The following is a 72089-nucleotide window of genomic DNA, read 5'->3' as shown; positions in this document are numbered from 1 at the left end:
CCTGCTCTGCCACCGGGCTCTCGCCTTTCGAGTGTTCCCTAGGTTATCAGCCCCCACTCTTCCCGGAGCATAAGGAAGAGGACGGCATACCCAAGGCCCAGATGTTTGTCCGCCGCTGTCTCGCCGTAACTGGAAGAGAGCCCAGTTGGCTCTTCTCAAGACTACCTCCAGGTATCGGCGAGAAGTGGACCGCCACCGGACCCCGGCTATTGCAAATCAATTTATAATATTTTTGACATGCATTTTTTTGTTGTTATTCTGTCTCTCACTGTTCAAATAAACCTACCATTAAAATTATAGACTGATCATTTCTTTGTCAGTGGGCAAACGTACAAAATCAGCAGGGGATCAAGTACTTTTTTCCCTCACGGTATACCTGTGTTCTCTGTTTGTCTGTTGCCAGTTTGGTTTGTTTCGTCAAGCCTGCCAGCGTTTTTCCTGTGCTCCTGTCTTTCTGTAGTTCCTGTTTTCCCGGTTTTGACCATTCTGCCTGCCTGCCATTCTGTACCTTTCGGACTCTGCTCTGGATTACTGACCTCTGCCTGCCCTTGACCTGTCATTTGCCTGGCCCCCTGTCTTTCTAATAAACTTTTGTTACTTCGAAACTGTCTGCATCTGGGTCTTCTCCTGAGTCTTGACAGTGGGAACTCCTTCAAGACTGTTGGAAAAGCATTCCAGGTGAAGCTGGTTATGAGAATGCCAAGACTGTGCAAAGCTTTCATCAAGGCAAAGGGTAGCTAAAATCCAAAATATATTTTGATTTGTTTAACACTTTTTTTTGGTTACTACATAATTCCATATGTGTTACTTCATAGTTTTGATGTCTTCACTATTATTCTACAATGTAGAAAATGGTACAAATTAAAGAAACCCTTGAATGCATAGGTGTGTTCAAACTTTGGACTGGTACAGTACATGTAAACAGAGCTGCAAAGTGGCTGGTAGCAGGAATATACACTTATATCAAACATTAGGAACAAACACACAATCCATGTTTCAATTATCTCAAGGCTTAAAAATCATTCTTTAACCTGTCTCTTTCCCTTCATCTACACTGATTGAAGTGGATTTAACAAATCAAATTGTATGCACCGAATACAAAAGGTGTAGACCTTACTGCGAAATGCTTACTTACAAGCCCTTAACCAACAATGCATTTAAGAAAAATAAAAGTAATTTTTTTTTTAACTAAAAATATAAAATAAACAATGAAAAAGTTACACAATAACGAGGCTATAAAGAGGGGGTACAAGACTCAATGTGCGAGGGTACAGGTTGAGGTAATATGTACATGTACTGTATACCCAGAACCTCTCCACATAAAAACAATCCATCTAGATCTTGACGGTAATGTCAAGGTGTAGGCGAAAACAGAAACAGCATGGCTGAGATAGACAAGGGAAGCCAAACAACAGCTGTGGATGTTTCCTCTGTGCCTCAGATAATTGAGATGATTCATAAAACCACATCTGAGAGAGGGGGAGACAGGGCCTGGTTCCTGCCTTATATCCAATCATTCTCTCTACTATTATTCTGACATTTCACATTCTTAAAATAAAGTGATGATCCTAACTGACCTAAGACAGGGAATTTCTACTGGGATTAAATGTCAGGAATTGTGAAAAACTGAGTTTAAATGTATTTGGCTAAGGTGTATGTAAACTTCCGACTTCAACTGTATGTATGGGTAAAGTGACTATGCATAGATAAACAGCACATAGCAGCAGCATACAAATAAATAAAAGTGACATCAATGAGGGATCATAGCTTTCACCTGGATTTACCTGGTCAGTCTATGTCAGCGAAAGAGCAGGTGTTCTTAATGTTTTGTATACTCGGTATATAATGGTAATTTATTTATTTAACTAGGCAAGTCAGTTAAAAACATTCTTATTTTTGATGACGGCCTAGGAACAGTGAGTTAACTGTCTTGTTCAGGGGCAGAATGGCAGATTTTTATCTTGTCAGCTCAGGGATTCAAACTTGCAACCTTTCGGTTACGCTCTAACCACTAGGCTACCTAGTGGTTAGAGCAGGTAAAGAGAATATAGCAAAGAGAAATAATAGTGACCAACAGCAGGATCAATAGATAAATGCTAATGGTAAACGCAATCAATAGTCAATAGACAGCAGTGTAATGGAGAAATAAATCTAATAATTGGAGTAATGATTTTAGCAGCAGCGTAGGTTGTGTCTGACTGGGTAGAGACCTGTGGATAGGCATAGAGTCAGTGTGGATAGTCTGTGGGAGAGAGAGAGCAGTAGTTGTTAGCCATTTAACAGTCTTATGGCCAGAGGATAGAAGCGGTTTAGTTTGTCTGAGCCTTGATGCATGGCAATAATAAAGTAGCAAATATGCGTCGGAGCTCTTAAGACGGCAGCCATGCAGTACAGCGCCATCTTGTATCTTGAATGTAGCGTGTCAAAGTGATCCTGACTGAACTGTCTCTGAGCCAGTCATCTCATCTCCAAGTTCTTTATTTTGTGAACTGGGCGGCTGCTCTCTCCTCGCCTGCAAGCTGCTTGGCGAACACAAGTGTGCAGACTGTGCTTAGTTCCAAAGTGAATAGCATCTTTTTTCTCTCTTACCTCAACAAAGCTCCCTCATCCTTTCAAATCCCACATTGAAATTCCGTGCTCTGAAATGTGGATGAGACATATTCTAATGAGGCATTTCTTATTCAACTGATCCACATGGGGATGCAAGAGGAACTATTTCACTCCATAGTGTCTTTCTCCTTGAATCTGTATTTCCTAGGTAATGCGATCTCCATACCTGGCCTAGAGTGTGTTCTTGCCTGGAGCTGTGAAGCTGGTCATGTGACCAGCAACTTCCATACCTGGTCTAGATGGTGTTCTTGCCTGGAGCTGTGAAACTGGTCATGACCACTAAACTAAACCATTTTGAGAGTTTAAAAACACATCCTACGGTTTATGATCCTATAATACTAGCCCACTATATCCTACTATAATACTCTAGCCTACTATACTAGCCCACTATATCCTACTATAATAATCTAGCCTACTATACTGGCCCACTATATCCTACTATAATACTCTAGTCTACAATACTAGCGCACTATATCCTACTATAATACTCTAGCCTACTATACTAGCCCACTATATCCTACTATAATACTCTAGCCTACTATACTAGCCCACTATATCCTACTATAATAATCTAGCCTACTATACTGGCCCACTATATCCTACTATAATACTCTAGCCTACAATACTAGCGCACTATATCCTACTATAATACTCTAGCCTACAATACTAGCGCACTATATCCTATTATAATACTCTAGCCTACTATACTAGCCCACTATATCCTACTATAATACTCTGGCCTACAATACTAGCACACTATATCCTACTATACTAGCCCACTATATCCTACTATAATAACTCCACACTTACAACCCCCAAAATAACTCACTTTCACTAACACATAACCTTTGACAACCCTATTACTACCATTACTACTACTACTACCGTTACTACTGCTGTCACTACCACTAACACTACTATTTAACAACCTTACAGTGGTGGAAAAAGTACCTGATTTTCATACTTGAGTAAAAGTAAAGATACCTTAAAAGAAAATGACTCAAGTAAAACCGAAAAGTAAAAGTCTAAAAGTATTTGTTTTTAAATGTACTTAAGTATCAAAAGTAAAAAGTATAAATCATTAAAAATGTCTTATTTTAAGCAAACCAGACAACACGATTTTATTTTTTATTTTTTTATTTATGGATAGCGAGGGGCACGGTTCAACACTCAGACAAAATTCACAACCTAAGGATTTGTGTTTATTGAGTCTGCCAGATCAGAGGCAGTAGGGATGACTAGGTATTTTCTCTGGATAACTGCGTGAATTCGACAATTTTCTTGTCCTGCTAGGCATTCAAAATGTAACGAGTACTTTTGGGTGTCAGGGAAAATGTATTCAGTAAAAAGTACATTTATTTATTTTAGGAATGTAGTTGAGTAAAAGGAAAAGTGCAGATACCCCCAAAAACTACTTAAGTAGTACTTTAAAGTATTTTTTACATACAGTTTAAGTTGGAAGTTTACACCTTAGCCAAATATTTAAACTCAGTTTTGCACAATTCCTGACCTTTGACCTAAGACAGGACAATTTTTCTAGGATTAGTTAGAATCACCACTTTATTTTAAGAATGTGAAATGTCAGAATAATAGTAGAGAGAATTATTTATTTCAGCTTGTATTTCTTTCATCACTGTCACAGTATCTAACGAAGGTGGCGCCCCTCCTCGGTCGGGCGGCGCTCGCCGGTCGTCGTCGCCGGCCTATTAGCTGCCACCGATCGTTGTTTCTGTGTCTTTTGGTTTTGTCTGTCTATCCCGCACCTGTTTTATGTTTGTCATTAGTGGGGGGTTATTTAGTGTGTATTTTCAGTTGGGGTTCTCGTGCGGGATTGTTCATTTGTTCACTAAGGACAGTTGTAATTGTATCCGATTAAGTAGACATTATATTGCCGGGCTGCGCCCCGCGCGCTGTTTGTTTTCCAGTGCGCTTATTTGTTTTGAGAAAAGTGTTCTCTCCTGGCGGACTTCGCCACGCGCCCTGTGCCCAACGGCTATTGCGTCTTGTATTTATTATTAAAACTCAGTTGCTCCGGCCCTCTGTCTCCTGCTCCTGATTTCACATATCTACTGGTCCTAGACAATCGTGACAGAATCCCGCACCGAAAATGGAGTCAGCAGGAGCAGAAGCGCCGTCCATGGCTGAGCAGGTCTCTCAACACGCCAGCCTCCTCCACCGCCTAGGCTTGGCCATGGACCAGGTGTTGGCCCGGTTGGAGAACTGGGAGAGAGGTGCTTCCCCAGCTGGACCAGCTCCGGTCCCTCACCCTGCGCCCCTACACACACCCCCTGAAGCGGGCGCCGGTGGTATCCGGATTACTCCTCCCCGGGAGTTCGATGGGACGGCCGCTGGGTGCAAGGGGTTCTTACTCCAATTGGAACTATACCTGGCGACCGTCCGCCCCCCCCCCCTCCGACGAAGAGAGGGTGAGCGTCCTCGTCTCCTGTCTCACGGGTCGAGCCCTAGAATGGGCCAATGCGGTCTGGGATGGCCCAGACTCGGCTCGGGGCGACTACCCTGAGTTCACCCGCCGCTTCCGGGCGGTTTTTGATCATCCCCCGGAGGGCAGGGCGGCGGGTGAGCGGTTATTCCATTTCAGACAGGAGACGAGGAGCGCTCAGGATTTCGCCCTGGAATTCCGGACTCTCGCCGCTGGATCGGGGTGGAACGAGCGGGCCTTGATTGACCACTATAGGTGTAGCCTTCGCGAGGACGTCCGCCGGGAGCTGGCCTGTAGGGACAACGCCTCCACCCTCGACCAACTGGTGGACTTGTCCATTAGACTGGACAACCTGCTGGCTTCCCGGGGACGTTCCAGTCGGGGCCTGTTGGTTCCGCCTCCCAGTCCCCCCGCTCCACAGCCCATGGAGATAGGAGGGGCTGCGTCGAGGAGGACCGGAGGGGGGGTCTCTCCTGCACCCGATGTGGACGCAGAGGACACACTGTGGACCGGTGCTGGAGTGGTCCCCCCGGGAGTTCGGAGGGCAGGCAGAGCACTACTTCGAACCCCCAGGTGAGTCCGCACCAGCCACACCCAGAGCCCCCTGTCGACCACATGTACACCTCGGTTTGTTTTCCAGATTTTTCCCCTCACTTCCAGTATAAGGCACTAGTCGATTCAGGTGCAGCTGGGAGTTTTATGGACCTTGGGTTAGCGAAGAGGTTAGGGATTCCCCTGGTTCAGCTGGACCACCCCTTCCCCGTGCACGCCCTAGATAGTCGACCGCTAGGGTCAGGCCAAGTAGGGGAGGTCACAGTGCCACTGGTGATGCAGACGTGGGGGGGTCATGAGGAGCGTATCAGCCTGTTCCTCATTGACTCCCCAGCGTTTCCGGTGGTACTGGGAATCCCCTGGCTAGCCACGCACAACCCTCAGATTTCGTGGAGACAGAGGGCTCTTACGGGGTGGTCGAGGGAGTGCTCAGGTAGGTGCATAGGAGTTTCCATCGGTGCGACTACGATGGAGAGTCCAGACCAAGTCTCCACCGTGCACATTCCCTCAGAGTATGCCGATTTGGCTATCGCCTTCAGTAAGACGAAGGCGACTCTATTACCACCCCATCGACGAGGGGATTGTGCGATAAACCTCCAGGCCGACGCGGTCCTTCCTAGGAGTCACGTGTATCCTCTGTCTCAGGAGGAGACAGTGGCTATGGATACATACGTCACTGAATCGTTGAGACAGGGATACATTCGGCCATCTAAGTCCCCCGTCTCCTTGAGTTTTTTTTTGTGAAGAAGGAGGGAGGTCTGCGCCCGTGCATTGACTATAGAGGTCTAAATGCTATCACAGTGGGTTTCAGTTACCCGCTACCTCTCATTGCTACGGCAGTGAAGTCATTTCACGGGGCGCGCTTCTTCACGAAATTAGATCTCAGGAGCGCATATAACCTGGTGCGTATCCGAGATGGAGACGAGTGGAAAACCGCATTTAGTACCACATCGGGCCATTATGAGTACCTCGTCATGCCATATGGGTTAAAGAACGCTCCCGCTGTCTTCCAATCCTTTGTGGACGAGGTCCTTCGGGACATGCTCGGGCAGGGTGTGGTGGTGTACATCGATGACATCCTGATTTGCTCCGCCACACGCGCCGAGCATGTGTCCCTGGTGCGTAAGGTGCTTGGGCGGCTGCTGGAGCATAACCTATACGTCAAGGCGGAGAAATGTGAGTTCTCCAAACGAGCCGTCTCATTTCTAGGATATCGCATTTCCACCTCGGGGGTGGAGGTGGAGTGTGACCGCGTTGACGGCTGTGCGTAATTGGCCAACCCCAACCACTGTGAAGGAGGTGCAGCGGTTCTTGGGGTTCGCTAATTATTATCGGAGGTTTATCCGGGGTTTTGGTCAGGTGGCGGCTCCCATTACCTCACTGTTGAAGGGGGGGCCGGTGCGGCTACGATGGTCAGCAGAGGCGAACAGAGCCTTCCTTCGTCTGAAGGTTCTGTTTACCAACGCACCTGTCCTGGCGCATCCGGACCCCTCTTTGCCATTCATAGTGGAGGTGGACGCGTCCGAGGCTGGGGTAGGAGCTGTGCTATCGCAGCGCTCGGGCGTTCCTCCGAAGCTCCGCCCATGTGCCTTCTTTTCTAAGAAGCTGAGCCCGGCGGAGCGCAACTATGATGTGGGGGACCGGGAGCTGTTAGCTGTGGTCAGGGCTTTGACGGTGTGGAGACATTGGCTTGAGGGGGCACGTCACCCTTTCCTCATCTGGACCGACCACCGTAACCTGGAGTATATCCGGGCAGCGAGGAGGCTTAATCCCCGTCAGGCAAGGTGGGCCATGTTTTTTACGAGGTTTAACTTCACTCTCTCGTACATTCCAGGTTCCCGGAACCGGAAGGCTGACGCACTGTCGCGTCTCTACGACACCGAGGAGCGGACCATCGATCCTACTCCCATACTTCCCGCCTCCTGTCTGGTGGCGCCGGTGGTATGGGAGGTGGATGCGGACATCGAGCGGGCGGGTCGGTCAGAACCCACTCCACCGCAGTGTCCCGTGGGCCTGAAATACGTTCCGCTTGGTGTTCGCGATCGACTGATCCGATGGTCCCACACTCTACCCTCCTCGGGTCATCCTGGGGTGGAACGGACAGTGCGGGGCCTGAAGGGAAGGTACTGGTGGCCCACCTTGGCTGAGGATGTTCGGCGTTATGTCTCTTCCTGTTCGGTATGCGCTCAGTGCAAGGCTCCTAGGCACCTGCCTCGAGGGAAATTACAGCCCCTCCCTGTTCCGCAACGGCCTTGGTCTCACCTCTCGGTGGATTTCCTCACGGATCTCCCGCCGTCCCAGGGGAATACGGCGATCCTGGTCGTTGTGGACAGGTTCTCTAAGTCCTGCCGTCTGCTCCCTTTGCCCGGTCTTCCTACGGCCCTGCAGACCGCGGAGGCCCTGTTCACCCATGTCTTCCGGCACTATGGGGTGCCCGAGGACATCGTATCTGATCGGGGTCCCCAGTTCACGTCCAGGGTGTGGAGATCGTTTATGGAGAGGCTGGGGTCTCGGTCAGCCTGACCTCGGGTTTCCACCCCGAGAGTAATGGGCAGGTAGAACGCATCAACCAGGATGTTGGCAGGTTTCTGCGGTCATATTGCCAGGACCGGCCAGGGGAGTGGGTGCAGTTCGTGCCATGGGCCGAGATGGCCCAGAACTCTCAGCGCCACTCCTCTACCAACCTGTCACCCTTCCAGGTGGTCTTGGGGTATCAGCCGGTCCTGGTGCCATGGCAACAGAGCCAGACGGAGGCTCCTGCGGTGGAGGCATGGGTGGAGCGCTCTCAGGAGACCTGGAATGGTGTCCAGGAGTGCCTAAGGAGGGCTGGTGAACGACACAAGGAGAGCGCTGACCGCCACCGCAGTGACGCCCCCGTGTATAATCCGGGGGACACAGTCTGGCTCTCGACGCGGAACCTGCCTCTCCGCCTGCCCTGCCGGAAGCTGGGTCCGCGGTTTGCTGGGCCGTTCAAAGTCCTGAGGAGGATAAACGAGGTGTGTTACAGGTTACAACTCCCTACATATTACCGCATTAACCCCTCGTTTCATGTGTCTCTCCTCAGGCCGGTGGTAGCTGGTCCACTGCAGGACGATGAGGTGCTGGAGGTCCCCCCGCCCCCCCTGGACATCGGGGGGGCCCCGGCGTACACAGTCCGAACCATCCTGGACTCCCGACGTCGGGTAGGGGGCCTGCAGTACCTCGTGGACTGGGAGGGGTACGGTCCGGAGGAGAGGTGCTGGGTTCCGGCGGCGGACATTCTAGATCCACCTATGCTACAAGAATTCCACCGTCGCCGTCCGGATCGGCCGGCGCCTCGCCCTCCGGGCCGTCCCCGAGGCCGGCGTCGGGGGAGGGGTACTGTCACAGTATCTAACGAAGGTGGCGCCCCTCCTCGGTCGGGCGGCGCTCGCCGGTCGTCGTCGCCGGCCTATTAGCTGCTACCGATCGTTGTTTCTGTGTCTTTTGGTTTTGTCTGTCTATCCCGCACCTGTTTTATGTTTGTCATTAGTGGGGGGTTATTTAGTGTGTATTTTCAGTTGGGGTTCTCGTGCGGGATTGTTCATTTGTTCACTCAGGACAGTTGTAATTATATCCGATTAAGTAGACATTATATTGCCGGGCTGCGCCCCGCGCGCTGTTTGTTTTCCAGTGCGCTTATTCGTTTTGAGAAAAGTGTTCTCTCCTGGCGGACTTCGCCACGCACCCTGTGCCCAACGGCTATTGCGTCTTGTATTTATTATTAAAACTCAGTTGCTCCGGCCCTCTGTCTCCTGCTCCTGATTTCACATATCTACTGGTCCTAGACAATCGTGACAATCACATTCCCAGTGGGTCAGAAGTTTGCATACAATCAATTAGTATTTGGTAGCATTGCCTTTAAATTGTTTAACTTGGGTCAAACGTTTCGGGTAGCTTTCCACAAGCTTCCCACAATAAGTTGGGTGAATTTTGGCTCATTCCTCCTGACAGAGTTGGTGTAACTGAGTCAGGTTTGTAGGCCTCCTTGCTCACACACGCTTTTTCAGTTCTGCCCACACATTTTCTATAGGATTGAGGTCAGGGCTTTGTGATGGCCACTCCAATACCTTGACTTTGTTGTCCTTTAACCATTTTGCCACAACTTTGGAAGTATGCTTGGGGTCTTGTCCATTTGGAAGACCCATTTGCGACCAAGCTTTAACATTCCTGACTGATGTCTTGAGATGTTGCTTCAATATATCCACATAATTTCCCTCCCTCATGATGCCATCTATTTTGTGAAGTGCACCAGTCCCTCCTGCAGCAAAGCACCCCCACAACATGATACTGCCACCCCTGTGCCTCACGGTTGGAATGGTGTTCTTTGGCTTGCAAGACTCCCCCTTTTCCCTCCAAACATAACGATGGTCATTATGGCCAAACAGTTCTATTTTTGTTTCATCAGACCAGAGGACATTTCTCCAAAAAGTACGATCTTTGTCCCAATGTGCAGTTGCAAACCGTAGTCTGGCTGTTTTATGGCAGTTTTGGAGCAGTGGCTTCCTCCTTGCTGAGCCGATGTCGATATAGGACTCCTTTTACTGTGGATATAGATACTTTTGTACCTGTTTCTTCCAGCATCTTCACAACGGCCTTTGATGTTGTTCTGGGATTGATTTGCACTTTTCGCACCAAAGTACGTTCATCTCTAAGAGACAGAACGCTTCTCCTTCCTGAGTGGTATGACGGCTGCGTGGACCCATGGTGTTTATACTTGCGTACAATTGTTTGTACAGATGAACGTGGTACCTTCAGGCATTTGGAAATTGCTCGAAAGGATGAACCAGACTTGTGGAGGTCTACAATTTTTTTTTTGAGGTCTTGGATGATTTCTTTTGATTTCCACTGATGTCAAGCAAAGAGGCACTGAGTTTGAAGGTAGGCCTTGAAATACATCCACAGGTACACCTCCAATTGACTCAAATTATGTCAATTAGCCTATCAGAAGCTTCTGAAGCCATGACATAATTTTCTGGAATTTTCCAAGTTGTTTAAAGGCACAGTCAACTTAGTGTATGTAAACGTCTGACCCGCTGGAATTGTGATACAGTGAAATAATCTGTCTGTAACCAATTGTTGGAAAATTACTTATGTCATGCACATAGTAGATGTCCTAACCGACTTGCAAAACTATAGTTTGTTCTAACAAGACATTTGTGGAGTGGTTGAAAAACGAGTTTTAATGACTCCAACCTAAGTGTATGTAAACTTCCGACTTCAACTGTAAGTACTTTACATCACTGCAACCATAAATACTTCAAGACTTGCAAGCGCACATATTTTCTTTAGGAAATGTCTTGTTTTAGTTTTGTAAATATTATTCGAAGAACGTAAGTGCATATTTATTCCCCACTTTATAAAAAAAAAAATGAAATCACCTTGGCAATATCCTTAGCTGCCTGCTGCAACACCCACCATAATGGCCTACCTCACGGCGATGCTGTGGCCGTTCTGTTTATTTGAGCCTACGGATGAGTTAGATGGCTGCTATGTGATGCCTAGGCTAGAAAATTGTAATTCAACCAAGACATTCATATCACACTGATACCAATATCTGAAGCCTTTCATTTATATAATTGTTGCACAACAGAAAACCACCTCCATAGCTATTTAATGATCACTGTGGAAGTGGGACACCATATCAGGCCATATCATTTGGAACTGTAGGGCTACATGTTATTCTCCTCAAGCTTCATTCAATATAAATGCATCCTTCTCCAACTCCTCTCATATTTATGAGACACGTTTTAAGTCTGCCAGAAACAATCCCGCTATTACCGCTTTCATGAGGCTTGTTCGGAAGGGGAAGGAGGATATACTGTAGTAGGCATGCTATCTGGTCTTTCCAAACAATGATAGCTTCATGAACACGCATCTCTAAAACGGAATGCATGTTGATGTTCCCCGCTGGGGCTAAACAAGTACACTCGATGTTGATTGGACGTTATTTCTTTCATGCACACAAACTTTGAAAAAACATGACGCCATTTATCTAATACAGGATTTGTAATGACCCTGCCAATCATGCACACACGCACTCAGAAATACAATCATGCGCTACCAACGAATGTTGTATCGCTGTTTAGCATTAAAAACATTATCTAATTAAGATTCCATTCGTATATACAGTATGACGTCTCTGAAAAGGACACTTTCCTTACAGAAAAACCACACGATTTCACATGTGGAAAATCCCATGATTTCACATTCAACTTAATTTGGTCCTGCATGGCTCAGTCGGTAGAGCATGGTGCTCGCACTGGCAGTGTGGGGCCGCCCATATGTAAAATGGCATCTATTATATTATTAGAAAACGTGTTTTTGGAACACTACCCATGCGATCATGTTTTCACGTGCCGTGTCGTGTTATCACGTTGCTTTACACGTTGTCACATGTTATCACATTAACTTCACATGAGACCACATGAAAACGTGTGAACTTCATGTGATTCCTCCATAAGGGTTAGTATCGGCTTCTTAGCGGATGAAACCAAATGTGTTATTTCAGAGGAGAGGAGCAGTAGAGCGCCTAGCACCCAGCCTTGAGGGTAAGAGATTTGCTGATTACTGTACAGCTATCTCATTCAAATTCCAGGCAAGGAAATCAGCACATTGGGCCAGTGGACACACACACCCACTCATTACCAAAGTTGTCGTGGAAACAACCTAGTTCTGGCTGGCACTGGGCCCGTGTGAAAGGGCCCAAAAAAATTGTGAAAGACTCCAGTCACCCAAGTTATAGACTGTTTGTTTTCTCTGCTACCGCACAGCATGCGGTACCGGAGCGCCAAGTCTAGGACCAAATGAATCCTTAACAGCTTCTACCCCCAAGCCATAAGACTGCGGAACAATTAATCAAATGGCCACCTGGACTATTTACATTGACCCCCCCCCCCCCCTTTGTTTTTACACTGCTGCTACTCACTGTTTATTATCTGTGCATAGTCACTTTACCCCTACCTACATGTACAAATTACCTCGACTAACCTGTACCCCTGCGCATTGACTCAATACCGGTTATTTTATTGTTACTTTTTATTATTTTTTATTTTCGTTTTTACTTTAGTTTATTTAGTAAATATTTTCTTAACCAACAATGCAGTTCAAGAAATAGAGTTAAGGCCTTGTAAGTAAGCATTTCACGGTATCTGTTGTATTTGGCGCAAGTGACAAATACATTTGGATTAGATTTGATTTGGCACATAGGGGTTTGAACTAAAGAAAGCATTGGGGTTCTGTCTGGGGACTGTATTAGCACATGAAATGTCCCCTAGCTCCCCCGAGACAGCAACAGCTAGTTATGTCAACCCAAAACATTGTTAGGAAGTCTGGCATGTACAGATATTAGATCATATTCTTCTGAATCCAACCATACAGCATGCAGTAGAAAAAATTGTACATGACACCTGCTGATCCAGAACCATAAACCAAGGGAAATAGCAGGTTGTCAGTGCTGGTATTTTGACTGATGGGGAAGAAAGCATATTACACCATCCCTATCCCACAGAGTCTTCCCATCGTCTCATTTTCATACAGGGCTCAGCAGCTTCTTATGAACCAATGACCCACAGGGCTGGGTAGAGAGGAAGGGATTTGAGTTAGAGACTGACTGACAGTCTACCGGTTAAAACTGGTTTTCATCTGCCTGTCCCACTGCTAAGCACTTGATAGAAGGCTGTTTTGGGAGGGTTGTAACAGCCTTTGAATTCAGCTGCGGATTACCGGCAATAGGAGAGTGTGTTTTGGCAAAGGCAACTAGAAAAGTATACTGAACCAATTAATAAACACAACATGTAGTGTTGGTCGCATGTTTCATGAGCTGAAATAAAAGAAATGTTCCATGTGCACAAAAAGCTATTTTTGCTCAAATTTTGTTTACATCCCTGTTAGTGAGCATTTCTTCTTTGCCAAGATAATCCATCCACCTGACAGGTGTGGCATATCAATAAGCTGATTAAACAGCATGATCATTACACAGGTGCACACAAATGGAAACGGAGAAGGCGGCAGACATTTTACGTGCCCCCAACCGATCGTGTTTTTTTGTTTGTTTATTTGCTTTGTTTGTAACTTATTTTGTTACGTATTTTGTATATAATGTTGCCACTACCGTCTCTTATGACCGAAAATAACTTCTGGACATCAGGACTGCGATTACTCATCACAGACTGGCAGAATCCTTTTTTTCCTATAGTCTGACGAGCCCGACGCGAGCGATATACAGGTTTCTCGGGAACAGGCCCAGATCCCTGTGATTTGCGTGAAGAGGAGGTGGAAAAAAAGGGGCCGGAGAGGGGGCTGCCTTCTGAGAATTCGTAGGGGATCGAATAAATCCCCACTTCCTTCCATTCTACTAGCAAACGTGCAATCTTTGGACAATAAAATAGATGACCTACGCGGAAGATTAAACTACCAACGGGACATTCAAAACTGTAATATCTTATGCTTCACGGAGTCGTGGCTGAACGACGTCACTATCAACATACTGGTTATATGCTGCACCAGCAGGATAGAAAAGCGGCGTCTGGTAAGACAAGGGGCGGTGGACTATGTATTTTTGTAAATAACAGCTGGTGCACGATATCTAAGGAAGTCTCAAGCTATTGCTCGCCTGAGGTAGAGTATCTCATGATAAGCTGTAGACCACACTATATACCTAGAGAGTTGTCATCTGTATTTTTCGTAGCTGTTTACATACCACCACAGTCAGAAGCTGGCACTAAGACAGCATTGAATGAGCTGTACTCCGCCATAAGCAAACAAGAAAAAGCTCACCCAGAGGCGGTGCTCCAGTAGCCGGGGACTTTAATGCAGGGAAACTTAAATCCGTTTTACCAAATTTCTATCAGCATGTTAAATGTGCAACCAGAGGACAAAAAACTCTGGACCACCTTTACTCCACACACAGAGATGCATACAAAGCGCTCCCTCGCCCTCCATTTGGCAAATCTGACCATAATTCTATCCTCCTGATTCCTGCTTACAAGCAAAAATTAAAGCAGGAAGCACCAGTGACTAGATCAATAAAAAAGTGGTCAGATGAAGCAGATGCTAAGCTACAGGACTGCTTTGCTAGCACAGACCTCCGTTGGCATTGAGGTGTACACCACATCAGTCATTGGCTTCATCAATAAGTGCATCGATGACATCGTCCCCACAGTGACCGTACGTACATACCCCAACCAGAAGCCATGGATTACAGGCAACATCCACACTGAGCTAAAGGCTAGAGCTACAGCTTTCAAGGAGCGGGACTCTAACCCGGAAGCTTCTAAGAAATCACGCTATGCCCTCCGATGAACCATCAAACGGGCAATACAGGACTAAGATCGAATCGTACTACACCGGCTCTGACGCTCGTCGGATGAGGCAGGGCTTGCAAACCATCACAGACTACAAAGAGAAGCACAGCTGAGAGCTGCCCAGTGACACGAGCCTACCAGATGAGCTAAACTACTAAATAACACTGAAACATGCATGAGAGCACCAGCTGTTCCGGAAGACTGTGTGATCACGCTCTCCGCAGCCGATGTGAGTAAGACCTTTAAACAGGTCAATATTCACAAGGCTGCAGGGATGGATGGATTACCAGGATGTGTACTGTGAGCATTCGCTGACCAACTGGCAAGTGCCTTCACTGACATTTTCAACCTCTCCCTGTTTGAGTTTGTAATACCACATGCAGAACGCATGTGCCCAAGAACACTAAGGTAACCTGCCTAAATGACTACCAACCCGTAGCAGTCACGTCTGTAGCCATGAAGTGCTTTGAAAGGCTGGTCATGGCTCACATCAACACCATTATCCCAGAAACCCTAGACCCACTCAAATTTGCATACTGCCCCAGCAGATCCACAGATGATGCAATCTCTATTGCACTCCACACTGCCCTTTCCCACCTGGACAAAAGGAATCCCTATGTGAGAATGCTATTCACTGAATACAGCTCACCATAGCGTCCTCAAAGATCATCAATAAGCTAAGGACCCTGGGACTAAACACCTCACTCTGCAACTGGATCCTGGACTTCCTGACAGGCCGCCCCCAGGTGGTAAGGGTAGGATAACAACACTCTGCCACCATGATCCTCAACACAGGGGCCCTTCAGGGGTACGTGCTCAGTCCCCTCATGTACTCCCTGTTGATACTTTTTTTCTTATTCTTAGCCTTGTTTTTTTTAACTGCATTGTTGATTAGGGGCTCGTAAGTAAGCATTTCACTGTAAGGTCGTACACCTGTTGTATTTGGCGCATTTGACTAATAAAATTTGATTTGATTTGTGCTGGGGACAATAAAAGGTCACTCAAAAATGAGCAGTTTTGTCACACAACACAATGCCACAGATGTCTCAAGTTTTGAGGGAGTGTGCAATTGGCATGCTGACTGCAGGAATGTCCATCAGAGCTGTTGCCAGATAATTTAATATTAATTTGTCTACCATAAGCCACCTCCAACATCGTTTTAGAAAATTTGGCAATCTGTCCAACCGGCGTCACAACCGTAGACCACATGTAACCATGCTTGCCCAGAACCTCCACATATGGCTTCTTTGCCTGTGGAATCATCTGAGACAAGACACCAGGACAGCTGATGAAATTGAGGATTATATATGTCTGTAATAAAGCCCCTCCCAGTCATGTGAAATCCATAGATTATGGCTTTATTTATTTATTTCAATTGACTAATTTCCTTATATGAACTTTAATTCAGTAAAATCATTGAAATTGTTGCATGTTGCGCTTATATTTTTTAATGTTATGTACCAGTGATTTCAATTTAGAATGTTTGAGTCTGCATTACACCATTTAAATAAATGGGGGTACAGAAAGCTTTATGGTTTTAGAAGTAAAAATAGGAACAAACTACTGTATTGAAGCAATCTAAGATGAGAAAGTCTGCACATTTCAAATTTGGTTTGGTGTTTGTAGCTAAAATGGTTAAGTGCAGTGGCAAATGCTAAAATCGACCATTATAGCCCATGGATCTTGTATGCAAATGTGATATGCTTTTGGTTCAAAAGTATAAATATGTTCAACAATCTTTTGACAAGCAAAAGTCAGCCTGCACATTTTAACATTGGTTCCGTATTTGTAGTTTAAACAATTCAAGAGCAGTGGTGAATCCAGGAATGACCCATTGTAGCTTATGGAGCCTCAATGCACATTTTAAATGGCTACAGTTGAAAAATAATAAACAGTATCAAATCTCTATTGACAAGCGATCTACGCTGAGTCAGTCTGTACGTTTTAAAGTTGGTTTGGTGTTTGTATCTTAAACAGTTGAATACCTGATTTTTTTTTTTTTAATTTTCATTCAAGTTTACGGTCCTTGAAATTCATTGGGATTAATGCCTATATGGTTGTAGTATGAAAAGTATTTTTTCAAGCAACCTGAAGACAGTCAGCTTGCACGTTTTAAAGTCGGTAGCTTTTACGGTTTTGCCACTACAAATTCCAGCATTTTGTTTTAATTTTAGTAGGCTAGATGTTCTTGATTTCAGCAAGTAGAGGTAGTATAAACCCAGGAGGATTCTTATTTGTTTGTAGCCTACACTTATGCACTGCAGTATTGCAGAAATCCTGGGGTGTTTCTTTTTAGTATCTCATTTTGTACGTCTGCGCCACTCTGTGTTGCTTTTCCATGGAGAGCTGAGGCTGTGCAAGGCAATTGAACATGATTATATTAGCTGACAGTTAGAGCAACAGACTCAGTATGTATGCTTTAAATGACTAGTGTCACTGTAGAGAATTTGCCTGCCAAGGGCCTGATCTCGTGACACTTATGGTGTGCAATGCATCAAGAATCGCCCCTATCCCTATACAAATCTCTATACAAATGACATTATGTTATCTGACTCAGATAGCAAATAATAGTAAATATCTTGGTCTACTCTTCTGTGGTGGCAGGCTGTATTGGGTAGGGCTATATTTGATGTGGAAGCTTTAGACTGTGATTCTGATCTGTCTGCAAGATTAGATAAACTAGGCATGGTGTAAATATAGTCTACGCAGAAGTAAAATAGCAACTTTGTTTCAATATTTTGTTTCCTTAATTAGCAGTTCAATTCCACATCATGCCTTAATTAGCAGTTCAATTCCACATCATGCCTTAATTATCAGTTCAATTCCACATCATGCCTTAATTAACTGTTCAATTCCACATCATGCCTTAATTAGCAGTTCAATTCCACATCATGCCTTAATTAACAGTTCAATTCCACATCATGCCTTAATTAACAGTTCAATTCCACATCATGCCTTAATTAGCAGTTCGATTCTACATCATGCCTTAATTAGCAGTTCAATTCCACATCATGCCTTAATTAACAGTTCAATTCCACATCATGCCTTAATTAACAGTTCAATTCCACATCATGCCTTAATTAGCAGTTCAATTCCACATCATGCCTTAATTAGCAGGTCAATTCCACATCATGCCATAATTAGCAGTTCAATTCCACATCATGCCATAATTAGCAGTTCAATTCCACATCATGCCATAATTAGCAGTTCAATTCCACATCATGCCATAATTAGCAGTTCAATTCCACATCATGCCTTAATTAGCAGTTAAATTCCACATCATGGCTTAATTAGCAGTTCAATTCCGCATCATGCCTTAATTAGCAGTTCAATTCCACATCATGCCTTAATTAACAGTTCAATTCCACATCATGCCTTAATTAACAGTTCAATTCCACATCATGCCTTAATTATCAGTTCAATTCCACATCATGCCTTAATTAGCAGTTCAATTCTACATCATGCCTTAATTAGCAGTTCAATTCCACATCATGCCATAATTAGCAGTTCAATTCCACATCATGCCATAATTAGCAGTTCAATTCCACATCATGCCATAATTAGCAGTTCAATTCCACATCATGCCATAATTAGCAGTTCAATTCCACATCATGCCATAATTAGCAGTTCAATTCCACATCATGCCATAATTAGCAGTTCAATTCCACATCATGCCTTAATTAACAGTTCAATTCCACATCATGCCTTAATTAACAGTTCAATTCCACATCATGCCTTAATTAACAGTTCAATTCCACATCATGCCTTAATTAACAGTTCAATTCCACATCATGCCTTAATTAGCAGTTCAATTCCACATCATGCCTTAATTAGCAGTTCAATTCTACATCATGCCTTAATTAGCAGTTCAATTCCACATCATGCCTTAATTAGCAGTTCAATTCTACATCATGCCTTAATCAGCAGTTCAATTCTACATCATGCCTTAATTATCAGTTCAATTCTACATCATGCCTTAATTAGCAGTTCAATTCTACATCATGCCTTAATTAGCAGTTCAATTCTACATCATGCCTTAATTAGCAGTTCAATTCCACATCATGCCATAATTAGCAGTTCAATTCTACATCATGCCTTAATTAGCAGTTCAATTCCACATCATGCCATAATTAGCAGTTCAATTCCACATCATGCCATAATTAGCAGTTCAATTCCACATCATGCCAAGTGAACTGCTCCGCCTGGCACACAGTACATTCACTTATGCCCCGCCTACCCTTCTCTCTCACCCCCCCAAAACAATTATCGAGGAAGGACGGTTCTTTCATACCTCAATTGAAAGAACCACAACGCCACATTACACATCTTATAGTGTGTATTGTCGAGTAGCACTGAATAGCGTTCGATTGCAACTTGACTCTTTCTTTGAAGATGGCGCGAAAGCATGCATTCCGAGTCTAAACCTGAAGAAATGTCGATGTTCGCCGGAATTAAGAGCGTTTGACTAGCTCAGGTAAGGCATTTTACCATCTTTGTATCAGACAGAGCAATCAACGATGCCATGGGTATTTCAAACAGAGGGTTGTGATGAGAGGAACGCTTATATAGAGATCGCAATGGGTTTCAAACTGTGCCATAGAAAAGGGGGCATGCAGAATGGTTAAAACATTGCCACTGGCTTCCATCCGAAATATAGCGTGAACTACAAAGTTGCCTACATAACATGTTGAAAACAACATGATGTGTGCCTAGTTCACCAACAACAAAAATATGGGTTCCCATCGAACTGAAAACGCCAGTGATATTATATTCTTAATGTCTAATTGGAATATTTCTCAATACTTTGGAACAGTACACAGTCGTAATTCCTGCAGTGAACTGATCCCACTGCTCACCTATTGATGAGTGTTGAGAGGGTCAACACGAGCTGCCATGTGAAGGCTTTTATTTGAATCAATATTGGTTCTCAAAAGTCAACTTGGCTACATCTTACAGCACAACGAATCATAAACACGTCGGACTATATTGACTCATCTTTTTATAATTTGTCTTTTTTTTAACGTTTCGGGCATGATAAACTACAATATGCAGATAGCTCGCGCATTTTAATGAATTCAGTGTCCATATGACCACAAATTACGGTTGTGGAAGGATTTGGGTTTAGGATTGAGGAGTGTCATGGTCTGGTGTGTGTGCTCAGAGAGACAGCCAGGTGAGAGGCAGGGTGACAGAGCCTTGCAGCCCTGTCTGATAGCCCTTCTCCAGGCTACCTCAACACCACCAGTTCCAGGACACCTGGCCTGACACTCTGGGTCAGTAGCCCCAGATACCAGCTGACAATAGACTACAGACTGGCCCCAGACGTGTCTGTTCAGCCCCCTTTCACAGTCCTGACATCTTAATTACTGGACACCTGTGAACACCTGGTGTTGGGAATGGGGTATACCTCCTATGTGTGTGTGTGTGTGTGTGTGTGTGTGTGTGTCAATTGCAGCCCTTTGTTAAAACACCCACTCCTAAATCAACCCATAGCCCCTACCTCCTAACCCTGGATAGGTACAGCTGTCAATAAGGTAATGGCTCCTCATTGCTCTCTAATAATGGGTGAAATTGTCACCAAATTGCTTATTATTTTCCTATTCTCTCAGATCTACGCAAGTTTGGGGATTTGGCGAGAAAATGACATGTCAGTAAAGAACACCTTGTCTCGCCATGTGGTGTGTTACCTAATAAGGCCAGAGGAGGTGTTGTGTATAGCCAATGAATGCCAATATACCACGGCTAAGGGCTGTTCTTATGCAAGATGCAGCATTCAGCCAATCAGCATTCTGGGCTCGAACCATCCAGTTTAGAATGTTAAATAAACACCTTCACAGAAATGTGTTGGAAGACAAGCTTCCTGCGTTATGCTGCAAGATACAGCATGAATTCATTTCTGGGGCTTTTTGAAAGCTCCATGGTTTGTTCCAGACAGTATAGGGCATTTCCATGTAAAATGCCCCATGAGCACATCAAATTTGGTGTCAAATGAAACTCATAGTCTATATTTTGAGAAATTAGGGCGCATCTACATTTTTAAACCAATCTCCTTCCAAAAAATTAGGAATAAGCAAAGGCTTTGATTTCTAGTCAAACAGATGGACAAGGGGTTTTAGAAAACATCTAGCAGAAAGTCTTATAAGCTATTAGGAATGAATCAAAACACAATAATGTTGAAGTAAAGGCCCCTGCCAACTAATATCAACATTCATAATTTAGTTTTGCAGAAATTATTAGTCTTCTGTAAGTTTAAGAAATATTGCCTAGTGTCTTGTCATTCTGTTACCAAAAACCCACATATCTTTAAGATATTTTCTAATTTCTCTCCCTGATGAGGACGAAGGAGAATGAAAGGTCACAGAATTAACAAGTAAAGGTATACCTATCAATTAGCTCTAGTGTTTTACTTATATACATTTGGTTTGATTTATTAAGTGATTCAAACATGTCGTTCTGTTAGTAAATCAGTGAAGGACAATGACGACAACTCAGAATGACTGAAACTGAATTGTCTACAATGGGAATTCATAGTAGTCACAAACCACAGTTGGGTCACCTGCTACTGTCTTGTTCAGCTCATAACTGTTTTCTTTCTGTCACGTGGTGGTCAAACCAAGAGTGTGAAAACAGTCTGGACAACCCCTCCCTCTCTTTTTCCCTGTCTCTCTTCTCTCTCTCTCTCTCTCTCTCCAGTTAAATGTCACCTCTCCCAGCGCTTACTGACACTTATCTATGAGCCCCCTCTCTTTCTGTTTACTGTAACCAGCCCCTTCACTCACTGAACCCTGACCGACACCGGACGTTGAAATTTGGTCAGTCCAAATCTAAACCAATCATGGACAGTAAAGAAAAGAGTATAGTTTGGGTAGTAACTGATTACACATGACTACAGACTGACATTTTCCCCTGGTGGCACTGGAGCCACTAGGATTTTCACTCCATGATTTGGTCTCACCCCAAAAACAATTTCTGCGTTATTTATATATATATATATATATAAATATCATCTAAAGTAATTTGGTGCTTTATTAAAAAGTGTAAGGGAATACTAAGATGGTATTTCTTCATATTTTAATGTTGTGATTTGAATGTGCAGCCTAATCCAGTGATTGTCATGCATTTTGGGTTAACAATTAGGCTATTGTTATTTTTGACTGTTAAAATAGGGCTCCTGAATTTCGTTTTTTTTGTTCAATAGAGATGAATTTCCCTGCATCTTTATGTGCACTAATATCATAGGCACATTTTATTCGGGGCTAATTTACCACCTGAGTAAGTGCAAATTCAAAAAACTTTAGAACACAATAAATATAATACCCACTGCTTAGTAGCCGTGTATCAATCTAACATGTCGAATGTGCGGCTCGCCCCAATGTGACCAACTGAAGGTAGTGCATTGAGTTGCATGGGTTGTTTAACTTGGCGTATCAATTTACATTTAAGTCATTTAGCAGACGCTCTTATCCAGAGCGACTTACAAATTGGTGCATGGTTCAGCGTCATTCTGTTACCATGTAATAGCCCCTATATTTGATTTTCATATATATTATTATTTTTTTTAGCTTTGAACTCCCTGGCCCCTGCTGTGTGAGTCACCTCTGGTGCCAGCCTGCGTAAGATAGGCCCACTACAGTAGTTGTTATGAGATTTCATTCAGTCACACAGACTCAGTCACGAGGCTTAGGCTACACAAAACAGGGTTTCTCTCCCTAAAGCCATTCGAGTAGAGTTCTGATGTCTTGCTCCTCTCTTTAATACAAAACTGGAAACGAAACTGCTTGGTGAGTTTGTAGGCTAGATAAAACTGGTCCACACAAGAAGAGACATTGTGCCTCTCTCACACTTCCTCTTTTGGGGATAGGCTAGCTAACTTGCCTTCAAAAAGGTAAGAAGAAAGACCTCTTCATTCACTCCTGTATCGTTTATATTACCACAGTCGATCCCGGACTTTTCATTTGAATCCACAGGGAGACTGACGAGGCCCTCAGGATGTTTGTGAATGTTAATAAGTTGCCATTACCACCGAACACTGGAACTGAGTCAGTCTGTCTCAGGATGAGGTGGTTTTTGCTCTGGAGCCACTGAGAGTCCTGAGACTGACATACATTGTGGGATAAGATCGCATGAAAACTGGGTTACAGGAGGTAGACCTGATCACCACACATCCCCTAGGAGCCCATATATGTGTGACTCACTTTTCTTTAATCTAGAGCTCCCATCAAACAAACACGGAACCTGGCTGTCTCCTTCCTGACCACAGATGTTATGTACTTTTTCTATCCATGCATTGCGTGATATCTGCACAAATCAGGAAGTGGCGAGGATTTCTGACAAATGAAAACTGCAATGTAATATTTCTAGGTTGCATACAGTACTGTTACAGTAGCCCCCCCCCCCCATAGTCACATGAAGGTTTCTGGGTACTTTGTAACTAAGTACAATTTATTATCATGATACAGTGAAGAGTATGTGTTTGCTGTCTCCCCAGTCGTAATATTATCGAGGGAGAAACACTGACAGATAAGTGAATCGCAAGCCAACACAAAACACCACTCCATTTGCTTGAAAATAACTGCTTGATGTGTTTCTCCTGCAGCCATGTGGGCGTTGAGTCTCTATCTTCTACATGTGACGTGAGCTGAGCGGTAGTAGAGTAGATAAGCCTGGTGGTATAACGTGTACTGTAAATTCCCCTCTTCCATGGTTATTAGAGAACCTCCCTCAATGGTGCTTTAGCCAGGAGCCAAAGCTACTTTTACCTTCCTCCCACATCAAGAGCTTTTGTCATGCACCACATCAAGAGGTAGATTTAAGCAATAAGGCCCGGGGGGGTATATGGCCAATATACCACGGTTAAGGGCTGTTCTTAAGCACGACGCAACACGGAGTGCCTTGATACAGCCCTTAGCCGTGGTATATTGGCCATATATCACAAACACCCAAGGTGCCTCAATTCTATTAAAAAATGGTTACCAATGAAAGTAGAGCAGTAAAAATAAATGTTTTGTCATACCTATGGTATACGGTTTGGTATACCACGGCTGTCAGCCAATCACCATTCAGGGCTCGAACCAACCAGTTTATATTCATGCATATACAGTATGCACTATGTGCCATGGCAATGCAGGAGTGCTTTCTAAACAGGCCAGCAGCACATGAGAGAAGAGGATAACAGAATAGATGGAGCTTAGCGAGGCGTGTCATTGAAGATGGAGGAAGGCATTTTGTCAGCAGAAACAGGACAGGCGGGATATCATCTCTCCACGGAGAGATATGTATGTATGTGTGTGTGTTTGAGAGAGTGTGTCTCACTGTGTGAGTTTGTGTGTGTGCGCTTGCCTGTGTGTTTGCATGACTGTGTGTGTGTGCGTGGGCACTGCCGGAGAGACCAGGGGCCATGTGCCAAACCCCGGCTGTGGCCCATTGTGAGACCAGCTGGTGTGTGAAGAGGGCCAGCGGTCAGTTCGGTTCCCAACCAGGCTGGAGCTGAAGATGTCTATCTTTTCTACTGTAGAACATAATACCTGCTGTGTTTGTGATTGGCTATAAGGCAGGAACCTGGCCCTATCTCTGTTTTTCATCTTTCTATCTCCCCCTCTCTCAGATGTGGTTTTATGAATCATCTCAGTTATCTGAGGCACAGAGGAAACATCCACAGCTGTTGTTTGGCTTCCCTTGTCTATCTCAGCTATGCTGTTTCTGTTTTCGCCTACACCTTGACATTACTGTCAAGATCTAGATGGATTGTTTTTATGTGGAGAGGTTCTGGGTGTATCTGTGGGGAGAGGTTCTGGGTGTATCTGTGGGGTGTGGGTGTATCTGTGGGCAGAGGTTCTGGGTGTGTTCTTATGTGTTGACTTAGCTAATGTGTGCTTGATGGAGCGTTGTGTTATTGTGTTATTGTTGTTACAGCATTGTGTTCAGGTTGTTGCTACAGCACTGCGTTCAGGTTGTTGTTACAGCACTGTGTTCAGGTTGTTGCTACAGCACTGCGTTCAGGCAGGCAAATGACGCTAGTGCTCGCCCAGTTCAATTTGTGAGTGTCTGGTTGGAGAGAGAACAGAGGGCCAATTGTGTTCCTCCTGGGGCAAGATTGTCTCTTTCTGATTGGAGACAGATGTGTGACCTCTGACCCCTGTGTCCTTATTAGGGGGGGTTTAGTGGTGCAAGGATCAGTTTAGGCCAGCCAGCTTTCCACAAGGCTTTGTAGTGGTGAATATATAGTCAGTGACTGGATGTCAGTGCAGAGTTCATTCATGGTGTTTTTTGCTAAAAACAAGGTTTGGGAAGCCCGATTATTAAAAAAAAAATTATAATAATAAAAAAAAAAAAATCTTCCATGCCATACTAATTCCACTCAAATCCTGCTTTGGAAATGGAGGGCTAGCTTTAGTAGCCTAGCTTACGCACAATTGAATGGAACAAAGAAGAGACTTCAGAATACTGCCAGTGGGTTACCCAATGGAATTTCAGTTTATCACCTTTATTTCTCCCCATTCAGTAGTTTCCCTTTTTCTTTCTGTGCCCCAAGGACAGTGTCTCTGCAGGCAGGCATTGAGTCAGAGTCCCGATGCAGATAGAGGTTATTATTTCAGTTTAACCTTCCGTGTCATTCACGCTAGCCTCCACTGCACTGGCTCACTGGAGGAGATGGAAAGACCCTTTTGAAGATGTACTTTGTATGGGTGAAGTCCTGAGAGAGAGGCTGGGGCTTGGTGGTTCCCTGCCCTGTGCAAGCTCTTGCTGTGAGGGGGAATCAGCCCTCTGACTCTTCATACCTCCTAATCTCATAATCTGGCAAACTGAACCTAGTCTGCATGTTTGACCCCACATCTACTCTTAACTTAGACCTGTATCTCTCTTTTTTCATCTCTGTCTCTGTTTCTGTCTGTCTTAGCTTAATGCTCAGCTGTGATGGCTCCAGTCTCTGTCTTAGTTTAATGCTCAGCTGTGATGGCTCAGTCTACCACTGCTGTTCGAAAACATCAAGGCTCTCCATTTAGTCTAAAAAAAGACTCCAGGGGCCAATTCCACTACAAATTGGAGAACCGTCAACAATTAGCGAGTGCTGGTGTGAGAGCTACAGTGAGCATTCTGCTCCTGCATGCCACAGCCTGTGTTTACGTTTAACTGCTATTATAATGACTGCTACTGTTCTTGTTCATTTGGTCATCCATTATATTCCCCCCGTTGGGCTAACTAATGGATAGGGTGGTAAGAAATGGCTGCTCCTGCGAAAGAACGTGGCACAGTGGTGAATGGAGAAGAACGCATTCCAATATGTTCTGTGGACAAAATGTTTTTCCTGAGTGAGCACACCAATTTTACGTTTTGCTCAGAAATATCCTAAAAACGATGCACGTCACGTTACATCAGGCTTCACTTCACAAACAGGGCCCACTGCGGATGGTTGTTTTTCACACCGTATAAAAAGCTTAGTCTGTCTACTGTTTTTACTGAGGTACGTGGGAGAGGTACAGCACAGTTCCCCAACCCCTCCTCTGGCCCTGCCCATAGAGAATGTAAACAGACATGACCTAACCTAACCAACTCAGGGCCACAATGCTGTCAACTACAGTCAACCTCAACAGGATCAAAGTTTGAATACGAGGATGGATGGAAGGACGGATTGGATTATTATTCAAAATTTTCCCTATTGTTTGGTAAAGCAGGAATCAGCACCAAGTTCTGACACGGGCAGGATACGTCCGAGAGAGAGGAAGGCTTTCATGTCTCAAAACTAAAAGACAGTCCAGTTCCGTTTAGAACTTCAAAGCGGAGAAAGAATGGCAGGAAGGAAGCATTTTCAACAAGGGGGATGTGTCCATCCTGGTCTTTGTAGTGTTTCTTATATCTCTCTGTCCGCGACCCTGCAGAAAATCAAATGACCATAATACAAAAATCCCTATCAAAATCTCTGTTTTAAGCTAGAGATATCTTTCGGTTTTTTTTTTTGCATGGGATGCATCTCAATCCACCGCATCCACTAATGTCGGCCTTCCGCATCTGTTTTGCCATGTATGAATGTTATTCAATGCATGTCCATGGGCTAATAGCGTTAAGGCCAAATTCAATGTTTCAACAAATATATATATTTGGGCTACTTACAGGGATTCTAAATCAGATAGATAGCTAAATGTTTCTTAGTATGACCTTTAAAACAATTCCATATGTTAACTTAGTAGAAACCCAGCCCGGGCCCTTAGACCGTAAGCTATTATAGTGCTTACACTTACGGATGTGTTGTATGACATGGGGCTGTTCTACTGTTGTTGATCATCCACTTCATTGTGTGAAAATGTGCTATACTAATAAAGTTAATAAACTAATAAATCTCTTTTAGGCCTCATCCTGAGCACTTCCAGGTCGGCCTCTAGGGGTCGCTGACGGGACCGGACCTCAGCTGCACCCCACCATGACTCCCAGGTCCTCCACCATGACCCCAACCATGAAGCAGTGGAGGCAGCTGGTTCTGGTGGCGATGCTGGCCTGGCTCCTCATCTTCCTGGCCCTGCTCTCCCACTTCCTGGACCCCCGGGACGTGGAGCTCCGCTCGCCCTCCTCGCTCACCCACACTGAGACCCGTCGTCTGGCTTCCATCCAGGGCAGTCCATCGGGCATCAGGGCTTCTCCTCTCGAGGTGTCCGTCTCTTCCCCCGCCAACCAGGGCCACAGCCGACAGGGAAAACAGGAGGCCCTGGAGCTGAGCCAGAATGGTGAGGTGGTCTGGAATGAGGTGAGCGACCAGGAGGGGGCGGATCAGGAAAGGGAAGAGAAGATTAGGAGGGAGAGACTGAGAAGAAGGAGGAGGAGGAAGAAGAGAGGGGGCAGAGACGAATACTACTTATCCCAGTCCAAGGCAGTGGTCCAGTGGCTGCGGAGGGGCATTGCCTCAGCGGGGATGCTTGCTCCACACCTGCAGAAGTCCATGAGGGACTACCTGCATCTCAACAGGCACCACGTGGCCTACAGCGGGCAGCGCCGGGGTAGGCAGAGCAGGAGGGAGGTAATCTGTGAACTGAAGGAGCAGGCCAGGTTGAGGACACTGGACGGGACAGAGCAACCCTTCTCTGGGCTGGGCTGGGACAGGCTAGTGCCCCCACGACCTCTGGAGCAGCTTTGGGACCAGGGGTCAAAGTTCAAGTCGTGTGCGGTGGTCACCTCGGCCGGGGCTATCCTCAACTCTTCCCTAGGGAGAGAAATTGGTGAGTGCTGTAGGACACATTTTTCTGAACATCGGCAGGATTTATAACGTAACTGTTAGCTCCAATGTAAATAAAGACACATCTGCCAAGTTCTGGTATAAATCCAGATGGAAGTAAAGCTCAAACTAGATTTATTACACCCAGCAGGATGTTGCAGCAGCATAACACAACATACAAGTCACACAATCACAAATGTATACCTTCCAACTGGGCAGAGGCATCTCCTTGTATGTCTAAGATAAACAGATTATCTGTTGCTGGGCAGGAACTAAGTCTGTTCTTGGTAGTGTCGTGGCCCGACCTGAACCCAGAACTTTCGTGGGCGGGGAGGTGTGTGTGTGTGAAGGCTTCAGTTGGAGTGTTGTTGGATTGGGCCCCTCTGGCCCCCCCTCCCAGAGGTCTCTTCTCTCTTCAACTGTTGTCCTTGCCTCAACCTCGATGTTGACTTCCACATCTCTCCTGACCCTAGTTCCACAGAGACTAGGCTAGCTTATCAGGAACTGAGGCTCGACTGTTGCCCTTTAACTACTTCTCTAAAAAATATTTACATGAAATGAAGAACATGTCTGGACAGACAGACAATGCTATATTAAACTCCAGCTCCAACATCCTACCTAATAACAAGTTAGTACTACTAATCAGACTGATTTGTATAAATTATTACAGCTAATTGGCTGATTATCAGACAAGTCTTCATCACTGCATAAGTGTATTGCTTTGGTAGGTTTGATTTACCCTTAGAATTGAACTGGCCTCTACCCTTACAGTACAGTGCAGTGCGTAAGAGCTCTGAAGCTGGGAAGTTCCTCACGCCTATAGGAATGTTTAGACCACTCTACTTTGTATTCATTCAGTAGCCTTTTGTGTTGATGGCATCAGACTGGCGTGTCAGTCCCCATGGATCTGTTCATTTGATGTGATGAGTAGCCTGAGTGTCCTTGAAATGAGGAGGAAGAGCCGTGACAGTAATGCAGGCACCTTTTTATAAATGACACTTCAGCCCATAAAATCAGACCTCCAAAGAAAAGGGTTTGCTGCTCTCTAGTGTTGGAGTTTGGTTAGTGACTCATAAGCGTCATGATAAGCATAATATTATAGTTTACCAGAGCCTAGACTACATATACACTGGAGAGAGAAAAAACAAGCAACAATTTCAAAGATTTTACACAGTTACAGTTCACATAAGGAAATCGGTCAATTGAAATGAATTCATTAGGCCCTAATCTATGGATTTCACATGACTGGGAGTACAGATATGCATCTGTTGGTCACAGATGCCTTTAAAAAAAAAAGGTAGGGGCGTGGATCAGGAAACCAGTTAGTATCTGGTGTGACCACCATTTGCCTTTTGCAGCGCGACACATCTCCTTCTCATAGTGTTGATCGGGGCTGTTGACTGGCCTGTGGAATGTTGTCCCACACGTCTTCAATGGATGTGCGAAGATGCTGGATATTGGCTGGAACACACTGTTGTACACGTTGGTCCAGAGCATCCCAAACATGCTCAATGAGTCACATGTCTGAGTATGCAGGCCATGGAAGAACTGGGATGTTTTCAGCTTCCAGGAATTGTGTACAGATCCTTGCAACATGGGACCATGCATTATCATGCTGAAACATGAGGTGATGGCGGAGGATGAGTGGCACGACAACGGGCCTCAGGATCTCATCACGGTATTTCTGTGCGTTCAAATTGCCATTGATAAAATGCAATTGTGTTCGTTGTCCATACCATATCCCTACCTCCACCATGGGGCACTCTGTTCACAACGTTGACATCAGCAAACTGCTCGCCCACACGACACCAAACACGCTGTCTGCCGGTACAGTTGCTAAGAGTGTGCATAGCTGTCATCAAGGGAAAGGGTGGCTATTTTGGTTACTACATGATTCCATATGTTATTTCATAGTTTTGATGTGTTCACTATTATTCTACAATGTAGAAAATAGTCAAATTAAAGGAAAACCCTTGAATGAGTAGGTATGTCCAAACCTTTGACTAGTACTGTTTATATATCATTTATAAAAAATTAAGAGTACAAACTATTGAATGAGACAATATACAAACGTTTTTGAGAAGATAATTATAAAAATACAGTTGTATTTCTTTTCATTTTTATAAGACATGAAAATTCAATGAAATTGAAGGTTATTTGTTTATGTAAAACTCTAAATGTACACATTTTAAGGTTGTGTCATTATATTTGGTTGTGAAATTCTTGGGGGGAAAAAATGGAGTCCCCAGAAATTCTGGCTGAAAAAATGTGGTCCCCACTGAAAAAGTTTAAATACCACTGCGCTCGAGGGAGACATTCACCAACTACATTACTTATGTAGATAAACCATGCCATTTTTAATGGTACTGTTGGGGTGATGCATGAAGCTAATGTCCATACCCTGTACTCAGATTCCCATGAGGCTGTGCTTCGCTTCAACGCTGCTCCTACAGAGGGCTATGAGAATGACGTGGGCAACAAGACCACCATCCGCATCATTAACTCTCAGGTAGGTCCCCCGCTTCTCCTCCTGTGACTTTCTTTTGGTACTCAGGACCCCCTATTGATTGACAGTGGCGTCACTGACGCTCTGCCTTTTTGAATATGATTTGAGTTGATCTAGAGCTGAGTGAAACCGCTAGACGGATCACTAAGACAGGCTATCCCAGCACTACCGCCCTTATCTAGTCAATCATTCATGATACACCTATCATTGGGAGAAGACAAGTTGGCGTATGGGATCTGTACATGTGGACTGTAGGTGAGATGTACTCTTATTGCTTGCTGCATATTTGTGTGTCCAATACTCCAGTTCCAGGTAAGATTACATTTAGCCTGGGGGGGCTGGAGAGCTATCAGTACAGCGATCAGTAATTTGTCTCCCTGCAGATCCTGGCCCGGCCCAGACATCGCTTCAACACCAGCTCTTTGTATAAGGGTATGACGCTGGTGGCCTGGGATCCTGCACCCTACTCTGTGGACCTGCTCAGGGTAGGTCTCTCTGCTCTCTCACTGTCAGTCACGTGCTGTAGTGTGTTGTGTCATTAATGACTTCTTAATAAGCAAAGCACTTAACACCCTACAGTTGTTCCAGGAGCGCTGCTTCCAGCAATGGTGTGTCTTGTGAGGGAGCGGAATTTCCATTCTAAATGGACAATAAAGTGCCTCATATTTTATACAAACCATCTTAGAGTTTTCACTGAATAATTCAGAAAGTGTCTGTGCGTTTTAGATTCAGGTATCTGGTGTGTGGCTTACACAGGCCCCTTCCTGAGATCCTGTTAGCGGTAGCGGTCGTGTTAACATTTTAGCAGAGGCTTTTCTCCGGTGCAACTAACAGTCAGTTAACCAACTGTGTGAACACGCTCAATGGTGACAGTGCTGCCTTCTGATTTTAATGTGGTTCACTGTTGAATCTTCAGATGCCAGGAAACATGATGACCAACTGGGTGGTTAATGAGGAAAAGCTGAACGATACGGACAGATCTTCTGAAGTTTTCCACTGACTTTAGACTTACTCAGTCCTGGTGAGGTGGAGAAATGGTTGTCTAGCCTCTTACATCTAGACGTTGCGCTAGCGGAACACCTGCTCCAATATCCAATGATGGGCGTGGCGCGAAATACAAACTCCTCTAAAATCCGAAAACTTCCATTTTTCAAACATATGACTATTTTACAGCATTTTAAAGACAAGACTCTCGTTAATCTAACCACACTGTCCGATTTCAAAAAGGCTTTACAGCGAAAGCAAAACATTAGATTATGAGTACCCAGCCAGAAATAATCAGACACCCATTTTTCAAGCTAGCATATAATGTCACAAAAAACAAAACCACAGCTAAATGCAGCACTAACCTTTGATGATCTTCATCAGATGACAACCCTAGGACATTATGTTATACAATGCATGCATGTTTTGTTCAATCAAGTTCATATTTATATCAAAAACCAGCTTTTTTTACATTAGCATGTGACGTTCAGAACTAGCATACCCCCCGCAAACTTCCGGTGAATTTACTAAATTACTCACGATAAACGTTCACAAAAAACATAATTATTTTAAGAATTATAGATACAGAACTCCTCTATGCACTCTGTCCGATTTTAAAAATAGCTTTTCGGTGAAAGCACATTTTGAAATATTCTCAGTAGATAGCCCGGCATCACAGGGCTAGCTATTTAGACACCCAGCAAGTTTAGCCTTCACCATACTCCGATTTACTATTAGAAAAGTTTGATTACCTTTGGTGTTCTTCATCAGAATGCACTCCCAGGACTTCTACTTCAATAACAAATGTTGGTTTGGTCCAAAATAATCCATAGTTATATCCAAACAGCGGCGTTTTGTTCGTGCGTTCAAGACACTATCCGAATGGTAAAGAAGGGTTACGAGCATGATGCATTTCGTGACAAAAAATTCTAAATATTCCATTACCGTACTTCGAAGCATGTCAACCGCTGTTTAAATTTTCTCGTAAAAAAGCGATAATATTCCGACCGGGAGTCGTTGAATCCGTTCAAAGACGATAGAATAAAAACATGGTGTCGTCTCGTGCACGAGCATGAATCCCTTTGTCCGCTGATAGACCACTTGCCAAACGCGCAAATGTGTTTCAGCCTGGGGCTGCCTCGATATCGTTCAGCTTTTTCCCGGGCTCTGGGAGCCGTAGGAAGTGTCACGTTACAGCAAAGATCCTCAGTCTTCAATAAACAGAGACAAGAAGAACAAGCTCTTGTCAGAGAGAGCACTTCCTGTACAGAATCTTCTCAGGTTTTTGCCTGCCAAATGAGTTCTGTTATACTCACAGACACCATTCAAACAGTTTTAGAAACTTTGGAGTGTTTTCTACCCAAAGCTAATAATTCTATGCACATTCTAGTTTCTGGGCAGGAGTAATAATCAGATTAAATCGGGTATGTTTTTTTATCCGGACGTGAAAATACTGCCCCCTATCCATAACAGGCTAGTTTATTAGTGTTCATCAACAGGCTCTAACCTCTGGAGATGCTCCATTCTGTTTTAAAGTAGTTTGACTAATTGCTGTTACATTTTCAACAATGTGTGAAAGGGAATTCTTCTATGTTCTTTGTTAAGACACTGGTAGGGTTCCAATCTTCCATTCTCAGAGTATGCGCGATGTCATTTGTTTGTCTTGTCAGTTGAAAGAGATGGTAACTAGCCTAAGAATGGTCCTAAAATCAATCACAATAAAACAAACACTAATTCAAATTTTCTTATGAAAACACAAATTTAGGCCTTGTCAGTTTGTTAGAATTTCCTCCTCTGTCACACAGTTCAGTAGGCAAACTTTGTTGAACGTTGCAAGTAGAAATGTCATTAATAGAGCGGACGCAATTCCTTATTTTACATGTCAGAGAGGCATGTTTGTTCGACAGAAATATTTCTATCTGAATGTTCCATTGCTGAACGTACCCTTGTATATATTGCCTTCGGAAAGTATTCAGACCCCTTGACTTTTTCAACATTTTGTTACATTACAGCCTTATTCTAAAATTGATTTAAATTGTTTTTTCCCCTGATCTATCTACACACAATACCCCATCATGAAAAAGCAAAAAGAGGTTTTTAGACATTTTTGCAAATGTATTACTAATAAAAAACTATCACATTTACATAAGTATTCAGACCCTTTACTCAGTACTTTACTGAAGATCCTATGTCAGCGATTACAGCATCGAGTCTTCTTGGGTATGGAACTACAAGCTTGGCACACCTGTATTTGGGGAGTTTCTGCCATTCTTCTCTGCAGATCCTCTCAGGCTCTGTCAGGTTGGATGGGGAGCGTTGCTGCACAGCTATTTTCAGGTCTCTTCAGAGATAATCGATCGGGTTCAAGTCCGGGCTCTGGCTGGGCCACTCAAGGACATTCAGAGACCTGTCCCAAAGCCACTCCTGCGTTGTCTTGGCTGTGTGCTTAGGGTCGTTGTCCTGTTGAAGTTGAACATTCGCCCCAGTCTGAGGTCCTGAGCGCTCTGGAGCAGGTTTTCATTAAGGATCTCTGTACTTTGCTCTGCTCATTTGTCTCGATCCTGACTAGTCTCCCAGTCCCTGCCCCTGAAAAACATCCCCTCAGCATGATGCTGCCACCACCATGCTTCACTGTAGGGATAGTGCCAGGTTTTCTCCAGACATGAGGCTTGGCATTCAGGTTAAAGAGTTCAATCTTGGTTTCATCAGACCAGAGAATCTTGTTTCTCATGGTCTGATAGTCTGTAGGGGCCTTTTGGCCAGCTCTAGGAAGCTTTGGTCGTTCCAAACTTCTTACATTTAAGAATGATGTAGGCCGCTATGTTCTTGGGGACCTTCAATGCTGCAGAAATGTTTTGGTACCTTTCCCCAGATCTATGCCTCGACCCAATCCTGTCTCGGAGCTCTAAGGACAATTACTTTGACCTCATGGCTTGGTTTTTGCTCTGACATGCACTGTCAACTGTGGAACTTATATAGACAGGTGTGTGCCTTTCCAAATCATGTTCAATCAATTTAATTTACCGTAGGTGGACTCAAATCAAGTTTTAGAAGCATCTCAAGGATGATCAATGGAAACAGGATGCACCTGAGCTCAATGTCTAGTCTCATAGCAAAGGGTCTGCATACTTATGTAAATAAGGTATTTCTGTTTTTAAGCTTTAATACATTTGCTAGAATTTCAAAAAAAGTTTTCACCTTGTCATTATGGGATATTGTGTGTAGATTGCTGAGAAATGTTTTATTTAATCCATTTCAGAATAAGACTGTAACGTAGCAAAATGTGGAAAAAGTCAAGAGGTCTTTCCGAAGGCACCGTATATGGAGAACAATGTAATAGCGTGTTTTACATTACCTCTGCTGTCTGCCACACACAATGGCATGGCATTAGTTAAAGTACAGATTGGACACACACACGCATAAGGCCAATGATCAAGGGCTGTTATTCTAACGGCATCCACTTTGAAAGTGAAAGCCATTGTTTGTATGTTTTTGTTTGTGTGCACGTGCGTGTGTGTTTGTGCGCTCGCAGCAGTGCATGTGTGTTTTTTTGTATCGCCTACTGTACTACACGCACCCAATTTGTATGGATGGTTGAACACATTCATTGAGACTTTACCAAGAAATTTGCTCCAGACCTAGAATACATTTCACTGTTCTGTATCTAATTCTTAAAAGGCATAATTTACTCCATTTTGCCCCGTGTTATCCTGACTGAAGAACCAAAGAGTTACCAGCACGGTATCTGTCACCTAGCAGCTTAACGTTACTGGGTGTCAGATCAAAGGCTGATATTTTCACTCTACGGTCAAAGCATCCCCACGTTTATTGAGCAGATTACCTCTGTCAAATTCTGGCACCATATTGCCTATTTTAGTGCCCTTGTACTGTAGGGAATAGGGTGCCATGTGGGATGCATAATAAGATTAACTTCCAGAATAGAGAGTTAATTAAAGCATTTCTGCTGTAGTCATTCATCAATACCTGCTATGGGAATGAGTATTGGTGTAACAAACCTTGACTTTAAAATGTTGAGCTGTGACGGTCTCTCGTCATCATTTCAAGGGAAATATCCATGCCCGACTTTGTTCACTGAATCATGGATTTAACGGACTCTTGTGTAAGCTGTGGCATATGAAAGGAACATGTATTCATGCAACATTTTAGCTCGGGGCGTGGGGATTCCTGTGGTGATGTGAGTCAGTCAGTATGGTGGTGATGGATTCAAGCAAATCTGCATCACAGTATTGGCGCAATATCGGTAGCGTTTTAACATGCGTTCTTTCCCGTAGTCAAATAAAATCATAGTAATAATACTAATTTTAGGTGCTCTAGAAATACAGTAGCAGGCTGACCCTGCTGAGCTACAGGAGTAGGTTTGATTTAACAAAGACACTGTCAACACTGCGGTGTCAACACTGCGGTGTCAACACTGCGGTGGCAGCAGTGAGTCTGACCCTCGGGAGATGCTGTCGTGATTGTAGAGAGTAGCAGCGTTCTATTTCAGATACCGTAAAGAGATGCTTGGTGCTGACTGCAGTCTCCTCTCCTCTTCAGTGGTACGGGAACCCAGACTATGACCTGTTCACCCCGTACGAAGAACGCCGGCGGCTCCACCCCACACAACCGTTCTACGTCCTCCACCCCAAGTTCATCTGGCAGCTGTGGGACGTGATCCAGGGGAACACCCAGGAGAACATCCAGCCCAACCCCCCATCCTCTGGGTTCATAGGTGGGCATGCGCCTCTGATCATCCACCTGGGCACCCACCCAATCCGTTTATCTGTTTGACCGCTGTGTCTGAAATGGTACCCTGTTCCCTATGACGGGAACACCCTTCAGCCAACGTGCATCGAATTCACAAAACTTTATTAACTGTTGAGATGCAGCACATACCGCAGGCCTAGTTCAGAACACATATGGTGGTATCCTTGGTTCAATGAAACAAGCTTGCTTTAAGTAAATGGCAGCCAGAAGGATGCATGTTTTTTTTGCTTTAGTGAGATCTGCGATTTGCTCAAAGGTAAAACTATAAGAGCTTAATTGTTATTACGTGTGTGTGTTCAACCCCAACATCTATTTACAAGGTTACAGTCGAGGGCACAGGTGCTCGTTAACGATTGGCGTTCCATCAAGTAGATTGTCGATTTTTCTAACGTCATTAAGCAAATACTAATTTTCAAGGTAGCCTGGTGGGTAGGAGCATTGGGCCAGTAGCCGAAAGGTTGCTGGAGCAAATTCCCGAGCTGACAAGGTAAAAATCTGTCATTCTGCCCCTGAGCAAGGCAGTTACCCCGCTGTTCCCCGGGCTCCGACGACGTGGATGTTGATTTAAGGCAGCCTCCAGCACCTCTCTGATTCAGAGGGGTTGGGTTAATTGCGGAAGACGCATTTCAGTTGAATGCATTCAGTTGTACAACTGACTAGGTATCCCACTTTCCCATATTGTGTCCCGTATTGCTGTTTTGGAGCTCTGGGAAGAGCAGAGCGGTGAGACATGAGAAATTATGTGAATACTAGGGGTAAGATTATGGCAAGGCAAAAAAATGGGCTATTGTCAAAGCGAAGCAACCTGTTTTCACTTTGAATCACTTTTTCAAAGCGAGTTCACAGTTACATCATATGTTTATACTTAGGTATCTATACCATTCTAAACCTGCATAAAATATGTCCACCCACACACACGGACCGAAAGTACAGAGGAGAGTCCAGAAAGAACAGCGGAATGGTGATTCATTCCTGTGTGTTTTTTTTCCCCCTCTTGTTTTGTTCTCAATTTACATGCGGATGAGGGGGGGAGGTGTGTGTGTGTGTGTGTGTGTGTGTGTGTGTGTGTGTGTTACAACATAGGCCACCATGGCAATTCCTGGAATCCCAGCAGGAGGGCTTGAGGGGGTCGTGTCACCCTGAGCACGTTATTGTGCTACCACACACACACACACACGCTGCCAGCAGCAGTACTCAGTGAGGCAGACCATAAATCACAGAAGGATTTTATTTGGGTTGCAGTCCATTTATTTAACTGTTTTTGGGTTACAGTTTATTAGGCAGTGAGAGGCGGTGCTGTTCAGTTTGTCATGTGGATAAAGACAAGCAAGCAAGTATGATGGCTACAACCGGCCACTGTGTGGCAGCCCAGTGGGGCGCGAGGCTGACGACTGCCTGCTGGGATCTGGTAGGTGCCTATGTACATCATTTAGACTTGTAGACTGAGGCACATGTCAACATGCAAAGCCAGATACTGCATGACTCAACACTACAGGCACAGAAAGACGGTCACTTTTAACAGGTTGTGGCTTTCATACAACGCCGGGCTGTCATCCCAACATGCAAATATTGGTTGGATCAGCGTCGTTTCCACATCGTCATAACTAAACATTTCAAACTGACAATTGAACATTGATATGTCTTTTGCCCAATGGGATGATGGCTTCAAGTGTTGCAAACATGCACACTTTTTGTTACAATTCTCCAGCTGTTTCTGGTTTATTACCCAACCCACCCTGCAGTGAAATGGAAAGTCCCTTCACATTGTCATACATTTTTAATAACGGTTCAGTGTAATAATAGCCAGTTTTACATAGTTCACCCAGGTGCATCATCTAGAAAATGTTCTTACGCACAGATATGATCTTAAATAGTTAATCCACAGCTATATAGTGATTTTAATAACCATGAAGTAGGCGCGATAATTTTTATTTAGCAACTTAGTGCGATCTAGAAATGAACATGGTTATGTGTGATTTACTCCTTTAGTTATGTGTATAAACATTGATTATCCTTCGTATTGTTTCAAGAACGGATGATATGAAGTGTAATATAAAAACCGAGTAAAGAAATGAGGCCCAAGGTGATTTGATCTCACAGATGCGGCACAAAGCATTCCGCTTCACCAACATCATTCACATAGGCTTCATAGATGCTTCAGAACAAATGAAGATGAACCGTCTATTATTGCACTTCATTGGAAATGGCCACAGTTACGAGCGCATACTGTAACAGTTGTGACAACAGCCTTTTTGGTACTGTGACAGTAATGACGACCGTGTAAAGCCGCTGCAGTCTTAACACAACTCTGGGGTCTATCGACCGTAACACGTGTGACAATATGAAAACAGAAGTTGAGGAAAAATACCAGATTTTATTTTGACGTAAACAGCGCCACACTGTTGCGTTCTCACGGCAAGACTTGACAGGAAGATATCTACACCTTTACTGAGTAACAATGTAACAGTTGACCATCTAGATGGGTTGGGGCGGTTGACACACCTATAACATGGATCATCAACTAGATTCAGCCGCGGGCCGACGTATTTTTTTCGAGCGGATGGGCGGGGGGCCAGAACATAATTACTGCCAATTGTGACAGCAAGAAGTCAAAACGGATAACATTATCTAAAGCATAATCATTTCAAAACTTAAAATCAATTGGAGCTGATTTCATGGTGTTTTTAGTCTTATGTCCAACAATGAAAATTCCAATTTATTATTATGTATTTTGCTATGAACTTGCTGGGCCAAATAAATCCACACGCAGGCTGCCAGTTGGGACACCCTGTTCTATAAGATAATAGATCACAGTTTTAGTTTCTGGGGTGATGACGTGGAATAGATCACTTTGTTAGAAGATATTGATGGTTCTCTGTCTGGGTAACGTTGTGGATTAGGTCACTGACTGTATAGAAGAGTTCTGTGTTGACACAATGCCTCATGATGGATCATTTTATGGGTAGTCTAAGGCGTTCTCGTGATGACAAATCACTCTGGAGAGTTGTTGCGTGACGCCACATGAGAGATCACTGTGTAGACAGTTTTTTTGGGGGCGACACCACATGACAAACGCCAGGGATAACACCGTATCCTCTGTAGAGTTCTCGGTGGTGACGCTATCATATAACGCAGTGGATCACTGGATAGCGTTTGTCACGTGGGGGAAAGGGGGGGTGGGTTGAGAGGGGCTTTGGGGGGTAGTGAGGGGGGTACGCGGCTGTCCACAGGAGGTGATCTCTTGGTTGGGGTCTGGGCTGGTCTCTTCGGAGACGGGGGTGGTGACTTCACGGTTGTTAGTGCTACACTCCACCGTGTGGGGATGGTGGTTGGCGCCGGTGGAGAGCTTGGGCGTGACGGCTACGTTGTTACTGTGGCCCCGGCGGTTGAGCTGGATGACGGTGGTCTTGGAAGGCATAGAGGAGACGCCGTTCTCAGAACTGGGCCGTTTGCAGTGGAACAGGATCAGGAAACACCTGTAGAACTGCAAGGGAGGGACAAAGAGAGCGTATGTGAGAAGGAGTGTTTGATAGGGAGGAGTATGTACGTGAGATGTGTGTGTGTGTGTGTGTGTGTGTGTGTGTGTGTGTCAGAGTGAGTCACTCCCCGTTTTTCAACACAGAGTGTAAACCCATTTCTTCAGACATTACATTTCCTAACATAAAAAAAGAGACGCAAACTAAAGGTCGGATTCCAGAGAATTTCCGTGGTAAATTATTTTTAGTCTATCTGGGGAAACTGGCCCTAAAATGTTTTGACCCATAGATTGCAGTATAAGCTGTAATGAATTAATATATGCCCTGTTTTAATTCCAGGCATCGTCCTGATGATGTCGCTGTGCGAGGAGGTCCATGTCTATGAGTACATCCCCTCTCTGCGTCAGACAGACCTGTGCCACTACCACGAGCACCACTACGACGCTGCCTGCACCCTTGGGGCATACCATCCCCTGCTCTTTGAGAAGCTACTGGTCCAGAGGATGAACAGCGCCTCCCAACACGACCTCAAAACCAAGGGCAAGGTCACGCTCTCGGGGTTCAGCGCGGTCAACTGTGGGCCCTGACCTTTGACCTCCTATGGCCATCAAGAGACGGAGCGTGCCGATACTAATCAAGCGACTGAAGAAGCTAAGTTGAGTCAGCACTGTCGTCTGTGGGCCATGATCTGGCGTTTTAACCTTTGACCTGGACTGCTCTCTCGCAAATCGGGATGAAAGTGAAGAGGAGGAGAGTGGTGCCCAATACTAATCAATCTTAGGCTGTAGAGGCTAAGCTAGCGTGCTCGAGAACTGGATAGTGTCAACAACTGAAGCTGCTCTGGCCATCCGGTTCGGAGACCAGAGACTGTCAGGGTGTTGAACTGATAGTTGATTCACAAGCCGTTTTTAAACATTAAAAGAAGTGAAATAGTTTAAAGGCCGAACTCTGAAGTGACGCCTGCAGAGAAATGTATTTTGTTTTCACTGAGCCTGGGAAAAGAAAAACCAGCCTGTTCCTGCTGGTTAGGATAGCAATAGTCGTCATTGTTGTAAGGGGGGGTTAGGGCTTGTGGATATCATGTTGTATTGTGTAATGAAGTCCTTCAGGGATGTATTCCTACTGGAGAGATGGGTCATCTTTTTAAGGTATCGTTCTTGTGACACACTGTTGTACATGGGAGAGGTCTGGGTATGAATGTGGAAAAGTGATCTATAGATTAAAATATTGAACATCGGTCAAAGGCATGTATTGCTGATTCAACTAACGAGGTGCATTTTCATGTACGGGTCATGTTTAGAGCATTGAAATAGAGAATTGAAAATGTGCAGTGTAAAGGGTTTACTTGAGAGGGTAGGTTTGAAGTTATGCAGTTCAAAAAGCATGTGTTCCTTTTGGTTTAAAATATCGCAGACCTTATTTGATAAATTCAGGGATAGTAGTGTATGTAGGTCTATGAGGAAAAACGACCACTTTTTCTTTTCACTTTTTTTGTTGTTGTATGGACCAGTCTTAACCTAACCACTGATCTCTCGTGTATGTGAGTAAGGAAATCAAACTTTCTTATCCGTGTTCTCATATCCTCGACGTACGTACGCTATTTAAAATTACTGTACCGCGATACCAGATGGTAAAACTGACCAGTTACTTTTCCTGGCCTTGACATGATTCTACAGCCACACTGTGTAAATAGAATGTAAATGTGGTTTGTTTGCCTATAGAAGTCTGGTCAAGTGTAATGCAATGAATGCAGCTAGGAATAGTTTGAGGCACATTTATTTAAAAATGATGTTTAACCTTTAACTAGGCAAGTCAAGAACAAATTCTTATTTACAATGACGGCCTACCCCGGCCAAACCTGGTGTGCGCCGCCCAATGGGACTCCCAATCACAGCCGGATGTGATACAGCCTGGATTTGAACCAGGGACTGTAGTGACGCCTCATGCACTGAGATGCAGGGCCTTAGACCGCTGCGCTCCTGGTCTAAGGCTTTTGGTAATGGTGATATAGACTTGATACTGTGCAAAATGTTCCCTGTGTGAAGTTAACTGTTAGTTAGCACTATGTCGTCTAAGAGTTAACCACTACAAAAGCAAAGCAGAAGCCTCAGCTTGGAAATATAAATGGACAAAATGTCCTTAACGATGATTCACTTGTTTGTGTACATTGTGAATGGAATGCACAAAAACACAGCAATAGAAATGTCAAGTGTTGGCTGATCTACTGCTGAGGGTAAACACTAATATTGACACCTTTTGGGATCTTTAAACAAAAATCCTGTTTTTACAGAATTTTCTATAGCCAGAATCAGTTTGAACTGAACATAATTTGTTAGTTTGTCTAAAATTTGTATTTCTTTTCCATTGTTTTATACTTAAACTGTTGTGAATAAAGATATCGTACTTGCCTTGTGAGTTCACCCTTGTCTTGCGAGCTGTTTAACTACATATCCCACAATTCAAGAGGCAAGGGGTGTATCTCAATTGCTTAAAAACATTACCTGCTCGTCTCCTCCCTTTGATTGAAACATACTTGACCAGTGGACGAAATAATGGTGGAAGCTCCTCATTGGCTTTCATCTGGTCACGTCTTTCACATCAACGTAACGAAGGCGAGGAGGTGAGTAGAGGACACTTTTGGTTTAGGTTCTGCTCACCTGTTTGTTCATGAGTATATAGATGAGGGGGTTGATGACGGTGCTACTCTTAGCCATGATGGAGGGCACCACGGTCAAGATGGGGGTGATAAGGCCCGGGTGTCCAAAGGTGGCCATCATGGCGATCACGCCGTAGGGCATCCAGCAGAGCAGGTAACACACCACTGTAGTGATCACCATGAACAGGATGTGGAACTCTCTCCGCCGCGCCGCCGACTTACGGATCCGCCCCACCTGAGAGGAAATGATCATACGTAAAGTTGTGCACAAATGTGTATGAATGTATGTCCTGAGAGGCCAATCACATAGGAGGATGTAGAAGGACATACAAGGTCTTGTTCCAATACTTAGAGAAGTGTAATTTCCTTCCTTCACTGCTTAGGCTAATCAATGTTTACATTTGTATTTTATATAAAAGCCTCCTTTCCCTCCTTGACATAGGCTAATCGGTGTCATACTTATCACCAATACTTTAAAAAAACATCATTCCTTGTAATAGGCTAATCACTGTTTCAATTATTTGAATAAAGACTTTCCCTTCCTTCCCTAATTGACTTTAAAATAGGCTATTAAATGACCTGACAGGACTGGATGAGTGAAGCAGGGTTTCCAGTTCACTACCTTTACCTATCCTGTCATGTCACGTCTGTTATTGTTTGAACTTCCAGGAAGGCAGAGCGCTTTTTAAAAAGTATTCTAACGGGGCTACGCTTTAGTCACGCAAGTGGAAACACTTACAATCTCATTACCAGACCTGTCTGATCTGAGTATTCTGAAACACATGTAGCCTTAAGATTCATCCCAGCTGAGAAAAAAAAACAGTCACTAGGCAACTGCCTAATTATCTAGTCACAAGATGTTTTCTTAATAGGATATCAGTCTTAATTACAGTGGAGGAAACGGAACCAAGTGTTTAAAAAAAAGGATACTCCATCTGTCCAATGAACACAGTCTTAATCATGTAAAAGTAGTGTTCAGTTTCTCTCTTTGTGCACACTCTTCTCTCAATGCTACCAATCTGTAACCACCAACTTCCTTTCCATGCATCTCAGTCTACAGACCACTGAAGACGGGGCATCTTTCTACAGGAAGTCCATATTAAGGAGTAGTACTGAGTGCATATTACGTCTCTATATATACATATATAGATGCAGCATTATGTTATTCATATTGTGGGCAGATAGCCCATTAGCTGTTCTATAAATACATGACTGTGAACATGCAAGTGTGATTTGGCAGTTAAACTGCAGGACCACCACTGTGGTAATATGTGCAATTAGACACTTGAATGGGAGCCTAACAATGGATGGTAGCTGCTACCAACTCAGTGTTCTTATGGTTAGAGTTTCTGCCCTGAGATTGGAAGGTTGAGAGTTTGATCCCCGGCTGAGTCATTCCAAAGACAGTAAAAATGGTACTCGGTGTGTCTCTGCTTGGCACTCGGCATGAAGGAGATCGATTGGAGGCAAGGCCCTGCGATAGGACGCTAGTCTATCAGGGAGATGTACATCAAGCTGCCTCATGCTACAGAAACAGGAGAGCTGTTTTGGCTCGCTTGTGCAAGGCTACTTACTCGCGGTGCTTAGTCCTCTATAATTCGGTGGTGACAGTGCTAGTAATCAGTAATACATTGACTTTGCGGGGGGTAGCTGGGTTCACTATCTTAATGTATGTCAAACACATTTTTACTTAAACACGGAAGGGTGGAGACACCAGATAACACTGACTAGGAGAGTGAGATAACACTGGACAGCGCTTCAGCATTCTACCCAATAACTGACAGTTTTAATGCTGCAAGTCATTCTGATTATCAGTGGTTTATCAGCAGGTTCAGACCCTGACCCAACATGCTGATCTGGGGCTTGCATGAGTAAACTTGACTCTCCTCTGGTTCCTATCCCTTCTGTTCAAGCCTCACTTCTATTGATGTTTTATTGACGAAATCGCACACGTGCACTGGAAAATGCAACCATCCATGTTGGTTTTAGGTACTGTTAACACCTACCACTTCTACAGATCACTTCTTCACAGGTAGATGATTACAGCTTTCAGAATAAGACGTTTGCGTGAAGAGTAGCGAATAAACAGAATATGTGTAGGCTAAACATTGCATGGTGTGTTTGTTTGATTTCAAGCCATTTTTCATTTGAACCCATGTGGACAGGTGAGACAGCCCACCTGTTTGACAGCGTAGAGCAGCCTCCCATAGCAGTAGACCATGACCAGCACAGGCAGCCCCAGACAGAAGATGAACAGGCAGATGATGTAGGAGTGAGATTGGGGAGTCTGGGATGTCCAGGTGACTGAGCAGCTGGTCCCGGCCCCCTCCAGGCCGTAACTACTCCAGCCCAGCAGGGGGGGCACTGTCCAGAACAGGGAGTAGAGCCAGGAGCCCGCCACGGCCAGCAGAGGTTTGCGGTAGTCAGGGGCCCGCTTGTTGTACACGGTTAAGGTGCTGTAGCGGTCATAGGAGAGGAAGGCCAGCGACATTAGCGACACAATTCCTGAGAGATGGATAGAGAAAGAGAGGGAGGTGGGGAGAGAATGAGAGACAGACCGAGAGAGAGAACAAGAGGGATGGTGGTATACCGTGATTACCCATTACATGGATTATTGCGAGACAGTCACTGAGACAGATTATGGCGCACTGGCAGGCTACCCTATAAAACAGACTAACTGCATGCGTTCTGTTTGGCTTTTCTAAAGTGAGCCTTAACACCCAAGTAAACGATCACCTTTGAAGGGGGAACATACGAAATTCCCTATTTTAAGCAGCCCCATGAACACATCACAGTGTGCATTACAGCAATGAAGAAGAATATTGCAGCTCCTGCAATTATGAAAACAGTACTGTATGTTTCAGTTTCATTTTGAAAGCTAACTGCCTTCAGTAGTCTAAGTCCAGTGGGATCTGTGAGAAGTTGTGCAGTGTATTATATTATCAGCTAGGAGTGATAAGTCCAGTAATCATATGCATATGGTCCTCTATACTGGATTTCTACACTCTTAGAAAAAAAGATTCCAACAGGAACCCTTTTTGGTTCCAGGTAGAACACTTTTGGGTTCTGTGTAGAACTCTCTGTGGAAAGGGTTTTACATGGAACCCAAAAGGGTTCTACCTGGAATCAAAAAGGGTTATCCTATGGGGAGAGCCGAAGAACCATTTTGGGTTGTAGATAGCAAGTTTTACCGGGTAATACTTTAATTTAGCCACTTAAAAACCCCAAACATATCTTATCACTTCAAGGGCAATATCATGTGATGCTTGTACTGTATGTGCATTTGCAAACGATCTCAACCACCAGTATTTATGTTGCAATAGTTTGTGTCGGGGGGCTAGGGTCACGCTGTTATATCTGGAGTATTTCTCCTGTCTTATCCGGTGTCCTGTGAATTTAAGTATGCTCCCTCTAATTCACTCTCTTTCTCTCTCTCTCTTTCTCTCGGAGGACCTGAGCCCTAGGACCATGCCTCAGGACTACCTGGCCTGATGACTCCTTGCTGTCCCCAGTCCACCTGGTCATGCTGCTGCGCCAGTTTCAACTTTTCTGCCTGCGACTATGGAACCCTGACCTGTTCACTGGACGTGCTACCTTGTCCCGGACCTCCTGTTTTGGACTTTCTCTCTACCGCACCTGCTGTCTCTAACTCTGAATGATCGGTTATGAAAAGCCAACTGACATTTACTCCTGAGGTGCTGACCTGTTGCACCCTCTACAACCACTGTGATTATTATTATCTGACCCTGCTGGTCATCTATGAACGCTTGAACATCTTGGCCATGTTCTGTTATAATCTCCACCCGGCACAGCCAGAAGAGGACTGGCCACCCCTCAGAGCCTGGTTCCTCTCTAGGTTTCTTCCTAGATTCCAGCCTTTCTAGGGAGTTTTTCCAAGCCACCGTGCTTCTACATCTGCATTGCTTGCTGTTTGGGGTATTAGGCTGGGTTTCTGTACAGCACTTTGTGACATCAGGTGATTTAAAAAGGGCTTTATAAATACATTTGATTGATGTTACATGTCTCAAGCCTGCAAAGTCTTCTACAATTGTAAACCGTAAATAAATACTAATATAAATACTTATAAAACACTTACATGATAATAACTTCCTTTATAATTAAGTTTAAACCTACAGTGCATTTGGAAAGTATTGAGACACCTTCCCATTTTTCCACATTTTGTTATGTTACAGCCTTATTCTAAAATGGATTAAATTATGTTTTTCCCTCAATCTACACACAATACCCCACAATGACAAAGCGAAAACAGGTTTTTAGACAATTTGGCAAATGTCTTACCTTATTTACATAAGTATTCAGACCCTTTGCTATGAGACTCAAAATTGAGCTCAGGTACATCCTGTTTCCTTGAGATGTTTCTACAACTTGGAGTCCACCTATGGTAAATTCAATTGATTGGGCATTATTTGGAAAGGCACACACCTGTCTATAAGGTCCTACAGTTGACAGTGCATGTCAGAGCAGAAACCAAGACATGAGGTCGAAGGAATTGTCCGTAGAGCTCTGAGACAGGATTGTGTTAAGGCACAGATCTGGAGAAGGGTACCAAAACATGTACATATGGCTTAATCAAAACCCAACGTTGAGCAACTGAAGTGTCAAAATCCCTCTAATTCCTTACTGATACTCCTATCACTGCCACTAATAACGTAGGTCCATTATCTGTCACAACAGCTAGTGGTATTCTGTATTCCATCCTACCCAGAACCGATTCCAGTGAATCACACAATGGATAAACTGAAGTGGTACTGGTTATAGCAGTGTGTGGATCTTACTTTTCTGCTGAGATATAATCCAATTATTTCCAGACACCTGTAAAAAGGCAACTCGGATGTGCCAGTGCTTTTCCTGCAGTGGATCACACAATGGAACTTGTCACACGATGATCTCCCGGCTGTGAACGTTTGCTTTCTCCATCAGTTACATAACCTGTCTATGCTAATGACAACTCTTTACAGAGCCCAAACAGGGACCCCCTATGGTCCTCCAGCCCCATGTATAATGAAGACACACACACACACACACACAGATGAGTAACAAACCCCCTGTCATGGTTACCCTGTCCAGCCAAGAGGACAGTAATCAGCCCAAACTGACTCATCTCTACATGCAGTAGCATGCCCACCCATCTTAATCAACTCTCTCTGTCTTCAGGCTCTTCACACACGCATCACGCATCAGCTGTTTGAAATAAAGAAAATCGTTGGAGAAACTCAAACTTTCTGAAGCTCAAAATTCGCACCTTACAAATCCTTGCATGGCTTGGCTCCTTCCTGTCTCTCTGACATGCTACACATGTACACCCCCAACCGCAGCCTTCCATCCTCTGACTCAGGCTTACGGGTCACCCCTCCTCACCAGACTACGCTTCATGGGGGAATCGCGCCTTCACTCTCTGGAACTCTCTCACCCCTGAACTCCCCGATCCGGACTCCATCCGAATCTTCAAAAACAACATTTTCAGACTGGCAGCCTATAGCGTTTTAAACCGTCTAGCTCTTTTTATTTTTTTCTACCTATCGGGTTACAGAGGTCGTTCAAGTAGCCTCTCGATTTGAACTGCCTTCATGAGCTTGACGTTGTTATTGCTGTTGGGGTGCCATGTGCCTTTTGTTGTAACGCACTTTGCTTTTAGTATTGTCGTGTTTCTTTTGGCTATTTTATGTTTTACTCTGTAAGTGTCCCTAGGTATCTTGAAAGTCACACATACAATGTATTATTATTATATAAAATGCTGCTGCAACTGAAAATGTTGCTGTAGGAAGCTGCTGAGGATGTTGCTTTAATAAGGACCTCTGAGCCCCGACTTGTAATCTTTCAACATAAGTCCACAAATGTATCGAGGGGTGAGAAAGCGGTGTGAAATTCAGAAACAGCCTGGCTAAGCTCTGTAGCTCGCAACAGTGGGCACATGCTGCATGCCTGTCATTACAGGCTGGATATTCAATCTACTCGGCTCCGCTCCCCAGTTACATTTCTTTGACTCAATCAGTGCAAGGCACACAATCACACTCCCTCCTTCGAGGACCAGAGGGCGGGAAAGACGCAACAGCAGCAAGGCCAGTGATTGGCTCTTCCCTCTGGTTGACCCCTAGGGGAGCCGACCTGTCAGTGCAGATGAGGAAGCGGCCGAGTTCATCCATGTCATTTAACCCTCTTCCCTCCGCCAAGAGACTAGAAAGACAGTCAGACTCAGACCATGGTCCGTTTATCATGCCCAGGTTTCTCATATGCCAATATTCCATATTGAATTCCATCTAGAAATCTCATAAGAGTCCCTGATTTGTATATATAGCAACATTTTCCCTCTTGAGAAACCCCCCTGCCAAATTATACATTATGAATTTCCCAAGGTTTTCATCAATTCATTTGCCCTTTCATTTTTTATTTGTTATCTCATCAACCTCTGGGTCGTCCTTACAGAGTAATTACATTTTCTCACATGTATCAGAATGTAAATATCTCAACATTATTATTTTCTATAAATAGATCAACAAGAAACATTGAACCAATACCGATAACTTACCCAACTATAGTATGTATGAGAGCATCCAGTAACTCACACAGACTGAATATATGTAATACATATATCAGTGGGCATTACATACATTCTTAATTTATAATTCAATTAGATGTATGGAGTCACAAAGGACATACAGTGCCTTCAGACCCCTTGACTTTTTCCACATTTTGTTACGTTACAGCCTTCTAAAATTGATTACATTGTTTTTTTCTCTCATCAATCTGCACACAATACCCCATGACAAAGCAAAAACAGGTCATTTGTTTTGTTGCTAATTTATAAAATAAAAAAACTGAAATATCACATTTACATAAGTATTTAGACCCTTTACTCAGTACTTTGTTGAAGCACCTTTGGCAGTGATTACAGCCTCGAGTTTTCTTGGGTATGATGCTACAAGCTTGGCACACCTGTATTTGGGGAGTTTCTCCCATTCTTCTCTGCAGATCCTCTCAAGCTCTGTCAGGTTGGATGGGGAGCTTTGCTGCACGGCTATTTTCAGGTCTTTCCAAAGATGTTAGATCGGGTTCAAACTCTTGCTGGGCCACTCAAGGACATTCTGAGACTTGTCCCGATGCCACTCCTGCGTTGTCTTTGCTGTGTGCTTAGGGTCGTTGTCCTGTTGGAAGGTGAACCTTCGCCCCAGTCTGAGGTCCGGAGCGCTCTGGAGCAGGTTTTCATCAAGGATCTCTCTGTACTTTGCTTCGTTCATCTTTCCCTCGATCCTGACTAGTCTCCCAGTCCCTGCCGCTGAAGAACATCACCACAGCACGATGCTGCCACCACAATGCGTCACCGTAGGGATGGTGCCAGGTTTCCAGACGTGACACTTGGCATTCAGGCCAAAGAGTTCAATCTTGGTTTCATCAGCTCAGAGAATATTGTTTCTCATGATCTGAGAGTCTTTATGTGGCTTTTGGAAAAATCCAAATGGACTGTCATGTGCCTTTTACTGAGGAGTGGCTTCTGGCTGGTCACTCTACCATAAAGGCCTGATTGGTGGAGTGCTGCAGAGATGGTTGTCCTTCAGGTTCTCCCATCTCCACAGAGGAATTCTAGATCTCTGTCAGAGTGACCATCTGGTTCCTGGTCCCCTACCTGACCAAGGCCCTTCTCCCCCGATTGCTCAGTTTGGCCAGACGGCCAGCTCTAGCCAAATTTGACAGTTTGTTATTTTTTTATTGAAGGAAAGCTTCTAAATTGCTTTCAATACTTCATGGACATTTGCATTGCATAGCAGTGGGTGCAATGTAGTAGCGGCAGCCTATCAGAAGAGTTGGGTGTGTGGCCTATTGTGGGACGTGGCTTTCGATTGGTTATTTCTGGCCACCCGTGCGTATTTTGTTTTTTTATGATTATATGTTTACTGCCAGCACTAAATCTTAAATGATATCTGTGTACATACTGTGATACTAAAGAAAGTGTCACAATTTGGTTAAAAAAAGTATTATTTAAAGAAAGTGTTTTGAGTTATGGAACCAACTTAATACAGTATCTTGACTACCGGGAAATATATTTAATTGTTTGGAACCCAATTGCAGAAAATCTTATTAGTTAATTCCGAAGTGAAAAATCAACTTGGTAAAATCTTGTGGTATATTAGTAGTTATGTTATTTATTAGGTTTAACCAAAGGGGAAAAGTAAGTTGAGTGTTGAAAGAAATAGGTTGCAACTTGAAATCTAGGTTTTTTTATTAATCAAATATAACGGTTGGCATTGAATCATATATCTGGTTTTAACAAATGTACTTTTTTCAATTGAGAAAACCTAACTCATTTACTTGTAAAAAATGTTGGGGTTGATCCAAAGAGTCATTTTGTACAGTGTACATACTTCCTTCTACGCACGTACATCGTTCTACACTTGTATGTCATTCTACGTACATACAGTCACTTTGGGTTTAAATCTAAAGCAGTCATTACGCCGTGCTTTGAACCATGATGATTTGTGTAATCTCATCTCCCAATCTCCCACCATCTCCATCCCATGTTAGTTCATTTCTGTGAGAGTTCTTCCTACACTCCAGAAGATTCTCCTCTCCTCACAGCATGTTCTAATCTTCAAAGCTCTTTTTAATAATGTCTATCAGCGCCCCTCCAGATTACTCTCTGAACAGAGATTTGGGCCCTGCCACGCTTGAGCACAGGAGAAAAAAAAAGCCACATTCCAGATAAAGAGAAATGTCTATGGTTGTGCAGATGTTTGTGGATCCCTTCTTCTGTTTGGAGGCTGTTTTTTTGGAGAATAGACCTAAAAGTTTGCGGTTGTAGTCTATTTTTGGAGAAGAGTACATGTTCGGGAACTGTTTTTGCTTCAGACCTCCATTTTAGGTACTGCCGGGTAGCGGATGGTCGGGAGGCCAGGTTTGGAATGAGGACCCCACTCCACAGCTGTAACCCATTACGTCGCTATCTGCCAAGGGCATATTGACTTTGCATGGAAACCTCTCTTAATTTAACTACCCAAGATGCTTCAGAGGCCCAGGACATCTGTTAATTATTCAACAGTAGTAGCCACAAAAAGTCTAAATTATTGAACATGATATTATATGAAAATGCAAGGTGCGTCCACTTTGCTCAAAGTAAAGTTCCTACATCTATATTGATCTTATAACTAAGAGCATATTACTGACCACTGCAGCGCAGTTTGTGTGCACGTCTTCTGCAGAGGGTTTCAACTGCGCACAGTATGGCACATAGAAATAAATTATAATTACTCTTCCTGCTTTACTTTGTGGCCGCTGGTCCACCCATCATGGTACATTGACTTCAACGGAGATGCCGGTTCTAGTAAGTTTATTTCTATGGTGTCCCACCACCCACAACCTGCGGATGAGTTAAGCTAAGCCCTGAGCACTATTGAGAATCAGGGAATGGATGGAGAGAGTGGGTGGGGCTGACTTTGTGCTCGGTGTGGGGTGACTCACAGAGGGAGAAATGTCTTGGTATTTCAATGCCATTCACAGTTCACACGCCATCCTGCAGATTCCATCTCGGAGGTTGAGGTCACCTTGGTGGTCCAATAGTGACAGCCAGTGGAGAGGGGGCTGGATGGCAGTTTTTTTGCCAGGGGAGGAGTATATGGACTTGTAGGTGAGAAAAATGTCTGTCCCCTTCACTGTGTCATTGTGGAATGGGCCGCTGTTCTGGAAAACTCACACCTATATTGGGTACATTTTGTCCACTAAAAGGACAGGGTGTGAAATGAATGTGGTTTGGAGATCCTGGATTCTGGAACACCATGTACTGCACCCTCTTAAATGAACAAATCAATTTGACATTAACACTATTATGCTCCAATAGAGGGAAGCATTTGGTATAATCCAAATTGCAGTAGCGTAACCCTTCTCAAATACTCATTCAAATCAAAATCACATTTTATTTGTCACATGTGCCCAATAAATTAACTGTACACTCTTAGAAAAAAAGGTGCTATCTAGAACCTAAAAGGATTATTCGCCTGTCCCCATAGGAGAACAATTTGAAGAACCCTTTTTGGTTCCAGGTAGAACCCTTTTGAATTCCATGTAGAACTAGGGCTGGGCGATATGGCAAATACATTATCACGATATATATATTTTTTCTTCATTCGATAACGATAATTATCGCGATATTAATCAAATAATGTTTAAAGAGGGTCATTTCTGCTTCAGACTGAAGAATTCCTGAACAAACCCAAGGCTTTTAATGTTTCTTATTTATTTGTCAGAAGTAGAACTCACAAATAACATTTGAACTTGTAAACCCTTACAAGTCATGAACAAGAAATAAAACAAATAGTGCAAGTCAATAGGCATTACAACTGTTAGCCTAATGGCACATCAGTGTTGAAGTTGGGGTAGGTGTTGTCTTACAAGTTACAAGCAAGAACCAGTCTGTCTACAATTTGACATCAGCACTACTATGCTCCAATAGAGGGAAGCATTGGTATAATCCAAATTGATTTGAATACTCATATTCAAATCAAAATCCCATTTTATTTGGTTTTAAAGCTGCCCTATGGCAGGTCACTATGTTGCCACCTGTGCTAAAAACCCGCTCTGAGGGGGAGCTGGTCGCAGGAATGCACAGGTAGCGCTTTGCCAGGTGGATGACTTCGGGAAAGTTTTTTGGGGGTGGATCTTCCACCAGTCCAGTGGATTTGGTTTCACTGTCAGCATCAGGAGACTGAAGGTAGCAGCTGAGTTCCTTTTCTACCAGCTGGATTTCAGTAAGACCTGTGGTGGAGCATGGCTTTTTGAAAAAACTGCCCAATGACTTTCTCTTTTTAGCTGGTAGTTGTGATGAACCAGCAGCAATGTCTCCCTGTGCTGGGCTTGGGTTTTCATGTCCCTCATTGACCATCTCTGAGACAGCTCTTGCTTTTATGTGGCCCACCTTCTCTTTGATGTAATGTGTTTTAAACCGAGGGTCGACCAACAAGGATAAGTACAGGAAGTCATCATATTTCTCATTCAGATAGTCCATGACTATCGTTTTGATGGTTTGGGTGAGCTCTGTTTCTATACCAGGCTGTGTCAAAGACTCCAGCCACCCATGTCATAGACTGGTTTCTCTGCTACCGCAAGGCAAGCGGTACCGGAGTCTGGGACCAAAAGGCTCCTGAACAGCTTCTACTCCCAAGCCATAAGACTACTGAACAGTTAATCAAATGGCTACCCAGACTATCTGCATTGATCTCCTTTTTCTTGCACTGGCTATATGCACACATGCTGCACTGACATTCCAACACACACACACACACACACACACACACACACTACATATGCTCACACACACAAAACACACACACACACATGCATATAGATGCCATACACACACACACTCACACATAGGCACACATTGTAGTGAACAGGTGTAGTACTGGCTTCAGGTAAAACACACTGACATAAGACTCGCCAGACAGAGCATCTGTGAATTCTAGGAGTGGGGTCAATGCCTGGTTGATGGACTCAAGAACATCTATATCTGTGTAGGTGGGAGCTAAGTGCCGGGTCTTCTTGTCACTGGACAAGACCTGTGAAATGGCTTTCTCCTGCTCCAGTACACTTTGCACCATCTTTTGACGTGATCCCCACCTGGTAGGCGACTCTGTCACCAACTTGTGCTGGGGTAGGTTTGGTTCTTTTTGAGCAACTGCCAGGTCTCTCTTCTTTTTCCACCAATAAAATCTGTCTTGAGCTGTTCCTCAACTTTTTCCCTAAACTCGGCGTAGAGTTTAGGCAGTGTGGTGTGAGAAATGTTTGAGGCCAAGGAGCACGTACCTGGCGTCAATTAAATTGATAAGCCTCTTGAAACCTTCCTTTTCGATTGTGCTAATTGGTAGCATTCCTTAGCAATGCAATGCATAATAGCATTTGTGATGTCTTTGTGTCTTTCCGATGTTTGCTCGTAGTTATAAACGCTGTCAGTGTTGACTGTTTCGGGCAAACATCCCTAGATTGGCTGGTGCTTGAGTGGTGTTTATCAATACCGTGGCGCAAACTCAAATTTTCTGCATGTTCCAAAGAGTGATTTTGCTTCAGATGGTGAAAAAGGTTTGTCGTATTACCAGACTTGGTAGCCACCTGCTCTTTGTCGGACTTGAAAAAGCCAAACCACTTCCAAATAGCTGAAACAGTTTTTATCAATCATTTCTTGGTTGGAAGCTGCTCCTTCTCCATGGCTATCACTGCCACTGTTTTTGCCTACATCACTCATTTTTGTGGTTAATAGTGGCTACTACATCACTCAAGGTGCTAAGTGGTTTTTAGTGGGCGTATACCTCTCCACGTGCATATTGTCACTTCTCCGCACTTTCTAGCTGCGTCACATAGGTGAAATGGACTGCTGTACCTAATTATTCTACATCGACGTTATCGAAAATTAATCTCAACGTTTTTATATTGTCATTGAGGGAAGTAATTACCTAGATAATTATTGATATTGATTTATCGCCCAGCCCTATGTAGAACACTTTCCACAGAGGGTTCTACATGGAACCCAAAAGAGTTCTACCTGGAACCAGAAAGGGTTCTCCTATGGGGACAGCCAAATAACCTTTTTGGAACCCTTTTTTCTACGGGTGTAGACTTTACCGTGAAATGTTTACTTACAAGCCCTTTCCCAACAATGCAGGGTTAAAAAGTAATACATTTACACCAAAGAAAAGGAAATAGTAACACAATAAAATAACAATAATGAGGCTATTTACAAGGAGTACTGGTACTGATCCTTAACTTTGGCGATGACTTCGGCAATGTCATTTACAAAATAGCCTCAAACACTCTACTCAGAAAATTGGGTGCAGTCTATCACAGTGCCATCTGTTTTGTCACCAAAGCCCCATATACTACCCACCACTGCGACCTGTATGCTCTCGTTGGCTGGCCCTCGCTTCATATTCGTCGCCAAACCCACTGGCTCCAGGTCAACTATAAGTCTTTGCTAGGTAAAGCCCCACCATAGCAGCACCCACCCATAGCACACGCTCCAGCAGGTATATCTCACTGGTCACCCCCAAAGCCAATTCCTACTTTGGTCGCCTTTCCTTCCAGTTCTCTGCTTCCAATGACTGGAACGAATTGCAAAAATCCCTGAAGCTGGAGACTCATATCTCCTTCACTAACTTTAAGCATCAGCTGTCAGAGCAGCTCACAGATTATTGCACCTGTACATAGCCCATCTGTAAATAGCCCATCCAACTACCTCATCCCCATATTGTTTTTTTGCTACTTTGCACCCCAGTATCTCTACTTGCACATCTATCACTCCAGTGTTTAATTGCTAAATTGTAATTACTTCGCCACTACGGCCTATTTATTGCCTTACCTCCCTAATCTTACATCATTTGCACACACTGTATATAGATTTTTTTTATTGTGTTATTGACTGTACGTTTGTTTATTCCATGTGTAACTCTGTGTTGTTGTTTGTGTCGCACTGCTTTGCTTTATCTTGGCCAGGTCACAGTTGTAAATGAGAACTTGTTCTCAACTGGCCTACCTGGTTAAATAACGGTGAAATAAAAAACTGAGTCAATGTGCAGGGGTATGAGGTAATTGAGGTGCTATGTACATGTAGGTTGGGGTAAAAGTGGCTAGGCAATCAGGATAGATAATAAACAGAGTAGCAGCAGCATATGTAAAGAGTGTGAAAGTGTGCCTATGTGTGAGGCATCAATATGCATGTGTGTGTGTGTGTGTGAGCATACAGTGAGGGAAAAAAGTATTTGATCCCCTGCTGATTTTGTACGTTTGCCCACTGACAAAGAAATTATCAGTCTATAATTTTAATGGTAGGTTTATTTGAACAGTGAGAGACAGAATAACAACAACAAAATCCAGAAAAACGCATGTCAAAAACGTTATAAATTGATTTGCATTTTAATGAGGGAAATAAGTATTTGACCCCCTCTCAATCAGAAAGATTTCTGACTCCCAGGTGTGTTTTATACAGGTAACGAGCTGAGTTTAGGAGCATGCTCTTAAAGGGAGTGCTCGTAATCTCAGCTTGTTACCTGTATAAAAGACACCTGTCCACAGAAGCAATCAATCAATCAGATTCCAAACTCTCCACCATGGCCAAGACCAAAGAGCTCTCCAAGGATGTCAGGGACAAGATTGTAGACCTACACAAGGCTGGAATGGCTACAAGACCATCGCCAAGCAGCTTGGTGAGAAGGTGACAACAGTTGGTGCGATTATTCGCAAATGGAAGAAACACAAAAGAACTGTCAATCTCCCTTGGCCTGGGGCTCCATGCAAGATCTCACCTCGTGGAGTTGCAATGATCATGTGAACGGTGAGGAATCAGCCCCGAACTACACGGGAGGATCTTGTCAATGATCTCAAGGCAGCTGGGACCATAGTCACCAAGAAAACAATTGGTAACACACTACGTCGTGAAGGACTGAAATCCTGCAGCGCCCTCAAGGTCCCCCTGCTCAAGAAAGCACATATACATGCCCGTCTGAAGTTTGCCAATGAACATCTGAATGATTCAGAGGACAACTGGGTGAAAGTGTTGTGGTCAGATGAGACCAAAATGGAGCTCTTTGGCATCAACTCAACTCGCCGTTTGGAGGAGGAGGAATGCTGCCTATGACCCCAAGAACACCATCCCCACCGTCAAACATGGAGGTGGAAACATTATGCTTTGGGGGTGTTTTTCTGCTAAGGGGACAGGACAACTTCAAAGGGACGATGGACGGGGCCATGTACCGTCAAATCTTGGGTGAGAATCTCCTTCCCTCAGCCAGGGCATTGAAAATGGGTCATGGATGGGTATTCCAGCATGACAATGACCCAAAACACACGGCCAAGGCAACAAAGGAGTGGCTCAAGAAGAAGCACATTAAGGTCCTGGAGTGGCCTAGCCAGTCTCCAGACCTTAATCCCATAGAAAATCTGTGGAGGGAGCTGAAGGTTCGAGTTGCCAAACATCAGCCTCGAAACCTTAATGACTTGGAGAAGATCTGCAAAGAGGAGTGGGACAAAATCCCTCCTGAGATGTGTGCAAACCTGGTGGCCAACTACAAGAAACGTCTGACCTCTGTGATTGCCAACAAGGGTTTTGCCACCAAGTACTAAGTTATGTTTTGCAGAAGGGTCAAATACTTATTTCCCTCATTAAAATGCAAATCATTTTATAACATTTTTGACATGCGTTTTTCTGGATTTTTTTGTTGTTATTCTGTCTCTCACTGTTCAAATAAACCTACCATTAAAATTATAGACTGATCTAAAGGGGATCAATGCAGATAGTCTGCGTAGCCATTTGATTAACTGTTCAGTAGTCTTATGGCTTGGGAGTAGAAGCTGTTCAGGAGCCTTTTGGTCCCAGACTCCGGTACCGCTTGCCTTGCGGTAGCAGAGAAACCAGTCTATGACATGGGTGGCTGGAGTCTTTGACACAGCCTGGTATAGAGGTCCTGGATGGCAGGGAGCTCTGCCCCAGTGATGTACACTCTGTAGCGCCTTACGGTCGGATGCCAAGCAGTTGCCATACCAAGCGGTAATTCAGCCAGTCAATATGCTCTCAATGGTGCAGCTGTAGAACTTTTTGAGGATCTGAAGACCCATGCTAAATCTTTTCAGCCTCCTGAGAGGGAAGAGGCGTTGTCGTACCGTCTTCACAACTGTGCTGGTGTGTTTGGACCACGATAGGTCCTTTGTGATGTGGACACCAAGGAACTTGAAGCACTCGACCCACTCCACTTCAGCCCCGTTGATGTGAATGGGGGTGTGCTCTCCCCTCCGTTTCTGTAGTCCTGTAGTCCACAATCAGCTGCTTTGTCTTGCTGACGTTGAGGGAGAGGTTGTAGTCCTGGCACCACACTGCCAGCTCTCTGACCTCCTCCAAATAGGCTGGCTCATTGTCGTCGGTGATCAGGCCTACCACTATCGTGTTGACTGCAAACTTAATAATGGTGTTGGAGTCGTGTGTGGCCACGCAGTCGTGGGTGAACAGGGAGTACAGGAGGGGACTAAGCATGCACCCCCGAGGGGCCCCCAGGTTGAGGGTCAGGGTGGCGGATGTGTTGTTGCCCACCCTCCCCACCAGGGGTTATTTATAAGGGTTTAGAAGTATTTTATAAACTGTTCATTTCTAGTTTGTAGATCTGTAATAAACGGTTGTCATAAACAGTTAACACATTGTTTGAAATTGTGTGCTCATTAGCTGCTTGCTAAATAATCAGCTCAGAAAATAAGACATTACTCCAACAGTTGATATTACTGAAAAGAATCCATTACCTGATATGTAAACACACAAAGGCCCAGAAGACTCTTCTTCTCTATCTAACAACTGCAGAGGGTAGCCTAGCAAGCCAACAGCCAGGCAGGGCTATGGCATAGTAGGTGCTGGGCTCAGTGCTCTGCTATCCCATGAACAGACTGACCTTCTTACCAACCATAAACTTAGAGGAGGAGAGGAATTCTAGAAGGCAGAGATACTCCGAGTAGATATTGAAGGAGTTCCCCTTGACCACATCCACAAAAAAGTGGAAAACAAACATTATTTTCTATTGCCCCCCAGTTGTAAAAGAGCCAAATTCGTAGTAGATGTTATGTTGTACAGAAATAACAAAACATGCCGAAAAGTTGCTGTATTGTTCAATGTACAAGTAAGCAGGTCAAAAATCACAACCTACAGTTTGCAATGCTCCGACATAGGGAAATATAGCGTGCAAGAAGAGCCGCTGAGTTTGGGATTGTATATCGATTAGCTCTTTTTAAATGATGATTTATTGGTTTTAGTCTCTGAATCGTTTAATCAAACTTTTCGCCACCAGTTCCTGATATAAGAGGGGATAAAAACTACAAACTGTCTCCTGAATTAGCCTAGTGTGCATGGGCACACATGTCGCCTCAGTGTTGTACTCTTGACTACAGCTGCAAAGAGGCTTTGGCAGACTTATTGCTGAGACAATTTGTTCAACGTTTTTGTGGTAAAGGGCAATATAGCAGGTTGTAGAACAGTGGTGGAATAATATAATCTTAGGGTCATTAGAAGATGTAACAGATTGGCATTTTAAGGAACAGGACATGGTTATGCATTCTCCTGTTTTGATATTCAATGATAATTAAATGATAATGATATTAAAATCCTGGCCTCCACTCCTCAATTCCCACTCATGAGTGCACCTTTTGTGGAAAGCTTTGGTGGAAAAACCTCTTGGGGCAATTAGGAGAAGTAACAGAATGGCATTTGAAGCAACAGGGCAACCTTATGCGTTTGTCCTTTTTGATATTCAATTATATTGAATGATAACGATATTCAAAGCCCACCTTTTGAAAGTGTGTGAATCCCCATTCCTCCTGCTGATCCTTCATCTCCATTTGATTTACGGTGAGTGAGCCCAACTTCATATGTATATACTGTATTCTAGTCAAGGCTCATCATATAACTACTGCTGTACACACCTTTTCTACTCATATACTGTCCATACACACCATTATATACATATATATATTTATGTTCCGGACACGGACATTGCTCGTTCTGATATTTCTTTCTTAATTTCTTTATTTCGATTTTTTGTGGATTATGTACAGTTCAAGTTGGAAGTTTACATACACTTAGGTTGAAGACGTTAAAACAAATTTTTCAACCACTCCATAAAATTTCTTGTTAACAAACTATAGTTTTGTCAAGTTGGTTAGGACATCTACTTTGTGCATGACAAGTAATTTTTCCAACAATTGTTTACAGACAGATTATTTCACTTATAATTCATTGTATCACAATTCCAGTGGGTCAGAAGTTTACATACACTAAGTTGACTGTGCCTTTAAATAGCTTGGAAAATTCCAGAAAATCATGTCATGGCTTTGGAAGCTTCGGATAGGCTAATTGACATAATTTCAGACAATTGGAGGTGTACCTGTGGATGTATTTCATGGCATACCTTTAAACTCAGTGCCTCTTTACTTGACATCATGGGAAAATCAAAAGAAATCAGCCAAGACCTCAGGAAAAAAATTGTAGACCACAAGTTTGGTTCATCCTTGGGAGCAATTTCCAAACGCCTGAGGGTACCACGTTCATCTGTACAAACAATAGTACGCAAGTATAAACAGCATGGGACCATGCTGTCGTCATACCGCTCAGGGAGGAGACACATTCTGTCTTCTAGAGATGAGCGTACTATGGTGCGAAAAGTGAAAATCAATCCCAGAACAACGGCAAAGGACCTTGTGAAGATACTGGAGGAAACGGGTGCAAAAGTATCTATAGCCACAGTAAAACGAGTCCTATATCGACAAAACCTGAAAGGACGCTCAGCAAGGAAGAAGCCACTGCTCCAAAACCGCCATAAAAAAGCCAGACTACATTTTGCAACTGCACATTGGGACAAAGATCGTACTTTTTGGAGAAATGTCCTCTGGTCTGATGAAACAAAAATAGAACTGTTTGGCCATAATGACCATTGTTATGTTTGGAGGAAAAGGCTTGCAAGCCGAAGAACACCATCCCAACCGTGAAGCACGGGGGTGGCAGCATCATGTTGCAGGGGTGCTTTGCTGCAGGAGGGACTGGTGCACTTCACAAAATAGATGGCATCATGAGGCAGGAAAATTACGTGGATATATTGAAGCAACATCTCAAGACATCAGTCAGGAAGTTAAAGCTTGGTCGCAAATGGGTCTTCCAAATGGACGATGACCCCAAGCATACTTCCAAGTTGTGGCAAAATGGCTTAAGGACAACAAAGTCAAGGTATTGGAGTGGCCATCACAAAGCCCTGACCTCAATCCTATAGAAAATTTGTGGGCAGAACTGAAAAAGCGTGTGAGTGCAAGGAGGCCTACAAACCTGACTCAGTTACACCAGCTCTGTCAGGAGGAATGGGCCAAAATTCACCCAACTTATTGTGGGAAGCTTGTGGAAGGCTACCTGAAACGTTTGACCCAAGTTAAACAATTTAAAGGCAATGCTACCAAATACTAATTGAGTGCATGTCAATTTCTGACCCACTGGGAATGTGATGAAAGAAATAAAAGCTGAAATAAATCATTTGCTCTACTATTATTCTGGCATTTCACATTCTTAAAATAAAGTGGTGATCCTAACTGACCTAAAACAGGGGATTTTTACTAGGTTTAAATGTCAGGAATTGTGAAAAACTGGGTTTAAATGTATTTAGCTAAGGTGTATGTAAACTTCCGACTTCAACTGTATGTATTGTTAGGTATTACTGCACTGTCAGAGCTAGAAACATAAACATTTCACTGCACCCTAACGTCTGCAAAATATGTGTACACAACCTATACAATGCATTTGATTTGGATTATAAATAATATACTTTTTTGTAGGGGCAAATCAAGTCTCAAAATGTATAGTGGAAATGACAAACTTTAGAAGCATTTTTAAAACATGAATTTTAAGAAAATGTCCTGCTACAAAAGGGTGATCAAATTAAGATCCTACATCTGTAGCCTATAGCCGCCCCCTGATTCCACTTCCATTCCACTAAACAATTTCACTCACACTGCATAGCATCACAGACAAAACGCGTCCAATATCTGGGTCTAGACAGACTCATTGAAGATATCTCTAAAGTACAGTGAGAGAACTAACATCATCACGCTGACATAATGGGTCTCTATTTTTCTCTCCCTCTCTTTCTGTTCCGCTTGGCAGTGAGAGTACAGAAGCAATGATTTCACACGTCAGATGAGTTACAATTAAACTGTCTGTGGGGCACAGATGTAACTGCTGACAACACACTATCCATAAAACAATTCTGCTGTATGTGTGACATCAGGAACAATAGTGGGCTAACCCAGTCGTGTGGCACGTGGGAGATCTGAAAGTGGAAGTCCATCACTTCGCTCCAATAATGTCATCTATGTACCCCACACTACACCTTTCATCGGCAACATTATCTGATAAAAATGACCTATAGACAGACAGTCCCTAGTTCAGGACTCTCCAACCCGGTTCCTGGAGAGTCAAACGTCCTAGCGCAGCTGATTCTGATTATTAGCAGGTTGATAAAATGAATCTACTATTTGGCACAATGATTTCTTTAAACGCATTGGTGAGGCATCGAGTCTTTGATGGTGTAATTGTGAGAAACACATATAGTTACTTTGGTGACTATTTTGTTACGTAACAGTTTACTAAACTCACCGAAACAAGAGTTGGCGAAGCCGTACCACATGCACCCGTGCTTCCCGTACAACCAGCGCGCGTGTAGACTGGAGGCGAAGCTGAGCGTGGTGCCACAGAGGCACACCAACATGTCACTCACGCTGATGTTCAGCAAAAGCATGTTCACAGGAGTCCGCAGAGTTTTGAACTTAACAAACAGGATCAATACCACCAGGTTATTGATGAAACCAAAAACCATAATAGATCCAAGGAAGACGGACATCACATGGTGTCCCGTCCGAGACAGTCTTTTCGCCGGGGGCTCGTTCCATTCTTGATCCAGAGAGCTCAGTGGATCGTCGACGCTTCCGTTAGAGCTGAAGTTTAAATTAGCCACCTCGGTATACATCGTTTTCAGTGATCCACATTCGAGAATGTCTCACATGGAGATACAATTATAATATTTCTACCGTCAATGAACTACAATAGGCTACAGCATCACGTTTTCAATTGGCAATATCAACTGCCGACGGAGTTGTAGGCTAGAGGTGGTCGTATAGAGCCCACCGTAAAGAAAACTTAAACTTCATTTTTCCGAACATGAATCCAGACTCAAGCCTTGTATCCTCAGGAGGTGCAAAACAGGCTCATTCCGCTTGGAAACTGTAGTAGACAATTATGGTGTGGCAATTTGGAGTTGAAAATAATGTATAATGCAAATAGAAATAATAATGATAAAATGATAATAATCAACAATAATAGTCACTAATATCCGACCAATCCAGATTAATCCAAACTTGCGTAAAATAAAACTGGTCGAAGCCTTATAATACGATTATTATTATAAGGTGAATTTAGTTGGCCTGTCTCTCTCCAAAAGCTATGGCACAGACGAATGCAATCCAATGGCACTTCTCTTCTCATATCTCCACCACATTCAGATTAGAATGCATAGACTGAGCGTGCTTACTTGGCTGGCCTCCCTTTAGTAGCGCCAACGGGTTGCGCTTATCTGTCGTGAAGGCGACTAGAGTGTAACATTTTGACGCAATAAAAAAAGCTATCAAGCAAAGAGAAAAAGCATTGTAGCCTCCCCCTTGTGTGTTGTTATAACTCACCCATTCCCTGATAGGTGAGTCATTTCTGAGATCTATCACGCAAACAAGTCGAAGCCCCTGGTAGCTTATTTTATGATTGGGTAAACAGGGACTTCAACTACCAGTGGTCATTAATGAATAATAACACTAAACTAACTACATTCCTATTGAATTTATTAAAGAAGTTATTTAAACGTCACGCAGTGTTTTCAACTTACATATTTGACCCACATGATTACATTGTGTATATTTTTTTATACAGTAATTGTTGTTCAACATGTCCTCACCTGGGATTTGAACTCACGACCTCTTGGTTCATGGCATTCCGATTTAATTGCACCTGTATTCCTACATGTTGAACTTCAAAGTAAAACTCAGATTTGTTAAAAATACACTCAAGAAAAAAACTATTATATTTATCAAAGTGATTCAGGAGTAACATTAAAACAGAATAATATTCCCCACCAACATTAGACAACTATACAGAAAACTCTCAAATTGCTGAAATAAGTAAATTAAATCAATGATGAGAGAATAGTCAGTTTAATAACTGATAACTAAGATAGCAGTGCAGTTGGCACTCTTTTGCTAAGTGCAAAGATGTATTATAGGTCAATGATCTTTACACGACTTTTATGAATGCTACAGACTTTGTGGCACAGCAGAAATACCAGCATATCCCAAATCCAGAGGTTGTGAGTTCAAATCCCAGTTGGGGTCATATTGAAAAAGTCAGTACTAAGTGATCATGTCAAATGTTCTCATTTTGATTAAAGATGTTTTCACTATTTTAGCTGAACAGCACACCACTTACCCCCCCATGCCATTTCACTACTTCCCTTACAAAAAAACACATGTGAAATGTGCAGTTTTCATGTTGAGCTGAAATTTTCACATGAAAACAAGAGACACGTGAGGTCAGTTGTTCAAACCATATGTTCACCTGTATTACATTTAGAGTTCACATCTTAACACCACCTTTCACATGAAGGATAATATCATGTTTTCACCTCACGTGAATTTTAGATTCACATTTGAAATTTGCAGTTTTACACGTGAAAAACTTTCACATGTGAAAACATAACTCACATGTTGAATTGCATTTTCACATGTGAAAAACGTTCACATGTGAAAATTGAATTTCCACTTTCACATGTAAAAATGTTTTCACATGTGAAAATCTAACTCACATGTGGAATTGCATTTTCACATGTGAAAAACATTCACATGACAATCGAATTTGCAGTTATACATGTGAAAAACGTTCAAAAGTTGTCAGGTGTAGTTTCATGATATCACATTCAAATGTTGCATCCCCATGTTGTCACATTTATTTCACATGTGTAGATTCATGTTATCACATGTTGCTTTTACATGTTGTCACATGTTATCACACTAACTAGTTATATGACCGAGTTCAAACGTATAGCGAACACCTTTTCACAGGCTGCAAAATGTACTATAGTTTTCATTAGACACACATCCATGCTGGTCGATGGTACTCAGACTTTTGTACAGCACAGCTTTGCCAAGTTACAGACGCTCGCCCTCTCATGTCTTATTGCTTTAATAATATCTTCTTGTTCGTCTTGTTCTTGTTTTTCTTCATCACCATCACCACCATCATCACCACCACATCAATATCCTTCACCAAACGATCTTCCCTGGCGACGTAAAAATAATCAAATCAACGTTTATTGGTCACGTACACAGATTTGAAGGTGTTACAGCAGGTGCAGCGAAATGCTTATGTTACTAGCTCCAACAGTGCAGTATAATGTCTCACAAATAGAATACAAATACACAAATAACAAAAAGGTTAACTCAAGAAATGACAGAATGGGTCTAATCAACAACCCAGAGTAGATATATTAGAGTGAGCATGTGTCAGAATAGAAATACGTGGTGTGTATAAACAGCATATAAGTAAGGCAGCTCCTAGCATCTTCCCATTTATCAAAATGGCAGTCGAGGAGATGTAGTGCAGTGCTTCATCATCGTCATTACCACCATCACCATCATATTCATCCCCTCATCATCATCCTTCTCCACTAAGTCGACAGTCTCTTTCCTGACAATGTGAAGCAGCTCTGAGCGTCTTCCAATTTACCAACTTGGCAGTGAAGGAGGAGTGGTACGGTGCGGTGAGTCTTCCTGTGTCCTTGTCACCACCAGACCCTGTTAGTGAAGGATTTATGCTCACGCTGGCCGTGGCGTTAATGTCTAGTCACGCTCCTGTAATCACGCTGATATTTATGGATAAATTCCTCTGTTGAAGGCCTGTAACTCATAATGCATTGATTCACCTTGTACAAATCAAATCAACTCAAAGTGTATTTGTCGCGTACAGAGATTAGCAGATGTTAAAGCAGGTGCAGCGAAAGGCTTTTGTTTCTAGCTCCAGCAGTGCAGTATAATGTCTAAAAATACACAAGTAATCCCAAGAAAAAAAAGATACAAAAAAAGAAGAAGAAACAAGAGATTAAGAAATATCAGAAGGAGCAATATCAGAGTCTGGGATATGCATATGTGGTGTGTATAGACAGTACGGACAATATATAAGTAGGAATAAGGTACACCACATGGCCAAAAGTATGTGGACACCCCTTCAAATCAGTGTAACCGTACTGTACTCCATATTAATGCCCTTGATTTTGGACTGAGATGTTTGACGAGCCATGTAGTGTACAACAGTTGTTATATAGGGTGAGTTATGTCGAGAGTACAATATGCATGTACATATCAAGTGAGTAATCAATTAGCTTACATTTTCAGAGATCAAATTACATTTCAACAGAATAATGTTGCAGGAATGGTAATTTTATCTGTTTCTTATTTACATTTGAGTCATTTAGCAGACGCTCTCATCTGTTGTTCTGTTGCTTGGTGTGTGATTCTGAAAATAATCTGTCTGGAGACAGAAAGACAAAGCATGTGGAGCACTGGAAGAGCTTCCAGACATGGGGCTCAGCATCTGGCTGTCGCATGCTGGTCAGGCCACAGGCACAGGTCCTTCTTGACCTTGAAACAAATACAGTAGAGTAAAAAATAATATGTGTTGAGGGACTGAATATAGTAGATTAAAAGACGAACGGATGGACAGACAGAAAACAGATACATAAGGCACAGTAGATTGCTCCCGAGTGGCGCAGCGGTCTAAGGCACTGCATCGCAGTGCTAGAGGCGTCACTACAGACCCTAGTTCAATCCCGGGCTGTATCACAACCGCCCGCAATCGGGAGTCCCATAGGGCGGCACACAATTGGCCCTGGCGATCTCCTCAGACATACACGCACTTCCTTGGCCATAATCATCCTCCACCTTCACTTTTGGATTCCCTCAAAGCATTTTCAACCCCTGTTCTCCACAAAACATTAGCTAGCCACGGTAGTCAGCTAGCTAGCTGGCTAACTTTTATCCACGTTTTTACTTCTGACACCATTGTAATGACCTGGCTAGATCATAAATGAACAATTGTCCGGACAGAGGAACGAGTTAACGAATTCCTGGTTTATTAACCCAACTCAACATGAGATTATGAAAATATCCTAACACAATGCTGTTATCGTCATTAAGCTATTAAGGCCCAACATCAGGCAAACCTTAGAAAATTAATTGAATAGGGTCCAATAATTATATCCGTAACATTTTGTGAAAACAGTCTTTGAATGAAAAGAGAGCTCTGTTTGAGCACAGGATGTGTGGCATGAAAAAAATGTCACTCACAATTTGCCAAAATCATGTGCTTATTGCAGGTATTGTCCCTTAGGGAGTATGATTGTTGTAGAGAGAAAATATCTTCCCCTTTTTCACCCTTATTTTGACAGGGAGTCATGCTGAGACCAAGGTCTATTTCACAGATGAGCCCTGTCTACACACCATTACACACGAGCACACATCAATATTCACATCAATATACGAAAAGCAAAACCCAATCATAGGAAACAAACACATTCTTCAGTAAAAAGATCCTCAATCATTCTTTTCAGTCAATCCAGATACCCAGATACTTTTAAGCGGAGACATGATCAATGAGGGCACCATCCAATGCACACACACTATACAGTTGGAGTCGGAAGATTGCATACACCTAGGTCGGAGTCATTAAAACTCGTTTTCAATCACTCCACAAATGTCTTGTTAACAAACTATAGTTTTGACAAGTCGGTTAGGACATCTACTTTGTGCATGACACAAGAAATTTTTCTAAGAATTGTTTACAGACAGATGATTTAACTTATAATTCACTGTATCACAATTCCAGTGGGTCAGAAGTTTACATATACTACGTTGACAAGCTTGGAAAATTCCAGAAAATTATGTCATGGCTATAGAAGCTTCTGATAGGCTAATTGACATAATTTGAGTCAATTGGAGGTGTACCTGTGGATGTATTTCAAGGCCTACCTTCAAACTCAGTGCCTCTTTGCTTGACATCATGGGAAAATCAAAAGGAATCCACAGTAAAATGAGTCCTATATCAACATAACCTGAAAGGCCACTCAGCAAGGAAGAAGCCACTGCTCCAAAACCGCCATAAAAAAGCTAGACTACGGTTTGCAACTGCACATTGGGACAAAGATTGTACTTTTTGGAGAAACGTCCTTTGGTCTGATGAAACAAAAATAGAACTGTTTGGCCATAATGACCATCGTTATGTTTGGAGGAAAAAGGGGGAGGCTTGCAAGACGAAGAACACCATCCCAACAGCGAAGCACGGGGGTGGCAACATCATGTTGTGGGGGTGCTTTGCTGCAGGAGGGACTGGTGCACTTCACAAAATAGATGGCATCAGGAGGGAAGGAAAATTATGTGGATATATTGAAGCAACATCTCAAGACATCAGTCAGGAATGTTAAAGCTTGGTCGCAAATGGGTCTTCCAAATGGACAATGACCCCAAGCATGCTACCAAAGTTGTGGCAAAATGGCTTAAGGACAACAAAGTCAAGGTATTGGAGTGGCCAACACAAAGCCCTGACCTCAATCCCATAGAAAATTTGTGGGCAGAACTGAAAACTGTGTGCAAGCAAGGAGGCCTACAAACCTGACTCAGTTACACCAGCTCTGTCAGGAGGAATGAGCCCAAATTCACCCAACTTATTGTGGGAAGCTTGTAGAAGGCTACCCGAAGCGTTTGACCCAAGTTAATACATTTAAAGGCAATGCTACCAAATACCAATTGAGTGTATGTAAACTTCTGACCACTGGGAATGTGATGAAATAAATAAAAGCTGAAATAAATTATTCTCTCTATTATTATTGTGACATTTGACATTCTTAAAATAAAGTGGTGATCCTAACTGACCTAAGACAGGGAATATTTACTAGGATTAAATGTCAGGAATTGTGAACAACTGAGTTTAAATGTATTTGGCTAAGGTGTGTGTAAACTTCCGACTTCAACTGTATATACAAAAGTATGTGGCCACATTTCTGCCCTGCTGGAGCTGGCCCTGTCAACTGTAAGGGCTGTTATTGTGAAACGGAAACGTCTAGGAACAACGGCTCAGCCACAAGGTCACAGAATGGGACCACCAAGTGCTGAAATGTTCAGCGTCTGTCCTCAGTTGCAATTCTCACTACCGAGTTCCAAACTGCCTCTGGAAGCAAAGTCAGCACAAAAACTTAGCCGCACACAAGCCTAAGATCACCATTTGCAATGCCAAGCGTCGGTTGGAGTGGTGTAAAGCTCGCCGCCATTGGACTCTGGAGCAGTGGAAATGCGTTTTCTGGAGTGATGAATCACGCTTCACCATCTGGCAGTCTGACAGACGAATCTGGGTTTGGCGGCTGCCAGGTGAACACTACCTACCCAAATGCATAGTGTCAACTGTAAAGTTTGGAGGAGGAGGAATAATGGCCTGGGGCTGTTTTTATGATTCAGGCTAGGCCCCTTAGTTCCATTGAAGGGAAGTCAACGCTACAGCATGCAATGACATTCTTGACGATTCTGTGCATCCAACTTTGTGGCAACAGTTTGAGGAAGGCCCTTTCCTGTTTCAGTGTGACAATGCCCCCGTGAACAAAGAGATGTCCCTACAGAAATGGTTTGTCGAGATCGGTGTGGAATAACTTGACCGGCATGCACAGAGCCCTGACCTCCACCCAATCGAACACCTTTTGGGATGAATTGGAACACCGACTGCTAGCCAGGCCTAATCGCCCAACATCAGTGCCCAACCGCACAAATGCTCTTGTGGCTGAATGGAAGCAATTCCACACAGCAATATTCCCACATCTAGTGGAAATACTTCCCAGAATAGTGGATGCTGTTATATCAGCAAAGGGGGGGACCAACTCCATATTAATGCCCATTTATATTGTGTGCACAAGTGTCATCTGCATACAGGTGTATGATACATTTTTTACAGATAGACCAACATTGTTTATATAGACAGTAAAAAGTACAGGACCTAAAATTGATCCATGTGGGACACCTTTTGTAATATCAAGGAAACCTGACTTAACACCATCAGAAAAAACACATTGTGTCCTGTCTGTCAAGGAATATTAGAAATAATTACATGACAACTGATCCATACCAATTGCAGACAATCTTTGAATTAATAAAGACCGATCAACAGTATCGAAAGCCTTTGATATGTCAATAAAGAGGGCAGCACAGTGCTTCCTCCTATCCATGCCCTTTGCCGCATCAGTTAACACCAAGTTTGCAGCAGATATGGTGCTATGACCCTGCCTGAAACAAGACTGGTGAACACATCTTGTAGTGAGGAAGGATCTAAGCTGACAGTTGATTAATGGTTCTAAAATGTTTGATAGGGAAGACAATTTTGAGATAGGGCGATAATTCTTTAGGTCACAGGGGTCACCACCTTTGTGGAGAGGAAGCACATGGGCCGCCTTCAAACCCCTGGGGACGGCACCTGAGATAATCCTCAGATTAAAAAGTGGATCGAAGTTGGCTGCTAGAGTATGCATGTGACGCACTCACGCAGTGATGTCAGGAGGACCTGTGCCAACTGTTTTGCAGCAGTAGTTGACTGCAAGTGTGCCTCAAGGTTGAGAAGGCATGGCACCACATCAGACAGCGACTGGCTGTCAGTTGAAAGTTTCTAGCGTGGTTTGCGAATGGCTCCAGCAATTTCAAAAGTTGCTCTATTTTGGCCCAGCCACGCTCCACGCTTGTCTTCAGATTTCTTCCCTGTTAGCTAGTGATAGCTAGTGATAGTGATGCACAAGCTAGGCATCTACTGGCAGCATCTACCCGCCAAATTCAGAAGCTTGAAAACCCCATTAGAAAAAAAAGCTTGAAAAGCCCATTTGATTTTTGGTTAAAGTTTAGATGAAAAAAAAAATAAATAAACATTATATATATATATATATATATATAATAAATTGAGAGAGAGAGAGAGAGAGAGAGAGAGAGAGAGAGAGAGATTTTTTTGTTTGTTTTGCAGTCAAAGATAATAGCAGTCTCGCTGAGGTCATTCCGTTCCTACTGTCTAATAATTGTCAGGTGACTATTCCTGTCAAAGGGCCGCTAGTGAGCTGATTACCTAGCTGACGTGTTAAAAATGTTTCCTGTCAGAGGCGCGCTAGTGAGTTCTCAGTTAATTGACGTGTACTGACAGGGTGGCACTCTTGAGGATTCTCACTGTAGTGTAGTCATTAATATGAACACAGTTTGGCGCTCGTGAGTACCCAGTTGCTTTTGAGCACCTACTTATACCATAGAAGAGAAGAAGCTAATGAAAATGGCACATTGTTTTTATTCTAGAAGAGACTGTTGTTTTATAGCTCAATGGAAGAGATGTGATATAGCTTCAGTAGCCAGCTAGCTGGCTCCCACTTGCTGTTGGCTGAGAAAGGGATTGGGTCAAGTGGACAGGTTATCGGGCAGCTGGACCTCACTAGTTGCAGGATTTAATCTGGAGCGAGTGGGGAGAAAGAGGTCAAATGTAGGGTAGTTCTGTGTGAGTGGGACCAGTGGACTCAATGGGCTGAGCGAATGAGGAGCGGATGTCGTCAACCTTCTTTTCAAAGTGGTTGACAAAGTTGTCCACAAGAGGGAGGAGTATTAAGGACGGAGGAGGTGGAAAATAGTTTCCTAGGGTTAGAAACAGAAGCTTGATAGTTATAAAAAGTGGCTTTAGCAGCGGATACACAGGATGGTAGAGGAGGGAGTGAAAGGATGATAGGTTTAGTTTTCCGACATTTTCGCTCAGCTGCACGCAGCCCTGTTCTGTAAGCTCAATGAGTCACTCAGCCGCAGAGCAGGAGGGGAGTGCTGACCCAGCCAGGAGGAAAGGGGACAGTGCAAAACATAAATTGTTGAAAGAGGAGAGGCAGACGGGTCGGAGAGGCAGAATCAGGAGACAGGCTGGAGAAA

The 72089-nt window shown here is 43.6% G+C and overlaps 2 protein-coding genes across 2 annotated transcripts; one reads left to right on the top strand and one right to left on the bottom strand.

Moving 5' to 3' along the window:
• The first annotated feature begins 19163 nt into the window (after positions 1-19163).
• On the top strand, positions 19164-42279 carry LOC115196055 (beta-galactoside alpha-2,6-sialyltransferase 2). The gene is made up of 6 exons (XM_029756552.1): positions 19164-19399; positions 27269-28130; positions 30538-30635; positions 31016-31117; positions 36174-36348; positions 40199-42279. The coding sequence occupies exons 2-6, from the start codon at positions 27341-27343 to the stop codon at positions 40444-40446; spliced, it is 1413 nt and encodes a 470-aa protein (XP_029612412.1). The 5' UTR covers positions 19164-19399; positions 27269-27340; the 3' UTR covers positions 40447-42279.
• LOC115196056 (pinopsin) lies at positions 39501-63328 on the bottom strand. The gene is made up of 4 exons (XM_029756553.1): positions 62677-63328; positions 44695-45020; positions 42517-42750; positions 39501-39867 (listed from the first exon to the last, which is right to left on the bottom strand). The coding sequence occupies exons 1-4, from the start codon at positions 63044-63046 to the stop codon at positions 39523-39525; spliced, it is 1275 nt and encodes a 424-aa protein (XP_029612413.1). The 5' UTR covers positions 63047-63328; the 3' UTR covers positions 39501-39522.
• Between the last annotated feature and the right edge of the window lie 8761 nt (positions 63329-72089).

This window comes from Salmo trutta, chromosome 6 (genome assembly GCF_901001165.1).
Source record: "Salmo trutta chromosome 6, fSalTru1.1, whole genome shotgun sequence".
NCBI classification, from domain to species: Eukaryota; Metazoa; Chordata; class Actinopteri; order Salmoniformes; family Salmonidae; genus Salmo; species Salmo trutta.
This window is presented reverse-complemented; position numbering and strand designations above follow the sequence as displayed.

Excerpts from the sequence above, each read along its gene's own strand:
- LOC115196055 (XM_029756552.1), top strand. The coding sequence starts at position 27,341 with ATGACTCCCAGGTCCTCCACCATGACCCCAACCATGAAGCAGTGGAGG. Across the intron at positions 30,636-31,015 it reads TCCGCATCATTAACTCTCAG|ATCCTGGCCCGGCCCAGACA; the intron begins GTAGGTCCCCCG and ends GTCTCCCTGCAG. Across the intron at positions 36,349-40,198 it reads CCCATCCTCTGGGTTCATAG|GCATCGTCCTGATGATGTCG; the intron begins GTGGGCATGCGC and ends TTTTAATTCCAG.
- LOC115196056 (XM_029756553.1), bottom strand. The coding sequence starts at position 63,046 with ATGTATACCGAGGTGGCTAATTTAAACTTCAGCTCTAACGGAAGCGTC. Across the intron at positions 45,021-62,676 it reads CTTCGCCAACTCTTGTTTCG|GAATTGTGTCGCTAATGTCG; the intron begins GTGAGTTTAGTA and ends TCCATCTCTCAG. Across the intron at positions 42,751-44,694 it reads TGCTCTACGCTGTCAAACAG|GTGGGGCGGATCCGTAAGTC; the intron begins GTGGGCTGTCTC and ends ATTTCCTCTCAG.